The sequence below is a fragment of the Arachis hypogaea genome, chromosome 14, assembly GCF_003086295.3.
Source record: "Arachis hypogaea cultivar Tifrunner chromosome 14, arahy.Tifrunner.gnm2.J5K5, whole genome shotgun sequence".
In the NCBI taxonomy this organism is placed as follows: Eukaryota; Viridiplantae; Streptophyta; class Magnoliopsida; order Fabales; family Fabaceae; genus Arachis; species Arachis hypogaea.
The window spans coordinates 135,145,282-135,206,229 of record NC_092049.1 but is presented as its reverse complement, the minus strand read 5'-3'; the positions used below and the strand labels follow the sequence as shown (position 1 = coordinate 135,206,229).

General features: G+C 29.1%; 4 protein-coding genes across 6 annotated transcripts; all 4 read right to left on the bottom strand.

Moving 5' to 3' along the window:
* Positions 1-3,768: 3,768 nt before the first annotated feature.
* On the bottom strand, positions 3,769-7,640 carry LOC112744390 (uncharacterized). Of its 2 annotated transcripts, XM_025793996.3 has the most exons (3): positions 7,056-7,345; positions 4,473-6,131; positions 3,769-4,382 (listed from the first exon to the last, which is right to left on the bottom strand). In XM_025793996.3, the coding sequence occupies exons 1-3, from the start codon at positions 7,300-7,302 to the stop codon at positions 3,997-3,999; spliced, it is 2,292 nt and encodes a 763-aa protein (XP_025649781.1). In that variant the 5' UTR covers positions 7,303-7,345; the 3' UTR covers positions 3,769-3,996. The 2 variants fall into 2 exon arrangements, with proteins under 2 accessions (XP_025649781.1, XP_025649780.1); XM_025793995.3 differs by having other exon boundaries at positions 4,473-7,640.
* A 3,230-nt stretch (positions 7,641-10,870) lies between these two features.
* On the bottom strand, positions 10,871-19,937 carry LOC112744389 (subtilisin-like protease Glyma18g48580). Its single transcript, XM_025793994.3, has 11 exons — positions 19,821-19,937; positions 19,586-19,695; positions 18,757-18,854; positions 18,306-18,461; positions 18,105-18,228; positions 13,956-14,502; positions 13,697-13,791; positions 13,297-13,602; positions 13,027-13,156; positions 12,733-12,946; positions 10,871-11,627 (listed from the first exon to the last, which is right to left on the bottom strand). Exons 1-11 carry the CDS (start codon positions 19,911-19,913, stop codon positions 11,083-11,085), a joined length of 2,418 nt encoding a protein of 805 aa, XP_025649779.1. The 5' UTR covers positions 19,914-19,937; the 3' UTR covers positions 10,871-11,082.
* A 21,467-nt stretch (positions 19,938-41,404) lies between these two features.
* LOC112744383 (uncharacterized) lies at positions 41,405-45,099 on the bottom strand. The gene is made up of 2 exons (XM_025793989.3): positions 42,072-45,099; positions 41,405-41,981 (listed from the first exon to the last, which is right to left on the bottom strand). The coding sequence occupies exons 1-2, from the start codon at positions 44,899-44,901 to the stop codon at positions 41,596-41,598; spliced, it is 3,216 nt and encodes a 1,071-aa protein (XP_025649774.1). The 5' UTR covers positions 44,902-45,099; the 3' UTR covers positions 41,405-41,595.
* Positions 45,100-54,491: 9,392 nt separating this feature from the next.
* LOC112744384 (subtilisin-like protease Glyma18g48580) lies at positions 54,492-59,694 on the bottom strand. 2 transcript variants are annotated; one of them, XM_025793991.3, is made up of 11 exons: positions 59,529-59,694; positions 59,292-59,401; positions 58,461-58,558; positions 57,939-58,094; positions 57,665-57,806; positions 56,984-57,530; positions 56,721-56,815; positions 56,320-56,622; positions 56,050-56,179; positions 55,757-55,970; positions 54,492-55,233 (listed from the first exon to the last, which is right to left on the bottom strand). In XM_025793991.3, exons 1-11 carry the CDS (start codon positions 59,619-59,621, stop codon positions 54,689-54,691), a joined length of 2,433 nt encoding a protein of 810 aa, XP_025649776.1. In that variant the 5' UTR covers positions 59,622-59,694; the 3' UTR covers positions 54,492-54,688. The 2 variants fall into 2 exon arrangements, with proteins under 2 accessions (XP_025649776.1, XP_025649777.1); XM_025793992.3 differs by having other exon boundaries at positions 57,683-57,806; positions 59,529-59,668.
* Between the last annotated feature and the right edge of the window lie 1,254 nt (positions 59,695-60,948).

The following is a 60,948-nucleotide window of genomic DNA, read 5'->3' as shown; positions in this document are numbered from 1 at the left end:
TTTGGTTCGGGTTCGGATGGGTAATCGGGTACCCGCTACCCATGTTCACCCCTATTAATAATGACTTACTTTTATAGCCAAGTAGTCTACAATATATATCATTTAGTATCTAATTTTTTTTATCTAATTTATTTTTTTATAATAAATTTTAAATATTTACTTTTTATTTTTAAATTAAATATGAATTTGTTGGTAAAAAAATAAATTTTTTTACTATCAGCGGTTTAGAACATAAAAGTAGTGTTTGAAGTAGAAATAGGCAAGTCGAAATAAAAAAAAATAATACAAAGAGTGTCAGAGTCGGAAGGTAACTATTTATTTTCTTCAATCATCAAAACTTGCTATTCGACCTTCAAATTGAGTAGAGGATATAAGTACGGAATTTGAGGAGCAAGTTGAAGAAACGTGGAATTTTGAAGACCAAGAAAGACGTGGGTATCAAAATCTGAGGGTCAAGATTCTTCATGGTCAAAGCAATGTAAGGTCATGATTGAAAAAATGAGAAAGTAAGATAATGGACAAATATGCTCCATGACAAGTCTATTTTCATGATCTATAAATAGTAGAAAGTCAAAAGAGTTTGGAGACTTCAACCAGGAACACTAGATCATCACACATACTCATAAAATTCCTAGTCTCCACGACATAACGGAATAATATGGAGTGCAAGTGTATATCAGTGTTAGAAGTCAATTTTTTTTTTTTGTTTTCTTTTACTTATTTGATTTAGAGGACTGCTAGGGACCAACAGAATTTATGATATTTAGTCATCAATTAGCCATCATCAATATTTTTAATGGTGTGGGATAATATCTAATAGTGTAGGATTACTCATTTGATTTATTGTTGGTCAAATTTCAATAAAAGTGTTAACCCCCTAGACTTTCTCTTTGATTTATTGTTGTTTGTTTGCTTTACATTTTGCTATTATTCTGCTTTAATCAATATTTTACATTTTATTATCTTCTTTAATGAATTATTTAGCTTTGTTATTCTACCACTAGTAATTCTGATACAAAACTGTTTTAACACTGTAATTAAGTATGAAGGTTGTGGTAGGCTTAGAAAAGGGGGGTTGAATCTATGCCTTCCTTTTCAGTTGCTGTTATGATTCTTTTTAAACAAACTTTTAATTCTGATTCTATTTGTACTTAGCAGCGGAAATTTATGAGACGATTTATTTTTGTCTCATGAATTTTAGAAAACAGAACACAGCAAAGAAGAGAAAAGCTAACACTAACATGTATCCTGGTTCGGTTGCCTTGTGCTATGCAACCTACGTCCAGTCTCTTCCACAACAATGGAAGAATTTTCACTATAGTTAACTGTATTACATACACCAATTTCACAGGATTGACCAAATCCTTTCACACTCAAGTTCTAACCTAACTTTACATTGGCTATGCTAATACCTAACTATTCACTCTTAGTGCTAACCCAACTAAGAAAGGGATATCTCACAGGTACAAGATACAAGACATAGACATACCTAAAGAAATCAGAAAATAACTCTAGGCTTTTCTCTCAAGTGTATCATTCAGCCTTTTTCCACTCATGGCTTTTACTTGAGCTTTCTCACAATGCCTTTTCTCACAAGAAATTACAAAAAGATAAACATAGAAAAGTACATCACAATCTGTAAAACATGAAGGAGATTGACTTCATCAGCAGCCTCTTTGCTATGTGCAAAACCAGATTCTCAAACCTCAGATACAGTTCTTCAGTATTGGCCGAACGCTTCTTTGAAAGAAAGCATTATCCAAGTAGAGGAACTTCTTTGCGGAACACTATTCTCAAACTCTGGTTTTCTCTCCTTACTTCTGAACGAGTAGAAGACTTCTTTTATCTCCTTGCATGTCGCTGGGTTCTTCTTTCAAGGTCAACATCTTGAGCCTTGAGCTTCACCAACCCACAAATTCACTTTTTCTCCTTAAACCTTAGATTAGAAACTTTGCTTCTGACTTCTTCATCTTGACCGAAAGCCATAAAGCAGCAACCATAATAGTTTTCCAATGGTCAACCTGATTTGAGCCCTTGAAAACTAACTTGGTCCCCAAGACTTGTTTGAGACCGTGGATTTGCACCAGAGAGGAACAGAAATCCTCTTTTCCATATAGCTCAAAACGGAGATACAGAGAGTTGAAGATGAAGAGAAGAAAGTGTGTTGCATGTAAAAGGAAATGGGTTACCTTTAACTTAAGCTTGATTTGGTTTGGATTTTCTGATTAGACTTCTGTGTTACAAGCTTGGACTTTCTCTTTCTTGCTTCTTTGAAGATCACCTTGGGGAGGAAGCTTTCTCTTTCTCTTTCTCACTTTTCTGAATTTGTGATTTGACTAATACAGAGGAGAGAAGAACGTTGCTTTGGTAAAAGCAAGTGAAAGGGAATGAAAACTTCAATCTTGTATGAGAAGCTTTGTGGGATGGACACGGGCTTGGATCGGGTTTCCATTTAGCAACCCGTTTGGCCCAACTAACTTCTTTCTATGCTTTTCTTTGGACTTCTAATTTTTGCTTTCAGCCCACTATCCTTTCCATTTGCTTTTCATTTCATTTGGGCTATAAAATTTAATTTTGGCCTGCAACTATAAATAATTAGTAATATGCAATTTATAATTAATCAACACTAATTATTTATTTTATCCAAAAATAATGTTTGTCATCACTAATTAATTTAGTTAATTTCTTAACTAAACAAAGTAATTCTCAGGTCAAGCTCACTCTTTTCAGAAGAGTTGTATCTGCTCTTCGATACTTGAGATCTTGATACAAATTCGTTTTGACACCATCTGTCGAAGTCGACCAAAAAGAGAGTGAAACAGAATAATTAATTTTTTTGACAATTAAGGGTGTGTTTGGTTTTGCGTTAGAAGGAAGAGAAGCACGTTTGAGTGCATTGAACGCTTTCTCTTTTTGTTTGGATGCTTTTTTTTCTTTAAACGCCAACGTGATTTTAGGTTCTTAACGTGCGTTTATAAGAAGCTAGAAATTGTAGCTTCTGCGTTTAGATAATCACGTTAGAATTGGATTTATTTTGTTTTATCAATTCTACCCTTTACTTCCTTGCTTATAATCCTTTTAGTATTCAAATATTTTAAATATATAATTATATTTTTTTATTAAATTTTTACTTTTAATTTTATATAAAAAAATATTTTTATTTGGCTTTGTTAAAATTTGTAAGTGTAATTCTTGTATATTAATTTATTATTATAATTTTGTTATAATATAAATTATTGATCCCATTAAAAAAAACAGAATAAATAAAAAACTAATTATAACTAAGAATAAAGTCATGAATAATTAAAATTTATAATTTAAAATAGTATTAAATAAAAGAGTACTGAAAATATTAAAAAAATTATAAGTAATATAATTTAATAAAGTATATTTTGATATTTTTTCATATATTATTTTTGCTTTTGATATAAAAATATATTTTATCAATTTTTATATATTATTTTTATTTTAGTAAGTAAATATTAATTTTATTATAAAATTAATTAATAATATTTATTTAAATATCTAAATTAAAATGATAGAATAATATAAAAAATTTATTTAACTTGATTTCTATTTTAATAATTTTTTATCTAAAAGTAATTTTGAGTAGTGTAATCCAAACAATATTTATTTTACTATAATCTATTTTGATATAAAGATTACCAAACATAAATCACTTTAACACAAACTTACTTTTCATCAAAATCAATTTTATGCAAACTCCCGTTTACAAACTGAAATCCAAACACACACTAAATACCAAACTTTCAGACAGCATAACAATCACTACTTTTATTCATCGATTCAAGTACCACAAACTTATCTATAACAAAACACACTGATCTACGAGTCACCTACAAGTTGAGGTAGATGCTGCCCAGATCAAACACCGCTCCTTTTGCTACAAATTAAACTAACTCATACATACGTGTTACAAATTAAACAAGCCTATGACACACTATTCATAAGAAAGGGGATGCGATTAATCATTAATCACAAAAGTGGGGTTTCCAATAATTCTTCGTTGAGTTGTCCAAGTCTGATCATGGGAAAGTGGTCACCAGAGAAAGGTGATTTTCCCATCATGAGTTCTTTAGACACTTGATGCATGGTTGGCCGAAATTGTGGACTTTGGCTCAAACACTCAAGCGCCCACTTTGTGATCAGCATGATTTCCCCAACAACTGACTTCTCAGGATGAGGAGGCCTTTGATCAATTACATCAACCAATAGCAAATTGTATGTTATTGATGCTGTTGATGGCGACAACAGTGAATTGATCATATCTGCCGGATGCTTTCCCATAAAGATTTCGAAACAAAGCACTCCAAAGCTATATACATCACATTTTTCGGTCACTTCCATAGTTTGAACAAGCTCTGCATACAAATTATAATTTTGAAGTTATTCATAAAGCAACATATATACGATTATTGATTAAGTATAAAAGCAAGGGAAAAAGGAGTTACCTGGAGCACCATAGCCATAGGTGACTACTGCAAGTGTTGTCCAATTTGAACCAGGCTGTAGAAACTTAGCTGTCCCAAAATCAGAGACATGAGCTTCATAGTCTGAATCCAAAAGAATATTCTTGCTTGATATGTCACGATGAACTATAGGGGGATTGCAACCATGATGCATATATGACAGAGCATTAGCAACTCCTTTAACCACATTCACCCGCCTTTCCCAGTCAAATGCAGTTGCTAGCTTTTCATCACCTAGTACATGATTCAAACTGCCACCCTCCAGGTACTTGTATACCAAAAAGAAGAATCGTGAATGCTGGCAAAAACCATACAGCTTTATGATGTTTCGGTGCCTGATTTCTGTCAATGCTTGGATCTCATTTTCAAATGCCTTCCAATTCAACTTATCCTCCGCATCTGATTCCATGTGAAGTTTTTTCACAGCAACAACCATAGAAGGCAACTCAGCCTTGTAAACGGATCCTTGCCCTCCAATTCCAATGAGATATTTGTCATCAAAATTATTGGTAGCTTTAATGATGGTTTCAAATGCCATTTTTCCATCATGACTCCATATGGAAAATTGTTCTTCTGGTTGCATTTCTTTGGCCGGGGCTTCTTTCTTTCTTGCTTTTCTACAAAGAATATATACTGAAACACCAATCACACAAAGTGCTAGTGCTAATACTCCAAAGATAAGAAGCAGAACCAATAACTTGACCTTGTGACTTTTACCGCTAGGACTGCTTGGGCATGGCACCAAGCCAGTGACATTACCACACAAGCCTTTGTTATTTATCAATGATTCAATTGAAGCATGAAGAAAGGCTCTGTTATTTGGAAGAGGCCCATCTAACTGGTTGTATGATATGTTGACAAAAGCTAAGCTTGACATGCCATTAAAACTAGATGGAATTGTGCCAGAAAGATTGTTGCGAGAGAGATTCAACCACTGCAAGTTCTTCAATTCTCCAAGCACTCTTGGTATTGTACCATTCAACAAATTCCCACTAAGATCAAGAGAATTGAGAGTTTCCAATGACTTGAAGTCAGAGGGGATACTTCCTTCTAATTTGTTGTTGCTCAAGTTCAATTCCAACAAGTTAGATAACTGAACAACTTGTCTCGGTATGTTGCCACTCAACTCATTTCCTGCTAGGTTCAAGTGACTGAGACCTTGCAACAATCCTATTTCGGGTGGAATATTTCCAGAAAGATGATTGTTGTCGATCCTGAGTTCAAACAAGTTTGTCATATTCCCCAGTTCTTTTGGAATATTTCCGCTCAATTGGTTTGAAAAAAGATGAAGCCTGCCCAGCTTGGTAGCCTCAGCAATTTGTGGCGATATACCACCGGAAATATTATTTTTGGCAATGATCAAGACTTGAAGACTATTGCACTTGCCCCAGCTTGATGAAATTTGGCCATGAAATTTGTTGTTACTTAGATCAATGTAATTCAAATTTGGATAAACACCAAAGTCTTGTGATATGTCACCTTCCAAATGGTTATCCTGTAAAGTTATGTAGACAATACTAGAGCAGTTCTTCAAGCTGCTTGGTACTGGACCAGTGAAACGGTTGTTTTGAGCACTGAAGGATGCTAGTGAACCACCTAAGCAGATTTGAGGCGGCAAGTGGCCAATGAGATAATTATTGCCTACAAAAAAGTCATTCATGTTGGTAAGATTATTAACGGCTTGCGGAATGTTGCCCCTGAGCATGTTGGATGACAATTGTAACATGGAGAGCCGTTTCAAGTTTCCAATTGTGTCAGGAATAGTTCCTGAGAGAAGGTTTCCTTGGAGACTTAAGGTTTCCAAGTTGATCAAATTACCAACAGAGGCAGGAATGTGTCCTTCAAAATTGTTGAAGTCGAGAGTAATCTGAACAAGATTTGTCATGTTTCCAATTATGGAAGGAATGGATCCAGAAAGTTGATTCATCTCCACATTAAAGGACTCCAAATTGACCAAGTTTCCTATTGTGGTAGGGATGTTTCCAGAAAAGTTATTGGATTCAAGGAACAGGTAGGTGAGGTTAGACATGTTCCATAGGAAGGGTGGGATTGGGCCAGAGAGGGTGTTGTTAGATAGTAAAAGTTGATTTAACTTGCTCATATTAGCAATTGTAGAAGGGATATTGCCAGTGAGATCGTTTCCTATGAAATCAAGATACTCTAGATTTGACAACATTCCGATTTCATGGGGAATGGAACCTCGAATCTTACTAGACTCAATAGAAAAAAAGGCAAGGTTGTTCAGTTTGCCAATTGTAGGAGGAATGGAGCAGGAGAGATTGTTGCCTCCTAAATCTAGATATGATAAGTTTATCAAATTTGCAATGGAAGAAGGGATGGGTCCTGTTAGATAATTACAGAAGGAAAGATCAAGCCAGCGTATGCTTCTCAGTGTCCACATCTCTTGAGGGATGGAACCATCAAAAGGATTCAAAGAGAAGTTCAAACGATTGATTTTGGACATGTTACCGATTTGTGGGGGAATGGTTCCATGAAATAAGTTGTTGTAGATGTTAAAGGTGAGGAGGTTGGGGAGTGAGGAAAAGTCTAGAGCGTGGAGTGTACCTTTGAGAAGATAATTTTCAAGATTGATGGCGGTTACGGAATTGGATCTATCACATTGAATTCCTCTCCATCTGCATGGGCTTGTCCCATTCTTCCAAGATGATAAGGGAACTTGGCTTTGGTTCTCCAGGCTAGCCTTCCACTTTAAGAGTGCATTTGCTTCACTCTTTTCACTTGCAACCCAAGAGAGTTTTACAATAAGGACACAAAGGAATATGAAGACAAGTTGTTGGGACATGGGTGGCATGGTTCAAGTATGGATATGCAAGACGATGGATGTTTGTGGTGATGAAAGAAGTCGCATCTACATGATTGCACATATATAGGACAGGACACATTAGGGGTGCACATGGGTCGGGTGAAGCCGGGTTTGATGTGACCCAGACCCGACCCGAAATATACACCGGATCTATTTATTAGACCCGAACCCGACCCTAGACCCGATGAAACTAATATACTTTCGGGCCACAGTTATACCGGGTGAAAACCGGGCCGTTAACCTTACATTACGTTGATACCTTCTTGTAAGCTAGCATATAAAAATATCCAAATTTTCAAGACCCCAACCATTATTTAACATGGTAAAATTCACTTAGAAAAATATAACAAGAACCAACCCTTCTTTAAAATTAAAGCATAACCACAATCAATACTAAAGCAAAATCACAATCAATACTAATATTGTCTAATAATACCAAATATTTAAATCAATACAAATAACACAATATTATGCATTAGTCTAAAGTCTTATGCATTCTAAACATAAAACATTAACTTATAGTTTTATAATGATTAATAACACAAAATATTAAGGTTTACAATAATTAAATTCCACATAAGAATAGTCATGATCTATCACTAATAACATAAAATATTAATTGTATATGATGACCGGGCCACCGGGCCGATTTCGGGTGACCCGAGCTATGGCCCGGACCCGACCCGAAATAATGACCGGGTCTATTTTTGAGACCCTTACCCGGCCCTAAACCCGATGAAATCACACCAAATTAGCCCCTAAAGTGTTCGGGATCGGACCAGGCCTTCGAGCCGGGCCGGGTCTGTGCACCCCTAGGACACATACAGCCGCGTGGCGATCATGGTTGACATGAGTAGAATTTCAAAGTCTTGCACAAAACCAATAACAATAACCATATGTATGCACTAACCTTTCTCTTCCTAAGGATACTTTCTTCGAAAGTCACACTTTATTAGGTCTTCAGTCTTCCTAACAAATATATCATAAAAAAAGTTTTTATGTATATACTTAATATTTTTTTTTTTGGTGACTATATACTTAATATTTGAATGCAATAAATATAGAGCTTTTAGAATTGATAAAGAGCATAGTAGAATAAGATTTAAACTCCACTCTAATATTTCACTCTACAAATTTAAAATTCTCTTAATCTCTTTTAAAACTTAAGTGTATTCTATTCACAAATTGAAAATTTTTCTTAATATTTGAATGCAATGAATTTAGAGTTTAAGGTGTTTTTTCTTTTGAAATTAGAATCAATTTAAATTATAAATTAAATTTTTTATTTGAAATAGATAAAAAATATGAATTGAACCCGAAAACATAAAAAATAAGAATTAATTTGTAAATTTTATGAATTTATTTTATAAATAAACTCAAATTCTTTTAATTCTTTTATAGAATTTGATTGAAATTTAAATAATTTTGTGTGCTAAAAATATAAAAATCCATTTTTGCCTTTTAAATATTAATATAAAAAAGATTCGGAGTAAGAATGGAGTTATAAAGTTTTGACGTTCCCAGTTCGCCCTGACCAATGTTCGACTTTTCTGGCCAACTGCATCGCCCATGCTGGCCGATTGCAGCACAGTTATAAGTAGTGATAAAAAAGTATATGATCAATAAAAGAAAAAAAACATAAAATCAAGTCATTATATCATTTTTTTAAATCAAATCAATTCTTATTTTACATAATTAATTTCAAATACAATAATTCATTTTTGATTTAGTTCATTTTAAATTAAATCAAGTTAATTTAAAAAATATTTTGTTTCAAACACACGTATTCTAAGAATGTTATCTGAAGGACTAATAATGGAAATTATAATTCATTCTCCTAATACTTAAAAGAGTAAAAAAATTAAATATATATTATTTTTTTAAATATAAAAAAGATTAAAAAAATCAAAATTCCTTTTATTTAATTAAATAGTTAAGTTTTTTTATGTATTGGAAGAGTCAAAACTAACTTTTTACTCTATTTTTATAACTATTATTCTTAGGGTATTTCTTAATTAAATTTGCTTACAAAAGATGTTCTATAAATAGTAGAAATCAATCACCATAAATTTGTTTATATTTATGCTTATTCCATATGATTTTCTAGTAGAATAACTAACTACTAAAATAATTAAATTTTCCTTATTAACAGAGTAATCCATTTTTTTTTCAGAAAAATAGTTAATTTAATTAAAAATTACATTAGTGGCTAATATAATAGCGAAATAATCAAACTTTTTTAGCATAGTAAATAAAATTTTGTAATATAAAAAAAATCGCCACTACGGTATTTTTGTTTTTGTAACTTTTCTTTATTTATATTCATATTTTGATTTATAAATATAAATTTAATTTGATGATTATATTAGTTATAAATTTTGACTATCAATATGAATAATCTAATTTAATTATAAATGCGAATGTAAAGATCATTATTATATCTAATCATTATATTGTTTACCTAGTATTTCTCGATTTCGATTATATTTTTAATAAAAGTTATTTATGAAGTAGATTACATGGTTGTCTTTAATTTGTCATTATTAATTTCTGTATTCCGAATCAAAGCCGTGTGTTTTATGGTTTTACCATCACATTACTTTTGTGGAAAAATCTACACTGCTTTTTTGGTTTCCATCTACACTACTTTTTTTTTTTTTGGTCAAATCTATACTGCTTTATTAGTTAGTTAGCACAGGTATATGAAGTGAATTTCACGTCTGAAAGAGAAGTTTGTTAAGTGACTGGTCCGAAAAAAAAAGATAGTCTAAACTCTAAATAAGTGTGGAATCGCTTTTCAAAAAGTTAAAAGTAGAAAAATAATTTATTTTAGGTAGAGTTTTGCTAAGAATTAAAAAATTGAAGGACTATACCGAAAAAAGGGTATGAATTTTATATCTGCAGATTTTTAATATCTTATATTTTGTATTAAACAAATGTCAATTAACTATTTATAAGAGCACTTGCTAACAAAAGTCATTTTAGATAAATAAATTAAGAAAAAAAATTGTATTTAGAAATAATATTTTAAAAGTAAATTTAAAATTGTTAACATAATGATTCAAATCTGTTGGTCTAAATTTTGTATCTGAAATAATAAGGAATCTAATTTGACTTTGACTCAATTTTAAAAGAATAATATTATACATATAAATCTTTTTGTTAAATAAATTTAATCAAGTTAGTTTAATATAATAAAAATTAGTTATGATTAGTATTATTATTTAATTTAATTAGACTTAATTTATAAAAAAACATAAATGCGTAGTATTATTTGTCTTGATAACAGTAATCTATGTGCTGTCGGACTATCCGACCTGAGACCCAAACTATATAGCAGCAGCAAGGGGTCATTAGTAAGAAATTTCACATCACATTTTCTCTATTTTATAGACATTTTTTTCAAGTTGGTAACCACCAAAAATCATTAGATAATAGATTAATAGGTGTGAAGTGATTTAACCTCCAGGAAAAAAGGTAAAATCTTCGTATCTTAAAATGTAATGTTCACTACCCTTAGAAGGATGAGAATACATCAGTGTCCAATACTGAAAACCATTTTTTGAATACCTTAAAGAAATTTTAATTAGAATTAAGCACAATTTGGAGATTGAAATTTTTTTACTATCACTCACTCTCACGCAAGAAGCATGAATTATTACAAAGCACACAACACCGTGGTAACATTGACATATAAAGCCCCATTATTGTTACATATATTCATCTGCATGCTAACCAGTACAACCAGCTAGCCATAACACAAACATTTTAGTTGCGGCGCCGGACGGTAATAGGACTCCTAACTATGTGCTTTCCATCCGACCATACCAATGCACCAAATTGATATTTGTAACGCTGTATCACACTTGATGTCTGCACAATAACCTTAAATGTTTTCTTTTCATACATCTTCGTGAAGGTCAAGGAATTGGGCACAACAGTAACTTCGGATCCATCCACTTTGGCTGTTGCATTGTATGTGCCAGGAGGGCCTACATTTGTGAGTGTGCGCTTAACTGTTACCGGATCCAACCCAAGATTTGGCAATGTAATAGAAGGGTAGTTCAAGTCATTTACGCTATGACTTCCCCTACAAACGAAAGTGCTATTGTAATTAAGTGCTGAGATGAGTTGTTGATTGTATCCGGAGGCACACAAGAAGGTGAGGTAGTCTTTCAATCCTATATCATAAACCAATCCTGGCTCTATTGCAAGATCTGGTTGAACATGTCCTGACCCATAATCAAAAGGACCAGCCAACTTGTCATCAAATGCATCTTGGATTGGCCTGTTTGTGTTGTCCCTTGTGGTTGCTGCAAGCAACCAAGCACATACAATGAATAGGTTATAAACATATCTTATGGGGAAAAAAATTCCCATGCATAAGTAAGGCATAACTTTAAATTGAGGGCTCAACATTTTAATGTATAATTGAATGAAGGCTCAACCTTATAATTGGAACACTTAAAACAATAAATATACATAAAGACTCAAAAATAAAAATAAATAAATAAATAAACCCACTAATACTTAACAATATAACTTTTGAAGAGTATTATCAAATTTGAAGGGATAGTTATTTAATTAATAAAATATATAGTATCCAAATCATTGTTTTAAAAATCAGACCGAATCGACTAATTTAATAAAGGAGACCACTCCAATAAAGATATTTAAAACGTCTTTTTTTAAAGATATTTTTTTATTAATTAAAATTTAATACATATAATCGATTAAATTATATTATTTTTGTCAAAATTAGATGAGACAAATTAATTTGGCCGAAAAATCGGTAAACCAAACCTTAAATCGATCTAAATTAATATTTTTTTTATAAAAAATGACTACAATAACCTTTTTATAAAAAATGACTAAAATATTTTTATTATATATTTTTTAATTTTAAAAACCTTAAATTCTAACCCTAACGGCACAGGAAAAAGAAAAGGGTTAAAATTTAGGATTCTCAATATATATTTATATAAAATAAGAATATTTTAGTCATTTTTTATAATAAAGATATTGTAATTATTTTTTATAAAAAAAGTATTAATTTAGATCAATTCAAGATATAATTTATCAATTTTTTGACCAAATCAATTTATTTGATCTAATTTTAATAAAAATAACATAATTTAATAAATTATATATATTAAATTTTAATTATTTAAAAATATTTTTAAAAAAATATTTTAAATGTCTTTATTTAAGTGACTCCCTCTAATAAAAAAAAATTGTCATTTTGCCAATGTGTTTCATGCAAAAATATAATAAAAAATTGGTAAAAAAATCGATAAAAACCGTTTTTATATATCAATGATCTATTAATTATAAATTTTAATATCCATGTAACAAAAAATCAGTGTAACGGTAGCAAACCCACATGAGAATATTAGTAATTGTATACGTATATATTACCAGTAGTCATAATTGCTGATTTAATAGCTGCGGGGCTCCAAGTAGGATGCAGAGTTTTGAGAAGTCCAGCAATACCAGAAACATGAGGAGAAGACATAGAAGTTCCTTGAAGCACATTGAATTCAAAGCGGCGAGGATCTTGTAGGAGGGTAGTGGGGCTTGTGCCTAGTGAATAGGCAGCAAGTATGTTCACTCCAGGTGCAATTATATCAGGCTGAAACAAAAAAACAAAAAACAAAACCAGTCACATGTAATTAAAGATCATATTTTGTATATACGTACATACATACATACCTTGAGTATGGATGGCTGAATCTTATTGGGTCCTCTTGATGAGTAGGAAGCCATCACTGGAGCTGGCTTCCTTCCAATCACTGTTTTTGCTGGGGAGAGCTTTACTGTAAGAGACGGGCTCGGTGGAGCGCTGCAATGGCAACTATCTTTAGTGCATTGCACTTATAGGTTGTTTTACTGAGAGTTCCATATTGAAAATGTTCATTGCATTGTTTTGACACTATTAGTTTCTTGTAAAGTAAACGACGTAAGAGAAGGATTTGTAGTTACGTGGCAGTTATGACGTCATAATAAGTATTTTGCACTTTAGGAGGAGGATGGAGAGATTTTGGAGGTTGACTGCCAAGATTTTTTTTTTGAGCTGGTTGCCCGTGATAACTCACACTAGGAACCATGTGAGCCTCATCGGTAAGTGTTTTCCCTTGTTGCTTTTGATTTTGCAACGACATTGCCAATGCACCCGCGGATTTGGCTTCCAAACCCTCAACAACTGATTTTATATTATCTTTTCTGATGCAATTCACAACTTTGCCTTTAACTTTTGCCGGGTCAAGTGTTCCTGGCTTACAAAATTGACTGACAAAAACAGCAGCAGCAATAAAGGAAAAAATGGTTAAAAAACAGGCGTTTACTTTATGCCAAATTTATGAGTAACAGTAAGAGTACTTACGCATCTTTGATTGTTGCATTGGCAAGTTTACCATCAGTAGCAAGGATAAAATCGAAGGCTTCGTCAGGTCGCAATGTTACTGAAAGACTGCCTCCCTTAAAATTGAATAAGTACTTTTAAAATTTGATATAAAATCTATAATCAAATGACATATATAATAATAAACAATAAAGTAAGGAATTATGAGTATATGAAATCTTATAATAGAGAGTAAAAGCAGAGTATTAAGGTAGATGATGATGATGATGATGATGCATACTAGGATTTTGCGACCGTCACTAAAAGTAATGGTACTGGTGAAGTCCCTGTCAATGGTGCTAGCACCAATAGTGAATATCCAAGGAGCCCCATTGACAACAGTGCCGGGATAAGGTCCATCATTTCCAGCCGATGCGACGCACAGAATGTTGTTAGACATGGCATGGAAAGCCCCTAAGCTGACCCCGTCGGTTAATATATCTTCAGCGGTTACACCCCGTCGGCCACCGACAGAGAGATTGATGATATCAACGCCGTCGTTGATGGCTTGGTCGATTGCGCTCATGATATCGCCCTCGTTGCAACTGTTTTCGTCTGTTCTGGACCAACACACTTTGTACGCTACAACCCTGGCCTTTGGAGACCCACCCTTTGCGGTGCCGTTACCAACTGCAAACACATGTGCTCCTGGGACGAAATCTCCCCCGGCGGTTGATAGAGTGTGGGTCCCATGCCCCTGTAAGTCACGCGCTGTACGCTCATTTGGATTCACCTTCCCATTTGCTGCCTCAAACACATCGCTGAAAAATCTTGCTCCAATAAGCTTCCTGAAAATCCATTATCAGCTCACCTTAATCTCATGTTAGAGGAAAATTTTCAAAGATTCATACAAGGTAATGCTATAGGTTAAGTATAATCTAAAGAGGAGTGTTAGGGTTCAACAAGTTTTGTGATTTGTAGTCATTAATTAACTATTACTTATTTTATTTTTAAGAGTTAATAGTCAAAATCGTCCCTGAAAGATACCTCAATCTCCATATGAGTCCCCGAAAGATAAAGTTAATCAAAATCGTCCTTGAAAGATGACGGACATGACCACGTTAGTCCTTCCGTCATCTCGTCCGTTGAGCTAGCTAACGTTAGGTGACGTATTCCATTAAGTACCCACGTGGCTCAGTAACAAAACGACGCCATTTTGATTCAATAGCCTCCAGATCTTGATACGACGTCGTTTAGTGTCCAGGTCTTGATACAATCAACCTTCTATCTTCCTCAACCTTCCCAAAGTCGCGTAGATCCTTAACCAATAACCAATAACCACTATCCCGGTGCTATAGTTATCCACAACTTTACCAGTGCCACCATCTGTCACAAGCATTTATTCCTCATCTTTAACTCTAACCAATTCTTTCCCTGTGTCTTTTTTCTCACAAATTGAGCCCCGGTTTATGTGCAGGAGTGACTTTGGAAGGTTGGGTCATGGCGATCACAGCGATTTGCTGATTCCTCATCCAATTACAGCATTACATGGTCTCAATAGGTAAAGCAAATTGCTTGTGGGGACAGTCATTGTTTAGCACTCACCACCATCTGTCACAAGCATTTCATCATACAGCTTCCTTGCAACCTCAACCTTCCCCCTTTTGACCAAACAATTCAGCAACGAATTAGAAGCGACAACACTAGAGAAACAACCATGCACTTCCCGCACTGTATAGAATAACCGTAGGGCAGCATCAACTATCCCAGAATCTCCGTAGACTCGAATCAGAGAGTTCAAAGGCTCATGGGTAGGCTTCAAGTTCCCAACTTTCATGCTGTTCAGAACCAGCTCAATCTCGAAGAACACTCTGAATCTTGCCAAGAGCTTAAGAAGAGAGGAATAAGCAAAGCCATCGAAGGAACAAGAAAAGGGTCTCGAGTTAGCCCAGTCGAAGAACTTCAAACCCAGCTCGGGGTCGTGTATTCAGTCTAGAACGAAATGGGCAACGTCCGAAACTAGAACCCAGATTCTGCAAAGCGAGACTCGAGGGAGTCCCGCCAATGGGCGTGGATTGCCAGTATTCGAACGGCGTCAATAACGAGTGGGACTGAAGCAGGTCGGCGTAAAGGTGGTGACTTTGGGGCGGTTACGGGGTTTGATTCAAGCGAGGATGACCTTTGACATTGGATTTTGAGTGTTATGGTGCCAATCATTTGTGAAAGACAAGCTCTCTTCTTGGAGCTGTTTGATTGTAGACCGCGATTTATTTATCATTGAATTTAGGATTAGGATTCATCATCTAAGGGACTGATTTGATTTTTTTTAACATACTTACCTTGTCAGCAACTCCAGCGTACACGTAGGCGTCATCCACCTAGGCAGTCAACGGAACACGTCACCCAACGTTAGCCAGCTCAGCAGACGAGATGACGGAAGGACTAATGTGGTCATGTCCGTCATCTTTCGGGGATGATTTTGATTAACCTTATCTTTCAGGGACCCATATGGAGATTGAGATATCTTTCAGGGACGATTTTGAATATTAACTCTTATTTTTAATGAGTAAGTGTTGGCCAAATTTTAAGAAAAAGAAGAGATATATGTCACTGTAGAAGAAGGTTGTGTGCTCGTGCAATAATTTAAATCCTGAACAGTTATTGTCCACTCAAACATTACTAACAAAGGGGGTTTATGGAGAGATATATGTCACTTGCAAATAAAAGAATAACATGTCAGACAAAAGATGATTGACAGACTTGCTATGGAAGTAGGAGATGGTAGATCAACCAGATTTTGGGAGAATACATGGCTACGGTCGGAAAAGCTGAAAGACTCCTTTTTGAGACTCTTCTTGATTTCACATAATAAATGATATGTTATTGGGGATTGCGGGTTTTGCGATGGGATAGAGTGGGTATAGAATTTCCAATGGATGAGGGAAGTCCACCAATGGGAGACTGAGAGCTTGAATCAACTGCTTGATATTTTGCAAGCTGTGAGATTGATAGCAAGCGTACAAGATAGAATGGTCTGAAAATTTAACAAGAAAGACATTTATACTACTAACTTATTTGTGCAGGCTTTGCAGGTAGAGACTTTAACAGAAAATATCCTTAACTACAAGTTTACAAATGGAATATGGAAATGACTAGTGACTCCTCGAGTTGAGCTGTTTACTTGGTTTGTGCTAGTAGGTCGAGTTAATACAAAGGATCGGTTAAGTAAATTGTGCATCATTGACCAAAGTGACAATATTTGTGTTATATGTAACAAGGAAGTTGAATTAGTTCAACATCTATTTGTTATTTGTGAGTTACTTGACAGGTATGGTGCGCATGGCTTAATCATGTGGATCGGATTTGGAGCATCCCAAGCTCTATAAAAGAGCACTTTGAGAGTTGGAGGACGATGCCTTTGAGAAAAGACATGTGGAAAAAATGGCTAGTGGGCTTCTTCTCAGTTATATGGAATATCTGGTTACATAGAAATGATTTCATTTTTCGGAACAAGAAGACAACGGATGTAGTGAAATGTGTTGCTAGGTCGTTTTGTTTCTATAGGGAGTGGTGTGAAAACTGACTCATGTTGTTGATGGCTATGCCGGAGATGACATGGGAGTTGCTTGGCTATATTTCTGTCCTTGTACGCTCCACCGAGTGTATTGAGCTTATTTTCTCTTTCAAAAAAAAAAAGTGCTAGCCATAAACTTTCTCTAATTTAAAAATAGTAGTGTTGTCCTACGAGACTTTCTCATTTAAAAATATTGACTAAAAATATATTATTGGTTTGTTGAACTAAAGGTGTTGAACTATTAATTAAAAATATTAACAAATTATTCGTACATTAAAATTAGCCACTAATATATTTGTATATAAATATATGTGTAATTTAATTTATTTTCAATGTGTATTTATATTTTAGTATGTATTTTATATTAGTTGTTAAGTTTGATAGTTGATGTTGGTGTACACACGACATAATCCTTAAAAATATAAGTTAAAATAAAAAAATTATTGATTTTTAATTTTTTTTCTTTTAAAACATAAAAGTGACAAAGTGTGTAGTCTTGGTTAGTATTAATTTAAATAAAAAAAAAGAAAAAGTTTAAAAAATTAGCACTTTATTAAATTTTGGCCAGTACTTAACCATAAAAAATAAATTAAATAATTTTATATTATTAGATATAATTTCACATTATTTAAAATATCATTAATAACTAATTGATGACTACAAATTATAAAATTTACTGACCTAACACTTATGTTAACCATTTGAAACGATATGTGTTTTAAGTTTAACATTTCAACATGATAATTTATATGAAGATAATTCTAATCATTTTTATTGGAGTATCCCGCGACCACGCCAAATAAATTATATTGAAAATGGTAGCTTTGGTAGGGAGAACCATACAAGAAGAAAAAATAAATAAATAATAATAATAACCTGTTGCAGAGATTTTTGGGGGAACCATGGACTCTGTCCAATTGACAGGCTTTACCGCCGCGCCATTTTGAAGGGATGGGGCCATATCCTCTGTCCCGGAAGCTTTTGGACTCCGGCCAAACCCCTGCACATGGCGCAATCGTCTTTTAATATATATGTTCATATATATTAATTTAGAATTAAGCAAATATAATATACTACCTGTGTCAATGTTGGCGATGATTGTATTTTCACCAAATCTACCCTTTTGCCATGCAGTGTTCTTAGCATCTCTTCTTAGTCCAAGAAAGTCCCACGACCTTGTTGTTTGAAGTTTGTGCTCCTTGCTCAAGAACACAGACACTACATTTGGCTTTTCTGTCCCACTCAAAACACACCTTTCAATTTTCAACTATATGAAATATAGAATACATTCTCTTCAATTATTTTTTAATTTTGTTCGGACTAATTATTGAGAGTGACGGTGACTGGGCAATTATATATTATTACATACTTCAAAGTGAGTTGAAAAGTGATAACACCATTATTGGCAGGCAAACTAACAACCATTGTATTAAGTGTATACTAAAATTAGTCTAATATAAACACATAATGATTGATTTTAGTGTGCAAATAAATTTTTGTATTAACAATAATGGAAGTGCTTTCTCACTTGCAATATGTGCTGCTTCTTCCTCTTCAAGTAGTGCGGCAAAGCCATTGATATGCTTATTGTATGAGTATATCATTGCTTCTTCCGCTTTCTCATGGCTGTTATAATATTCAAGCATGCATAATTAATCCATTACTAATAGTATTTAGGTTATCATAGCTTGATAAATAATTTAAACTCTAATTTTACACTGTTAATGTACAGTAATTATTAGTTTCTTAATGAATTTATTATACTAATCCTGGAAGTTTTAAATTTTAATAGTACCATATGATGACAGTGGTGGTACATTACATACATGATATTAAACGAATCTTTATAAAAACTTTTTTCATGCAGATACTAATTATTAGAAAGATTTAATTATTCTGTTAATTTATATTATTTTAGTAAATTTGTAATTAAGTTTATATTTTTTTAATTAGATCAGTTTTAATTTTATAATTAAGTTATTTTTATATAAAAAAACGTTAAAATTAATAGAATATTTATTCTAAAAATTATGTAATAAAAAAATTTAATTATGTTCTTAATTATGAGTATTTTTAATTTGCAACATTTTTGTTTTGTTAAATCTAATATTTTTTACATTAACAAAAATTTAATTACAAATTAAAAATAATGTAAAAATTTAATTAAAAAAATTATATAAAAATATAATTATAAATTTGGTATAATTATAAGGATTAATAAAATAATTAAATCTATTAAAAATAGTAGTGTAGTAGTCTATGTGGTTTATATTTTGATGATCGAATTGTCAAAATAATAAATAAGTAAAAAATTATGTTAACAGTAGTTAATCAAAATTAAACCCATATTTTCATGCCTTCCCAGAACTGAAGTTAGCAAATTATAGTGAGAAGATGTGGCGGCTTCCATGTCAAGAGAGGTAGGGCTTGGGCCATGAGAATGTGCTCCCAAATACACAATGTAGCACTGTAAAACAGAGATTAATAACAATCTAAAGCTTTTATCAAAAACAGAATAAGAATCCCAAAAAAATGTTTAAATTAGAGCCACGTATGATGGGGAATTCAGCAAAACAAACAAAATTGTCATACCTTTTTGCTGCCGTAGACAGCTTCTGGCAAGAAGGTGAAAAGAAGAAATGATAAAACAATAATGCGAAGGTAGTGAAACTTGGAACTTCCCATATTTTTGGAGTCGTCTTTGGAAATGGATTGGTGGCCAAAGCTAGCGTTTGTATATAAAGGGTCTTCTTAGAACATATTTAATTTGAATTTACAAGCTTTTAAAATTATTGTTTATTATTCTAAACTTTATTTGTTTGTAATATTATTTTTTTTCTTAAAAAAATATAAAATAATTATTTATTTATTACAAATATTCTCTAATATTAATTTTTATTTTTCTTTAAAAAATATTAAATATTTTTCAGTTATATCAATAATATGTATGAGAGATATAATCATTCGTGTTATTTATTCCTATTAACTCAAATTTTTAATATGAGCGATATCATGATACTACAAGAAACATCGTTAAAATCGACGGTTTTATCGTCGATAATATTAAAAATTAACGGTAAAATCGGCGATATTAGCCGTCGCTTTAAAACGTGTCGATTTTTCAAAAAATTAATAAAATTGACGGTCAGACTGTCACTAAACTTTTAATAAAATCGACGGTTACCGTGTTGATAATATAGGTTTAAGATTTTTGCATGTTTAACAAAAGCGACATCTTAATTGTCGATAATATTATCTAAAATCGATGATGTTTATATCGATATTTGTTTTATTAAAATTGACAAAATAGCTGTCGATTTAATTATTAAATTACCAATATATTTTTTTTTGTCTATTTTACATTAAAATTAAAAAGTGACATTACCATCAATTTTAATAACCATATATTATTAGTTTTTTTCGTATCTTGTTTCTCCTTCTACAAGATCTCTAATATATTTTGCTTGTACAATCAATATTTGAATGAATCCATTCTTTACTCTACTAGTAATCAAAGAATCCAATCATCTTAATATATAAAAGACTAGGGTCATATGAAATCACAAATTAAGATCTCTAATATATTTTGCTTGTACAATTAATATTTGAATCTATTCTTTACTCTACTAGTAATCAAAGAATTCAATCATCTTAATATATAAAAGAGTAGGGTCATATGGAATCACAAATTAAAATATACATTTATTAATTTTATATTGTAACAAATTAATATCAACTAAAAAAAATACCGTCGCATACAAAAAAACACTTAAACTTCCAATATCTTATATTACACATGTATTTAATCAATATAAAAATGCAACATAAATATTAAGTTTCAAATAAGATCATTCTTTATCCAAATACATGTAATTATGTTACACCAGAATAGAGCCTTCCATCATTATAACAACCTTTCCATGCAAAAGCACTCTTTAGAATTCAATCCCAGTATCATGATAATATAATTTAGAAAAGTAACTGATCGAAAAAAATATTATTGAACAATTAGAAAAAAAGAATAAGTAGTAAAATCAATTAATTAAGAATAATCTTATAAAATATTTTTACCTTTTACATTTCCTCAATAATTTTTTTAAGTATTTGCGAAATTTATGTCAACATTTAAGGTAGTTAAATTGTTATTCAAATTAAACTATATATATATATATATATATATATATATATATATATATATATATATATATATATATATATATAATTTAAACTCGACAACTTAAAATAAATAATTACAATCTCTTAAATCTCGTATTAAAATGCAAAAAAGACATGTAGAAAATTTTTTCTTTATTTTTGACGTGTAAAAACAAGTCTAAAGCATAATATTGATCAGTAGTCACTAATAAAAATATACAAAAATTATTAAGAGGTTAATATTTTTTATTAATATTTTATTTTTATAATATTAAAATTTAAAATTTAGAATTTTGTAATCAAATGTTGACCAAATATTATAAATTTTATTGATTATATAATATTATTATTCAAAATATATTTTATTAGCTTTATTTAAAATATATATTCATTTTTTCTAACAGCTAGATTTAGTTGACTTTACATACAGTGAATTTATATGTAATGTAATTAAATATGAAAACTTAATTAGAACTAGGCAAATAGCTATGCTTTGTGACCGACAGGCGACAGAGAGAGAATTAATGTGTCTCTTTATTCTTATTAACTTAAGTTTTTTTTAAAAAAAAGATAATTTTATAATATAATATCAGAATTTTTATAATTTAAAATTAAAATTTAATTTTTATTGAATAAAAAAAATTAATACAAGACAAAAAAAATTATAAACTTTTTTACACAAAATAAAAAATATTTTGCATAAAAAATATATTAAAATATAACTGTTTATATACTTTCTATTAATTTAAACTAAAAAAACAATTGCATAATATTCACGAATCCCACCTACTTTGTTTATTGTCTCATTCCGATTGGTCTCGGGAAAATGCTTCACAGAATCTTCGCTTTTGAAATGTGAATAAGGCTTATTCTCAAACTTTAAAAAAAAAACTTTGTTTTCCTATCTTTTTCTAAAATTTATTAAGTGGTGGCTGACTTTTCTTTTCCACTCGGACTCGGGTTTTATTATAATTAAAACAGCATCCTTTAAATTAAGTAGAATAATTTGAGTAAATTAATCCATAAATGGAATTTCATACCTATCTTTCCTCCTCAAAAGAATAGTTCTATCATTGTGCGGACTGTGACAATAAATTAAAGTAGAGATTGTAAAAAAAATCATTTTAAAATTTACTATTTATATATTTTTATAAAAAATAATTTTATACTAGTGGAGAGTATTTAATTATGTATTACTAATTTAATTTGTATCAATAAACCCTGTTATAATTAAATATATTACAAAATCATTTTATACTAATTCATTAATTAAACTAGTTTAATTTATTTTTTTAACAATTAAATAAAGCTGAAAACTAGTCCAATTAAAAAGAGAATGATGCAATACGAAGCATACACCCAAAAAATTAGAGATCACTCAGATAAAGATACCTAAAACGTCTTTTTTTAAAGATGTTTTTATGTTGTATTTTAATTAGTTTCTGTATAATTTATTCGGTGTTTCTCATCATATATTATTAAATTTCTCAAAAGATTTTCTTTTCAAAAACAATAAAAAATATTTAATTTGGATTAAAACAAAAAAGGTAATAGATTTACTATTAGATTTTTTTAAAAGATTATTTACATAAAAAATATATCAGATTCATCAAAATATATATATATATATATATATATATATATATATATATATAAAACAAGCTCTTAAAATTTTTATAAATAAAAAAATAGTTAATTTTTATTCGTATAATATATAAAATAATTACTATATTATTATATTATAGATTAAAATTTATTAATTTAAATTTTGTTTTTATTTTTAATATAAGCATTAGAAATAAATAAATTTTTTATAACAAGATGTAATGTAACAAAATATATATATATATATATATATATATATATATATATATATATAATATTAATTAGTTTTTAAAAAATTCTGAAAAGATGGTTTTTTTTAATAAAGTGTTATTAAAAAATTAACATTATAAAAACTAATTTCAACCAATACGATATAATAGGTTATTAAATATATTTAATACAAAATACATTGAATATAAATTTTTATTGAGTTTAAATTTTAAATAATTTTTAATTGAATTTCAAATATTTTTATTTTAAAGAGTTAGAATATTTTAACATCATTTTTTTCGTATCTTTTTAATTGAGTCTTTGATTTTTTAAATTATAAACCTTATTTATAATTAAGAGTATAATGTTTTAACACCACCAATTAGTCACACATATAAAAATACAAGAACAATTCTATTGTCATAATTATAATCTAACTTTATAAGCAATACAATATAATGAAACTATACATAAGTAATATAACTAAATTTTATCTATATCTATAGTGACATTTCATAAATAATATAATTAAATTATATTTATGTTTATAATTAAAATATGAATAAAAATACAAAAAATTATTAGGATGGTTAATTTTTTTCGTTCATAATTTTTTTATTATTTTTATTGTGAAAAATTTAATTATTTTAATAATTAATTATTTTTTAAAAAAGATAATTGAACAACACAAAAAAGCCTTATTAAGAGTAATTTATTTATATATGATTAAAAAATAATTGAATAATTATATACGGTAAAAAATTAATATTATTAAAAAATAAAAATAAAATTTATTTTAAAATTAAAAATAAAGTTTATTTAAAAATAAAATTAAAAATCATGGTTTTTTTTTCTTTTTTTCAAAATTTATCTACGAGTAATTCTATAAATATTTTATGATGAATAAAAATATTAAACTCGTACTAAAATTTATTCTAATAAAATTTATTTTTACTCTACTAAACGTTAAATAAACTATTGAAAAGAATTTTGTTTCTTCCATTAGAGAAGAATGATAAACTTCTATACTTCTATTATGTTATGACAATAATTTGGCCTGTTATTTTTTAATGTACATAATAATAATAATAATAATAATAATAATAATAATAATAATAATAATAATAATAATAATAATAATAATAATAATAATAATAAACAAGTATATTACAGTAAAAAAGGAAGCACGTCACCAAATAATTTATCATCCGAATTATATATGAATCAAATTGATAATATGAAGGCTAACACTACAAAAATCGATAACAAGGTTAGGGACTTACAAAACCTTTCTTAAGATCATAGAAAAAAGAATGTTTATATTTGTGTGATATATAAAACAATTATCATATTATTATTATTATTATTACATTTTTTATATATATATATATATGAGCAAAAAAAGTCCAATTATTTTAAAGTAAAAATTTCTTTTAATATTTGATTAAATGTTCTTGTATTTAGTACTTTTTTTTTACACTTCCTCTTAGTTAAAAATATAATCATTATAATTTTTTAGTTATTATTGCTAGGGGTGTTTACAGATGGGATATGGCAGAAATTTCGATCCAATCCGCACTAAACTCATTAGATCAAATTCGATATTCGCACTTTTTATGTTTGGATCAGATATCAAATATATTCATAAAATAAAAAATATTAAAAAATTTTATTTTTATAAAAAAAGTCAATAATTTTTTTTGTTTCCTTTTTTAAACATATTTACTTCTATCTGATTAGAGTGTAGATCCGATATCAGATCATATCCTCAAATTACAGATCAGGTACGGATAAATACTGTGGATTTATATGGATGTGATCTAATCTATGAACACCCCTAACTACTACTATAGGTTCATTGTTGCAAAAGAATGCTTCTTTTATTATAAACCATTATTAGATCTTAATTACCATTAAAACAACTTAATTGTCAACAAAGAGATAATACTTATTGGTCTCTGAAATTATGTTCATATTTCAATCCATAGTTGTAAAAACCGCTTGAAAATTTTTTTAAAATGTCTCCACAAGGTCTCAAACCAAGAATCTTGGAGCAAAAAAAACTTTTACTTGCCACTTAGCCATTACACTTCTAAGTATTATATTTGACAAATATTAATTATATAGTATACATAAATATCTAATTTAATTTAATTTTAATTTTTTCTATTTTTAAAATTAATTATATTTTAATTATATACCATTATTAATATAAATATACATTTTACTAAAAAATTATTACTTTACTTGATATATTTTATTGCTAGTATTGTGATTAAGGTTATTTGTTTTGATGTTAGTGTTAAAATCTACTGATATTATAGTTAGATGATAGGCTTTGTGAATTAATTATTTTTTTATTGTGTCAAAATAAGATACTATTGTAGTATTAAAATTTTATGGTTTTTTTATATTAATTATTTTTAGAAGTTGAGACTTGATTCTTCATAAAATGTTAGTAAAAATATGTATTTCAAATTTTAATTTTAATTTTTTAACTATTTTATATTTTATATTTACGTGAGACCGGTTTTATCGGTTTAACCAGTAATTTATCGGTTGAACCAATAAACCAGTGAAGTAGTAATTTTATATTTTAACAATTGAAATTTTTTTACCTTATTTTTTTTTTAACTAAACACTTAAAACCCTAATATGAGTCATGGATACCTAAATTAAAAATCAAACTAAGTAAATTGAAACTTTATAAATCAAATTAAAGCTCGAATATAACTTTAAAACATAACTTTAACTTATGTAGTGATTAATTTAAATGAGAATCAAATAAATCAAATTTCAACATAATTTTTATCAATGTTTTCAAATTCGAAATTTCTATACCAAAATTAACTAGGATTTTTCTTTAAATTAAAAATTTAATGAAATAGTGACTTTAATTATCTTAACTAATGTCCTAATTAATTACTTTTATATCTTAAAAAAATTGTATATGAGAAGAAAATAATTAATTTGTCTACTTTAATAAATAGTTATTTTACTAAAATGAAAGAAACTATTTTTTTAGAATTTTTTAAGAACTAATTAATATTATATATATTTTGTTACACTACATTTAGTTATAAAAATTTTATTTATTTCTAATGCTTATATTAAAAATAAAAAAAAATTTAAATTAGTGGATCTTAATCTATAATATAATAATATAATAATTATTTTATATATTGTACGAATATAAATTAATTATTTTTTTATTTATACAAATTTTAAGAGGTTTGAGCTTGTATATATATATATATATATATATATATATTGATGAAATGTGATATATTTTTTTATACAAATAATCTTTTAAAAAAAATCTAATAGTTAATTTATTACCTTTTTTGTTTTAGTCCAAATTAAATGTTTTTTATTATTTTTGGAAAGAAAATCTTTTGAGGAATTTAATAATATGTGATGAGGAACATCGAATAAATTATACAGAAATCAATTAAAATATAACATGAAAACATCTTTAAAAAAAGACGTTTTAGGCGTCTTTATCTGAGTAGCCTCCAAAAAAATTAGCCAAAAACAGTCATAAGTTACCTTATTTAACATTTATTAATTATTGCGACAATTAATAAATAATAAATAAGACAAATTCTCACTGTATTTTGTCTCCCTAACATTTCTATTTATATAAATCTCTCACGTACTATAAGTCTAAGACTGAGACACCAAGTTAAAACTCCAAATCAGACCAATCAAAGGCACCAGAGAATAAAGACATACCATACGCACAAACAGTAATAGCGTAATACGAAAATAGAGAGACATGTAATCCAACGAACCATGCATGCCTTATATATGTATTCTATTTTATGTTTGATATCTTCGAGCAAGAAGTCAAGAGATAGAATTGGGTTTCACGTGATGCAGAATTGCAGAGAGAACAAGTCTATTCACTGAATATATATATATATTGAAAAGAAACTAAAACATAATTAGCAGTATTGGATTTCGTTAAATTAACTCTGTAACGACTTTGAGTATATCTACTAGAGAAAACTCAAGTGAAGTCGACTTTACGTGAAGTTAATACTTGAGAGTCGTTAGATAAAAATTTAGTCATATTAGTTAAATTATCTAACGACTCTCAAATATCAACTTTACGTAAAGTCGACTGCATTTGAGTTTCCACTATAGGGCCCGTTTAGGAAATTTTAGAAGTAACTTTTTTTAACTTTTGACTTATAAAAAGTAGTAGTATTAATGTCGGGTGCAATTTTCAAAACCAAATTGCAACTTTTTAAGAAGCTATTTAGGAGTTTATAAAGAAAAGTTAAAAAAATTGACTTTTCTCATAATACTTCTACTTTTCATCACATTTTTATAAAATAAGCACTTTTAGAGTTAAAAATCCAAACACAAAATAACTTATTTATAAGTTACTTTTAACAGAGTTATTTATTGTTTAAGTTATTTTATCAAAAGGGGTTTAATTAAGTTGGTTACCCAAACTGGCCTATATCTATTATGTGAGTTTTATTCTAAACTTTTGAGAGAAAATTTGGTATATATATGATTTTATTTTTCTTATCCTATATATGACTAATGTAACTTTACGTGAGTTTTATGTGTCTGTGTGGGTGACTAATCAAGACATACATATTTGTGCTTAACAATATAAAGGGAATTTCTTAAAAGAAAAGTTTAGGGGTAGTAATTTTATTGAATTTTGGCCAACATGTAACTAGCAGAAAAAGGTGAGTTATTGGATGAAATCTCACACCAATCTCACACCATTAAATCATTATTGATAACTATTTGATGACTACTAATCACAAAAATTGTTAACCCTAGCATTACTCTTTTTTAAATACTTAACATAAAACTCTTGTTCTAATTAAATTATAAGTGATAAAACACCTGTTAGCATAGTTGGGGCCATGTTGTCATCCATTTAGAATCTCTAGAAAAAAGAGGCATGCGCAAAATAATATGATATGCTATACTACCAACCATTATATTGTAACAAATTAAACCTTACTATCATAATAAAGTGAGCAATTATATATGGATCACGCTAGGGAGACAATAGACTATTTGTACAATGTGTATAATAGATTATTGAATTACAAAATAAACATCTTTTTTACTATCTAAAATAACCATCCGAGTACTAAGGATAATAAATATCTTCCCAAAAGTTTAAATTAATTTTGAGATTCACTAAAAATCAAACTCTTGACCTTTTGGATCTAGAGTAGATAACATGTCATGATACTACTCATCCCAAAAGTTTCAGCTGATGGATAAAGATAATACTAATAATTATATCTTTAATACTCCTTAAACCTCCATTATACATATTGTACAAATATTCCATTGGCTCTTCATACTTTCCCATTATATATTCCTTTTGTTCTGAAAGTTGTTGTCTTTAGCATTAACATATCCAATAATTATTCATTAAGATAGAATGAAAATCTGAAATGGGGTCATCTGCTAGCACTACCGTTTGTTACATGTGGGTGAATAATGTTAAATGTTAATTATGGCTCGCATATAATGTTACCAATAATTTGGAGTGAGTTGATTTTGTTTCTAGCATCTAGCTTACTAGGATTTAACTTTATACAGTTAGAGGAAAGAAGAACAATTAGTATTATGAGTTTAATTATGGAGTTAATTTTTTTAGTAAATATTAATTATTTTTTATTCTAAATTTTAAATCTTAATATTAAGTTCTATATTCTTCAAAAAATAAAAATTTAAAAATAATTTTACAAAAATTAACTAATATTAATTAATTAAAAATTAATTCTTTATATTTATTTTTATTATTTTTATTTTTATTATTATTATTATTATTATTATTATTATTATTATTATTATTATTATTATTATTTCTTTCTACATGTACTGTTTAAAGTCTCCCTTGACTCAAATTTGTACCAACCAACCATTGCATCTAGCTATTTTATTTATTTGAAAAATGACCAAAATTCCAATTTTAAAGATATGTGTGACATCAATTGGTGAATTCTCTAAAATCTGTGATATCATATTAGTTTTTGAAAAAATACAAATTAATATCATTAGTTTAGTCTTTGAAATATTTTATACATTAATTTAATTCTAAAAAGATTATATGATTTCAAATAAGATGACGAGTTTATGCATGGAAGATAAATTAGAAAGACAAATAGCGACGATAACAATTTTCAAAGACTAAACTAATTTAACATAAATATCTTTCGAGATAAGAATAATAGCATAAATATTTGATTCCGAGATACAAAAGTAATATTGTCTATAATTTCAAACTAATATTTCTCCAATTCTTTGATATTTAACCCAAACGTTATCAAGAGATTCAGCAGTAGAGAGAGTCCCCATTAGTCATCATATTTTTTCCTTCTCCACCCATCAGGCTTGAACAGGTAAACATCGCTCCTGCTTCAATGATTCAATGCAATTATTTTTTAATTAGGAAAAAAAATTAAATTCCATTTTTTATTCTTTTTGGATGGAGGGCACTTTTAGGGGAGAAAGGAATTAATAAATGAAAAGTCTTGAGAAGAATAAGAAAAATTAAAGAAATAAAGAGAAAGAATGGCTCAATGCATTTCAAAATAGCAAAAAAAAGAAGAGAACAGACAAGATAAAAAGTATACATGTATATTGTGGTAGATGTGTATATATAGATATTTCACTACTGCATATTTGATTTTTACTGTTATTTAAAAAATATTATCAAATTATATTAAAATATTATTTATGCATATTAGTAATATTTTAATAAATATTAAATATATTCTATGTTACTAAAAAATTTTGTTATTATTCTTCTAAAAATTTAATAACATTTAATAAAAATATTACAAAAAATATTATTATTTAGATTATTTTTTTTATCAATAGTTGATATAGGTTTATTTTTTATAAATTTTTTTAGTAGGAGTATATAAGTAGTACATAGTATATAAAGAGTAATAACTCAACAGATATTTTTAAGGGGATTTTTCATTCTTTTCAACAATGAAAATAACTTGTTCATCAAACCATCAAGATCACAGTTTAAACAGTTTAGAGTATGAGATTTTATTTATGGTGTGGTGAGCGTGGAGAACAACAAAGTTGTGAATCAAATTGAAAAAAATTGTAAATTGAGATCCAATTGTTGCCAATTTTGCCATTTTCTTTCTTTCCCTAATTTTTCTTTCGGCATTTCCTTTTCCCCCTTTCTTACTTCTTCCTTCAAACTCATTCAATAGAGTTTGATGAGAGGCTATTTCGCAAGATTCTTTCTCGGTAAATAAAACTGTTCTGATCAACGAGTTGGAAGGAAGAAGATCTGATTCCTTATTACCCTGTGATTCATTGATTTCTCAAAATGGCGAATATGGTAAACAGATCCTCGAGTGGTGATTTTGACAACCAGAGCAATGCCAATCTCCTCCATCTACTCACAAATCTTCAATCTCAAATTTTGAAGAACACCACAAGTCTGATTCAATATCAATCAAACCCATATTTTCTTCCCCTAGAGAAAATCTAGGTAGTAGAGGTCTTGGAGTTACATTGGCATGCTCTCATTGTGACAAGAAAGGTCACACAGAAGATGTGTGCTATAAGAAATATGGGTATTCCTCCCATTTCTATAAACGGCAGCAACATAACACCACCATCAATCACATGATCACTGAGAGGCATGATGATATACTCAGTGAGTCCCAGCTCAATTGTCTTTAATAGAACACTGGAATATCAAGATTTGGGTTCACTCCAGAGCAACAGATTTTCCTTGTTAGAGTTTATCAAAGACAAAAGTGTGCAGCAACAACCTCATAATGCAAATCAAATTTTGACTAATTCCATTTAGACCTTCACTCCAGGTAAAACCATTGCATTACATTTTAATGCGAGAATTATTTGTATTATCACTCTAAAATCTGCACTATAGGTCATTGACTCCGGTGCAACAGATCATGTGACTTTTGACTTAAAAAATTTTGCAAGCTTTCTAAATATTGCTCCAATCAATGTGATATTGCCAAATGGGACCAAAACTGTTAGCACCATCATTGACACAATCACATTCTCTAAACAAATTTTTCTCAAAAATGTTTTATACATTCCTTATTTTGATTTTAAATTGTTCTCTGTGTCAAAATTAATCTCAAACTTATATTTCAACTGTTAATCAATGATAAGTGTTGTGAGATACAAGATCGATCCACATCAAAGATGATTGGCATTGCTGAGTGTATAAAAGGGTTATATACAATGAGTAGAGGATCAGAATTCTCTCAACTTTCCCCTCTTTCAACAAAGCAAGCTTCATTGACGGCAACTGCAACTACTACTCATCCCACAACACCTTCACACAGTGAGCACAACAACATTTGGCATCTTAGATTAGGACACATACCCCTGTATAAATTGATTTTACTGAAGAAGTATTATCCTTTTATAGATTGTATTGCTTCAAAATTTTCTTGTGACTCATGTCATTTTGCAAAACAAAAGAAATTATCTTTTGATCTTAGTACCACTGAAATAAAAGACTGTTTTGACTTAGTTCATATGGATATCTGGAATCCTATTTCTGTCCCTTCCAATGAAGGACATAGGTATTTTTTTTTACTGTGGTGGATGGCAAAGGCAGATTCACTTGGATTTTTTTTATGAAAACCAAATCTGAGGCATCACAATTGATTATTAATTTTGTGAATTTTGTTAGAGTACAATTTGAAAAACAAGTTAAGTGTATAAGGACTGACAATGGGCTAGAATTCACTTTAAAATCTTTTTTTTGCATCAACTGGCATTTTACACCAAACCTCTTGTGTAGAAACACCAAAGTAAAATGGGATTGTCGAGTGAAAACATCAGTACATTTTAGGTGTTGCTAGAGCACTGTTATTTCAATAAGGAATTCCACATTGTTTTTGGCAATACGCAGTTGCTCACACTATTCATCTAATTAATAGGCCGCTCAACACTAAACTGGATAATACTAGTCCTTATAAACTTTTGTATGGTAATTTACCTGACTTTCACATTTAAGAGTGCTTGGTTCTCTTGCATATGCCTCCACATTAACAAATTCAAGAACAAAATTAGACTCAACAGCCAGAAAAATAGCTTTTCTCAGTTTTAAATTAGGAACAAAGGGTTTTTGACTTATTGATTTAAAATCAAAGAAAATTTTTATATCTAGAAATGTAACTTTCTATGAAACTCATTTTTCATTTTCACATTTCATTAGCACTGACATTCATGCGGTACCCACTCGTACTCCATAATGCGTTGATCTTTTTCAATATGATACACCATCCACACATCATTTGCAATCATCCACACCTACCACACTCACAGATTCAAATGAACATTTATCAAGTTCCATACACTCACCAATTTTCTCACACATCATTTCACCCATTACCACACCACACACGAACAATGCACCTGCATCACAAAACTACGACATCACATATGACTGCATCACTAGAAAATCTGAAAGAGTCAAGAAACTGTCTGCTTATTTGAAGGACTATCATTGTATGATAACCCATGCAACTCACTCTAGCAACTTTTCCAACTCTAACTCTTTATATCCTATCTCACAACACTTGTCATATGATAAACTAACCCCAAAATATAAGTCACTTTTTCTAACCATCACCTCAAATCCAGAACCTAGCACTTATGAAGAAGCGGCTGCACATGAATATTGGAGAAATGCAATAAAAGATAAACTGACAGCTCTAGATCAGAACAGAACTTGGTGTTTCACTGAACTCCCAAAAGGCAAGAAGGCTATGGGTTGCAAATGGGTTTTTTGGGTAAAATTCAATCCCGATGGCACCATAGAGAGGCACAAAGCGAGGCTAGTTGCAAAAGGATTCACTCAAATGTAAGGAGTAGATTATGGTGATTCTTTTAGTCCAGTTGTCAAAATGACTATCCTACAAGTAATGTTAGCATTAGCAGTGGCAAAGAAATGACATTTAAAACAGCTGGACATTAATACTGCCTTCTTTCATGGAGATTTGGACAAGGAAGTTTATATGAAAATATCACCCGATCTGGCTGTATCACAATCAGATTTGGTTTGTAAATTGCAAAAGTCTCTATATGGGTTTAAGCAAGCAAGCAAGCGATGGAACATTAAGCTCACTCAGACTCTTGTGGATGATGGTTATAAGCAATTTTTTTTTATCATTCACTCTTCATCAAGAAACAATCCAAAAGCTTCACTGTCATTCTAGTATATGTTGATGACTTGGTTTTAATTGGGAATGACACTGGCAAAATCAATACCATCAAGCAAATTTTGGATGACAAATTCAAAATAAAGGATCTTGGTGATTCTTGGAAATAGAAGTAGCACGCTCTAACTCTGGAATTCACATTTATCAGCGGAAGTACGTCATGGACAAAAGATTTTCTTTGCTAACAATAAAAAATATTACAATAGATCTTTAGTAATATTTAAAATGCAAAAAAATATTAAATTAAAATATTTTTCTTCAATTACATATTCTACACCACTTTACAAATTAAATTCAGGATATTTAAACATTAAAATTGGTCCAATAAGTCAATTTTCCTATTTCTTCAATATACTTACATGATTAAATACAAAATTATGTATAATATGTCTATATGGATAATCTAATTATGTATGGAGCTATCATTTAGGACCTGGGGATGAACTGTTGAAGCAGATAAACCAGTAAATTTTTGTTGGAGAAATAGAAACATATCCTGCATGCACCCCTCTATCATAGCTATAATCTACTCTTGGTCTATAAGGTTGTCCTTTTGAATAAGAAACAAGTCCATGGAAAGCACAATGATCAATGTAATTTGTCTTAAGAAATCCCATCCATTTTTGCTATTGGTGATCGAATTCCATCACAACTTATCAAAATCTAATTATTCATGAGATTAATTTGTCAGAGAGAATCATAATTCACCATCATATTTCAATCACATAACTAATTGCTCATTTTGTTGTTATTGCTACTTTTTGTTGCATTCTTGGATCAATATATATGGATAGCTAAGACGAATTGAGCTGAGCTAATTAAACCAGAATATGCACTACTAACCTTTGCAAAAAGCTTAGACCCATATGCAAGTTCCAACAAAGTTTTTCCATTTGGATTTGATTCGATCATTGCTAGCTTTGAAGAAAACTGAATCACATCCTAAGGGAGCTGACCAACTAAAGTTTCCAAAAGTACTCGCCTTTCCACAGCTCGCACCTCTTGGCTGCAGCATACCCCTTCTTTAACCATTTGAAAAATACAAAAACTTATATTATAAACTAAGCCACCAAAAGGTAAATTAAGAAAGTTTGGAATTTTTGAATCCAGCCTGTGTACTTTTGATCCTCTTATTTGAAAGTGAAGGAGTACAGTTCTCTGCCATCTTCGAACTTCACCACCATTTTGTACAGCTGATAATAATTTTTAGTGTTAAAATCGACAAGTACCAAGAAAGAACTGATACAAGTTCGAGAAACCATCTAGGGGATTAGGACTATGATCATGTGAGAGAGAAAAACTTACTTAAGCCTTCATAAGGTGTTAATGGCTTGTAGTTAAAGTTGAAAACATGTGTCACAGTTATCAAAATTAAGATGTTGAACAATAAGGTTCCATTATGAATAGTTCATTCTGTAATTGAAATTTGTGACTGTGATCTTGATCCTCCAGTACTCTTTGTATTGGAGCTTGATGTGCGAGTGAACTCGAATCAGACACATATGGCTTGTACACTGAACTAGAGGTGGATTCAAAGTTCTGCTTGGTGGTGAAACGATGAAGCTAAATGCAGATACTTTGGACTGCGAAAACAAATCGTAAAGGATACATCAGAAGAAGAAAGTCTAAAGATTTTCATTTCTTTCAAACCAATAAAGGTAAGTAAGAACTTACTCTACACAGCTTCCAGGTTCTATTTTGTTTTGACAACCACAGGTATAAATTGGGCAATTGACTATTTTTAAATCAAAATATTTTTAACTTAAAAATATCAGTTCATCTGATAATAAAGCACTCCATTACAAAAAGAATATAATAAGTTGTGTTAAAAAATTGTTATAGAATTCTCATAATTCAACAAAATAATTATTAATAAAAGGGATTGACTGCATGAAATCACCTAGAAGGAAGAAAATCATAGAGTTGACATATCTCTATGACTAAAATCAAGATTATCTTGAGACTCTTCTCCCATTGGTTGATTATCTAAGATGCATGTACAATTGTTGTTCCAGGTATATCATCCCAAATCCAATTAACATCATCTTCAATACTTGTAGATTGATAAAGCATAGAACTTGTTATTTGAGGACCATTTTTGAACTTTTTCATGTCATCATTATCTAAGTCATCTATATATCAAAGAAATCTCTTGGAATGGTGTTGGTAACAACATGTCAAGTATCGCTTGGATCTTCTGTGTAATAAATTCATCTCACTTGAGTTGCAAACACGAATGGATCATTTTCATAAATTGGCTTTCTAAAATTGATAACTATTATTAGTTGAGCTTGAACTGGTTCACATTACCCTTTAGTTCTCAACTTTCAAGTAAGAGGATCAAAGGTACCGAGGCTTAGTTTAGTTAGTAGGTTCAACTTAAATTTATACTATAAAATTTTCTATTTACATAACACACACAATAAAATAAAAATCTTGCGATGAGATAAAGAAATGGTTATTATATTTATCGACAAACAATGTAGAGATTACTGTTCGATAGCTCACTAACTAGTGTAAATTTTCCCTAACAAGTATGTAATAAAGGCATTTAGTAATGGTTCTAACTTTTAAATGCAACAAATAGCAAAAACAAATAAACTTATATTATATTTGCATGAGGATAAGGAAAGGGTTACTAACACCAATTCTCAACCTCTTCTATACTAACAAGTAACAATACAATTTACAGATCAAGATTTTCTCTATCATTGTTTGATTAACAATTCAAGGCTTCTTAGCAGTAAAATCAAAGTAATGTTAAACAATGTGCAATACAATGAACAATGACTTCTTAGTGTTTTTATCATAAAATTAGAAGCTCTTTTCTACTAGCAATAACAGAATAACTCAATCAGGCGTAAATCATAACTGCAAATCATTCTTTTTCTAATAAGTTAATTTGGTAAAAATGTACAATTGATTGAATTTTTGCATAAGTACAGAAGCAACAAGACTAAAAATCTCTTTAAGGATCTTTGCATTAAGGTATTAAAAATAATGAATAATTGATGAATCAAATAATTCTATTAAAACAGTAATAATATTGTTACCAAATTTTGCTAATCAACCTACTCTATATTTGTAGAACAAGACAAATCTGCTGCTATAACTGAACCAAATCCAATTATACACAAAATTGACAAAAATTTCAGCCTGTAGCTCCCGGTACACGCAATAGTCGTAACATGTCACATTATATCCAAATGATACTTCTTTGTTCTAGTTACTAACTACTAACACTTTACTTTCTAGTGCAAAAAATTGCTACAATAACTAAATGAATTTGGTAAATGAAGCGAGAAAAGAAAAAGGAGTACCTTAGCATCTAGAGATGCAATTCTAGAATCATCAGTGTCTTGTTCCAGACTTCGGGGTTTGAATTGAGTAGATCTTAACATTAAGAATTCAATCAATTCATGACCAACAGATCTTAACAAATATATACAAAATGCTTAAGAAGAATGCAAGAATAATAATGAAGCAGTGAAAATTAGAGAAGAAAGAACACGAAAGGAGATTTTTCTTCTCCTTATCCGTCAGACTCACCTCAAAACAGAGAGTAACAAACCCTAGATATGATCGAGAGAGAAAAATAGAGTTTGTTGAAACAAGAGAGAGATTCAAAGGGCGGAGTGGGAGCAAGATTGAAGGCATGATCGAGATCGAGATCAATAATGCTAGTGAAATTAAGAGCGAGAGTGCAAAGGAGAGCAAGATTTGGAGTGAGATCACGCTGATAGCTTTGGCGCATTGATTCTCTGCGCTAGCAGGTTTCCCGATCTTTTTTCTATCTCAGCCATTAGGTTAGGTCTCCAATTTTAATTTTCAAAGAAGGGGATGTTCATTTATTTTCATATCAATAGGAATAGGTAACACTTTTTAAGTTTTTTTTTTTAAAATTACATGTATTTACTAACATTTCATTATAAATGTTACTTTATATATAATTTTATAATAATTACTAACACTTTAGTAAATGTTAAGAGATAAATATTACTAAATGTTTAAAATATAGTAGTGGTTTATGTATGTTCTAATGGATTTTTCACAAAAGACAATTAGCGGGACTGAATTCAAATCGAACTAATTAAATTGGTTTTGAAACTAATGAATAATTGAATAGAATCGCAACCGAACCGACAACACTCTCCATTAATTGGTTCGAATAATGAATAGGAGTGTGGAACTCGAACCAATCCGTAAATCCAAATTTTTTATTAATTAAATTAAAAGATATATATATATATATATATATATATATATATATATATATATATATATATATATATATATAACTTTTAGTGAGATCATTAACCTAATCCAAAAATTATTGCAGCCTCCCTATCTAAACCTAACATTTTTTTCTCCTCAAAGAAATCCTAGCAGAGCTTTTTTACCGTTACTCATCCTAGCAAATCGGCGAGGGCTTCTTCACGGTGGCGGCAGAAGGTTGACGGCAATCTGCAGAGCACCAGCAACACCGTCGTCTGTCGGTGTTGTCTTTTCTCCAATAGCGTCGTCTTTGCCAGCAACATCGTCTACTCGTCAACAACATTGTCTCCTCTGTCTATGGCGATCGTCTTCTCCAGTCAGGTAAGGATTTAATTTTTTTGTTCAATTTTTACTATTTATTTTATTTTTTGTTGAAATTTTAAATTTTTAGTTCTTGTTGAAAATCATGTTTGTCACAATTTCTGAGCTTTTGTAAAATATATAAAAAATTAAAAATTCTGAGTGGTTGATGATTTTGGTATGTGTTTTGCAACTTCAAAAATAGGAAAATTAACCCTATATGTTATGTGTTTACTATTTTTAAAATAAAATTTTTGTTTTTTTAATTGTTTTTTTGAATTTTTGTTTTATTGGTACTTAATTATTTAAATCGAACCAATTCATTTTTAATCGATTTAATTTAGTTCGAATACATATACAAAAAAATGTAAAATCGAACCAATCTAAACTAATTACAATTCAATTGGTTTGATTCTCATTTCGTCCCAAATTTAAACCAATTCGACTTTTGAATATTCCTATAAATGGTTAAAGCTTTCCTATAATAATTGTAAAGTATTTTGTTTTTTTTTTTTTTAGGAATTTAATTTTAATGTCAGGATAAACTATGAATAATGCATTTATATTTTATTAATATAAATAATTATTTTTTATTTTAACTATATAAATAATTATTTGAAAATTTGAATGTATTTTTGATTATCTAAAATATTTTACAATACCATCAATAAAACTAGACTCTTTCTTTCATCATACATTAGTGAGAAATTCGTGTGATGCCATATTTTATATGAAACGATTCAGTTATATGCAATAATATCAATAGGGTTAAATTTTAATTTATAATAAAGATTGATATATAATTGTTATGTAAAGTTGATAATTAAAAATTATTAAATAATTTAATATATATAACTAAATTATTATCTAATAATTTTTAATTATTAATTTTATACAAAAAATAAATAATGTACGTGAACTTTCACCTTTTTTTATTGATATTAGGTTTATAACAATATATTTCTTATGTTTCTAAAATAATATAATCTCTGAGCGGTATATCATCAGCAAAACTAGAAATAAATAGTATTTTGCTGTGCCAGTAAAAACCCTCAATATAATATGATTTATATTTATATCTTTACAATTTCGCTATATTTACACTTTTTATAATAAATATTATTTCGATACCAATAATTTTTTAACAACTAAATACACATTTTTTTGTTTTGTGAATTAAAAAATAATTTAAATACACAATAAAAAAATTAGTAACAACCTTAATTTTTTATGAATATTAAAATTATTTGGTGTATGAATAGTATTTTTTTTATATTTTTATATGATAAAGTCCTCTTAATATTATCCTGTAGTTAAAAAAAAAAACTTATAAAATTTATAAAAAATATATATGTCATTGTGGTTACAAAAAATATTTCATACTTAAAACGAATTGAAATAATCCTCACTTGTTTAAAAGATGATAAATATCTTCCATATCCAACTACCCTCTCCAATAACAACTTTAATTTCACAAATATTTTTCTTGCACAATAATCATGTAATTTATTTGTAATTTTTTTATAATAGATTATTATTTTTATTTTTGTTATAATTCAAATAAGCATATTAGCATATCCATGATTGGTAGCAGAGAAGTCATATTGCATTCAAAACACACTTTTATCAATAGAACATCAAACTAAAACTGATTTCATAGGTGAATTCTATTTAATCCTTTTTATTTTAAAAGGTAAGTTACTTTTTTGTTATATATTACAGTATTATTGATTAAAATATGTTAATTTATTATAATTAAATTTAATTATTTATCTAATTTAAATTTTGATAACTTAACCAATCAATTATAGTATAATTCTTTATATAATTTATAAAAAAGAAAAATATATGAAACCAAAAAGTGATCAGCCAAAAAGTAAACAACTTAACTAATTTATAATTATATTTAATTAATTTTATTTATTTTTAATTTATAATATTTGATATTAATTGCTTCTCAACCTAAATTAAAATTCTGAATGATACGTTGCAGAATTAGGAGCGGGAATCACGGAACTCTACTTTCAACAATCCCGATTTTTCGTATATAAAAAAATTTATAAAATATATAAAAAACATCCATTTAGTATGAAAAAGGAATATTCTAGTACTTAGTAAAAGAAACATCCTAATGCCTAGTACGTATAAGCACCATGCCACCATCCACATAGAGATTTTGAATTCACCTAAAGACATTTGGTTGGTTTTTGACTAGTACCCTCTTGGTTTCCTAGCATTGTTGTTATAAAAATCATTAAAAAAATTTTATTTTATATTTTTTTCTCAAACTACATATTTATTAATTATTTTCATCCAAATAAATTCAAAAAGTAAAATGAATAGATAAAAAAAATTCAAAATACATAAAAAAATTATTCTCATAACGCTATCGGTTGATAATTCTATCTTACTTTCTTTGTATTTAAAAAATTATTTTTCATACAAGAACATCTTTGTATAGAGATAAAGATAATTTGAAAATAAAAGGGTTAAATTCGGAGTTGTTGACAATAAGAGAAAAAATTGGGAGATAAAGAACTATGCAATCTACAGGCAATTTGAAATTTAAATTCAATTGAATGAAATTAAGGAGATTTATTTTATAAAATGTGTTATTATCTCAAAAATTTTTTAACGTGCTTATATATATCTCAATTTATTTATTCAATAAATTCATTCAACATACACAGCTCTAATCGAACTATAATTGAAAACAAATTTTATTGTAATGGAAGATTTTTTTAGCAAATATATTATATATGAAAAATTTTTTTAAAAAATATAAAGGAAGCAAGAAAAAATTATCAAGATATAGTGTTTTAGAAATTTTTAATGTCTCTTAAATTTTTATATTTAATTTTTTATCTTTTGAATTTTTTTTATTAGAAATGATTAATAAATATGTGGTTTGAGAAAAAAATATAGAGAGATTTGGATAAAATTCACAAAAAAAAAAACCTGTTTATTAAAAGAAAAAGAGTTTGACAACATATAACGGTAATAAGTAATAAAATCCTTTAGATTAAATGGCAAGAGAGTAATAGTAACTAAAAAAGAAATATAATAATTTATTATTATACTAAGCGATTGAAGAAGAGTCCCTCAATAATCAAAACTTAACCAATTTAATTGAATCTTAGTGGTTTGGTAAAGTAATATTTTAAAACTTTAGGTTAACTATCTCATTATTGAAGTGTTTACAAGTCTATCAGAAATTAATAATGGGTTCCAACTTAGGGTCTGTGTTGTGTTGTCCATCTCTTTTTGACATGTACATATGTGACATTCTTTTTTTCTAGTTTATCGTCTCATCCTTCCTTTGCACCCAAATTAAGAATTGAGTTCAAAAAAAAAAAAAAAGAGGGAATTGGATTAGCATATCCAAGTAACCAGTACGCAAAATAATTAAACAAGCCTATGATACAGTTGCCCATATCACACATGTTCTTGTCCATTTCCATTTTGAAGTAACTCATACATACATGTTATACACAATCATAAGAAGCAAAAAAAAGCCTATGATACACTTGCGTTACATGAACCCCCATTATTAGATCACAATAATTCATAAGAAAGGGGATGCGATTAATCATTAATCACACGAGTGGAGATTCCAATAACTCTTCATTGAGTTGTCCAAGTCTGATCATGGGAAAGTGGTCATCAGAGAAAGGTGATTTTCCCATCATGAGTTCTTTAGACACTTGATGCATGCTTGGCCGAAATTGTGGACTTTGGCTCAAACACTCAAGCGCCCACTTTGTGATCAACATGATTTCCCCAACAACTGACTTCTCAGGATGAGGAGGCCTTTGATCAATTACATCAACCAATAGCAAATTGTATGTTATTGATGCTGTTGATGGCGACAACAATGAATTTATCATATCTGCCGGATGCTTTCCCATAAGGATTTCGAAACAAAGCACTCCAAAGCTATATACATCACATTTTTCGGTCACTTCCATAGTTTGAACAAGCTCTGCATACAAATTATAATTTTGAAGTTATTCATAAAGCAACATATATATGATTCTTGATTAAGTATAAAAGCAAGGGAAAAAGGACTTACCTGGAGCACCATAGCCATAGGTGACTATTGCATGTGTTGTCCAATTTGAACCAGGCTGTAGAAACTTAGCTGTCCCAAAATCAGAGACATGAGCTTCATAGTCTGAATCCAAAAGAATATTCTTGCTTGATATGTCACGATGAACTATAGGGGGATTGCAACCATGATGCATATATGACAGAGCATTAGCAACTCCTTTAACCACATTCACCCGCCTTTCCCAGTCAAATGCAGTTGCTAGCTTTTCATCACCTAGTACATGATTCAAACTGCCACCCTCCAGGTACTTGTATACCAAAAAGAAGAATCGTGAATGCTGGCAAAAACCATACAGCTTTATGATGTTTCGGTGCCTGATTTCTGTCAATGCTTGGATCTCATTTTCAAATGCCTTCCAATTCAACTTATCCTCCGCATCTGATTCCATGTGAAGTTTTTTCACAGCAACAACCATACTTGGCAACTCAGCCTTGTAAACGGATCCTTGCCCTCCGATTCCAATGAGATATTTGTCATCAAAATTATTGGTAGCTTTAATGATGGTTTCAAATGACATTTTTCCATCATGACTCCATATGGAAAATTGTTCTTCTGGTTGCATTTCTTTGGCCGGGGCTTCTTTCTTTCTTGCTTTTCTACAAAGAATATATACTGAAACACCAATCACACAAAGTGCTAGTGCTAATACTCCAAAGATAAGAAGCAGAACCAATGACATGACCTTGTGACTTTTACCGCTAGGACTGCCTGGGCATGGCACCAAGCCAGTGACATTTCCACACAAGCCTTTGTTATTTTTCAATGATTCAATTGAAGCATGAAGAAAGGCTCTGTTATTTGGAAGAGGCCCATCTAACTGGTTGTATGATATGTTGACAAAAGTTAAGCTTGACATGCCATTAAAACTAGATGGAATTGTGCCAGAAAGATTGTTGCGAGAGAGACTCAACCACTGCAAGTTCTTCAATTCTCCAAGCACTCTTGGTATTGTACCATTCAACAAATTCCCACTAAGATCAAGAGAATTGAGAGTTTCCAATGACTTGAAGTCAGAGGGGATACTTCCTTCTAATTTGTTGTTGCTCAAGTTCAATTCCAACAAGTTAGATAACTGAACAACTTGTCTCGGTATGTTGCCACTCAACTCATTTCCTGCTAGGTTCAAGTGACTGAGACCTTGCAACAATCCTATTTCGGGTGGAATATTTCCAGAAAGATGATTGTTGTCGATCCTGAGTTCAAACAAGTTTGTCATATTCCCCAGTTCTTTTGGAATATTTCCGGTCAATTGGTTTGAAAAAAGATGAAGCCTGCCCAGCTTGGTAGCCTCAGTAATTTGTGGCGATATACCACCGGAAATATTATTTTTGGCAATGATCAAGACTTCAAGACTATTGCACTTGCCCCAGTTTGATGAAATTTGGCCATGAAATTTGTTGTTACTTAGATCAATGTAATTCAAATTTGGATAAACACCAAAGTCTTGTGATATGTCTCCTTCCAAATGGTTATCCTGTAAAGTTATGTAGACAATACTAGAGCAGTTCTTCAAGCTGCTTGGTACTGGACCAGTGAAACGGTTGTTTTGAGCAATGAAGGATGCTAGTGAACCACCTAAGCAGATTTGAGGCGGCAAGTGGCCAATGAGATAATTATCGTCTACAAAAAAGCCATTCATGTTGGTAAGGTTATTAACGGCTTGCGGAATGTTGCCCCTGAGCATGTTGGATGACAATTGTAACATGGAGAGCCGTTTCAAGTTTCCAATTGTGTCAGGAATAGTTCCTGAGAGAAGGTTTTCTTGGAGACTTAAGGTTTCCAAGTTGATCAAATTACCAACAGAGGCAGGAATGTGTCCTTCAAAATTGTTGAAGTCGAGAGTAATCTCAACAAGATTTGTCATGTTTCCAATTGTGGAAGGAATGAATCCAGAAAGTTGATTCATCTCCACATTAAAGGACGCCAAATTGGCCAAGTTTCCTACTGAGGTAGGGATAGTTCCAGAAAAGTTATTGGAATTAAGCCACAACAAGGTGAGGTTAGACATGTTCCATAGGAAGGGTGGGATTGGACCAGAGAGGGTGTTGTTAGATAGTAAAAGTTGATTTAACTTGCTCATATTAGCAATTGTAGAAGGGATATTGCCAGTGAGATTGTTTCCTATGAAATCAAGATACTCTAGATTTGACAACATTCCGATTTCATGGGGAATGGAACCTCGAATGTTACTAGACTCAATAGAAAAAAAGGCAAGGTTGTTCAGTTTGCCAATTGTAGGAGGAATGGGGCAGGAGAGATTGTTGCCTCCCAAATCTAGATACGATAAGTTTGTCAAATTTGCAATGGAAGAAGGGATGGGTCCTGTTAGATAATTACAGAAGGAAAGATCAAGCCAGCGTATGCTTCTCAGTGTCCACATCTCTTGAGGGATGGAACCATCAAAAGGATTCAAAGAAAAGTTCAAACGATTGATTTTGGACATGTTACCAATTTGTGGGGGAATGGTTCCATGAAAGAAGTTGTTGTAGATGTTAAAGGTGAGGAGGTTGGGGAGTGAGGAAAAGTCTAGAGCGTGGAGTGTACCTTTGAGAAGATAATTTTCAAGATTGATGGCGGTTATGGAATTGGATCTATCACATTGAATTCCTGTCCATCTGCATGGGGTTGTCCCGTTCTTCCAAGATGATAAGGCAACTTGGCTTTGGTTCTCCAGGCTGGCCTTCCACTTTAAGAGTGCATTTGCTTCACTCTTTTCACTTGCAACCCAAGAGAGTTTTACAATAAGGACACAAAGGAATATGAAGACAGGTTGTTGGGACATAGGTGGCATGGTTCAAGTATGGATATGCAAGACGATGTTTTATAATTTTATTAGTAAACGGATGTATATATAATTATGGTGTTTGTGGTGATGAAAGAAGTCGCATCTACATGAGTGCACATATATAGGACAGGACACATACAGCCGCGTGGCGATCATGGTTGACATGAGTAGAATTTCAAAGTCTTGCACAAAACCAATAACCATATGTTCCATGTATGCACTTACCTTTCTCTTCCTAAGGATACTTTCTTCCAAAGTCACAATTTATTAGGTCTTAGGTCTTCGGTCTTCGGTCTTCCTAACAAATATATCATAACAAAAAGTTTTGTGTATATATTTAATATTCTTTTTAGAGGCCACTCAGATAAAGACGTCTAAAACGTCTTTTTTTAAAGATGTTTTCATGTTGTGTTTTAATTGGTTTCTGTATAATTTATTCGGTGTTCCTCATCACATATTATTAAATTCCTCAAAAGATTTTCTTTTCAAAAATAATAAAAAAATATTTAATTTGAACTAAAACAAAAAAGGTAATAGATTAACTATTAGATTTTTTTTAAAAGATTATTTACATAAAAAAAATATATCACATTCATCAAAATATATATATATATATATATATATATATATATATATATATATATAACAAGCTCAAGCCTTTTAAAATTTTTATAAATAAAACAATAATTAATTTATATTCGTACAATATATAAAATAATTATTATATTATTATTATATTATAGATTAAGATTCACTAATTTAAATTTTTTTTTATTTTTAATATAAGCATTAGAAATGAATAAAATTTTTATAACTAAATGTAGTGTAACAAAATATATATAATATTAATTAGTTCTTAAAAAATAGTTTCTTTCATTTTAGTAAAATAACTATTTATTAAAATAGACAAATTAATTATTTTTTCTCATATACAGTTTTTTTAAGACATAAAAATAATTAATTAGGACATTGGTTAAGATAATTAAAGTCACTATTTCATTAAATTTTTAATTTAAAGAAAAATTCTAGTTAATTTTGGTATAGAAATTTTGAATTTGAAAACATTGATAAAAATTATGTTGAATTTTGATTTATTTGATTCTCATTTAAATTAATCACTACATAAGTTAAAGTTCTGTTTTGAAATTATATTTGAGCTTTAATATGATTTTTAAAGTTTCAATTTACTTAGTTTGATTTTTTAACTTAGGTATCCGTGACTCATATTAGGGTTTTAAGTGTTTAGTTGAAAAAAAAAAATAAGGTAAAAAAAATTTCAATTGTCACATCAAATAGTCGCTAGAATATATAATGTAGCAGTCGTTAGTCCATCTCAGCATGTCGTTAACGATTTTGTGAGACAGTGACAAAAATAAGATTAGGAACCAATGTGAGTCATAACTATTAAATTGGGAGACTAAATTGAGTAAATCGAAATTTTTGAAATTAGATTGAAACATAGTTGTTAGAACCGAACCATCGAACTGGTCAAGCTACTAGTTCACTGGTTTATTGGTTCAACCAATAAATCACTAGTTGAACCGATAAAACCGATCTCAAGTAAATATAAAATATAAAATAGTTAAAAACTTAAAATTAAAATTTGAAATACATATCTTCACTAACATTTTATGAAAAATCAAGTCTCAACTTCTAAAAATAACTAATATAAAAAAATCATAAAATTTTAATACTACAATAGTATCTTATTTTGACACAATAAAAAAATAATTAATTCACAAAGCCTATCATCTAACTATAATATCAGTAGATTTTAACACTAACACCAAAACAAATAACTTTAATCACAATACTAGCAATAAAATAGATCAAGTAAATTAATAAATTTTTAGTAAAATTTATATTTATATTAATAATGGTATATAATTAAAATATAATTAATTTTAAAAATAGAAAAAATAAAAATTAAATTAAATTAGATATTTATGTATACTATATAATTAGTATTTGTCAAATATAATACTTAAAAGTACAATGGCTAAGTGGCAAGTAGAGGTTGCTTTTGTTCCAGGGTTTTTGGTTCGAGACCTTGTGGAGACATTTTAAAATTTTTTTCAAGCAAACCAGTTTGGTTAGACCGGTTTGCACCGGTTTTTATCGGTTCACACCGATTTTATTCCTTAAACGGTCCAAAGAGTAAACTTAGTCCAGTTCCGATTCTAGTATGGTTCACTAATTTTTCGGTTGAACCGGCCAATCCAGTTCGATTTTTACAACTATAGATTGAGATACGAACATAATTTCAAAAACCAATAAGTATTATAAGATGATCAAATTGGATCGAATCAGATCCACACTCTAATCAGATAGAAGTAAATATGTTTTAAAAAGTAAGCAAAAAAATTATTGACTTTTTTTATAAAAATAAAAATTTTTAATATTTTTTATTTTATGGATATATTTGATATCTGATCCAAACATAAAAAGTGCAAATATCGAATTTGATCTAATGAGTTTAGTGCGGATTGGATCGAAATTTCAGCCATATCCCATCTGTAAACACCCCTAGCAATAATAACTAAAAAATTATAATGATTATATTTTTAACTAAGAGAAAGTGCCAAAAAAAAGTACTAAATACAAGAACATTTAATCAAATATTAAAAGAAAATTTTACTTTAAAACAGTTAGACTTTTTTTGCTCATATATATATATATATATATATATATATATATAATGTAATAATAATAATAATATGATAATTGTTTTATATATCACACAAATATAAACGTTTTTTCTATAATCTTAAGAAAGGTTTTGTAAATCCCTAACCTTGTTATCGATTTTTGTAGTGTTAGCCCTCATATTATCAATTTGATTTTCATATATAATTCGGATGATAAATTATTTGGTGACGTGCTTCCTTTTCTACTGTGATATACATACTTGTTTATTGACTTTATTCTTATTATTATTATTATTATTATTATTATTATTATGTACATTAAAAAAGAACAGGCCAAATTATTGCCATAACATAATAGAAGTATGGAAGTTTATCATTCTTCTCTAATGGAGAAAACAAAATTCTTTTCAATTGTTTATTTAACGTTTAGTAGAATAAAAATAAATTTTATTAGAATAAATTTTAGTACGAGTTTAATATTTTTATTCATCGTAAAATATTTATAGAATTACTCGTAGATAAATTTTGGAAAAAAGAAAAAAAACCATGATTTTTAATTTTATTTTTAAATAAACTTTATTTTTAATTTTAAAATAAATTTTATTTTTTAATAATATTAATTTTTTATCGAATATATTTATTTAATTATTTTTTAATTATATATAATTAAAAATAAACGGTGTTTTCATGGTTTAAAATAATTATATATGATTAAAATAATTTTCATGGTGTTTACCGTATATAATTATTTATAGAATTACCGTATATAATGAATGTGATATATTTTTTTAAGTAAATAATCTTTTAAAAAAATTTAATAGTTAATCTATTACTTTTTTTGTTTTAGTCCAAATTAAATATTTTTTATTGTTTTTGGAAAGAAAATCTTTTGAGGAATTTAATAATATGTGATGAGAAACACCGAATAAATTATACAAAAACCAATTAAAACACAACATAGAAACATCTTTAAAAAAAGACATTTTAAGCGTCTTTATCTAAGTCGCCTCCATTTTTTTTGAATGCAATGTATACAGAGCTTTTAGGATTGGTAAAGAGCAGAGTAGAATAAGATTTAAACTCAACTCTAATATTTCACTTTAATCTTATCTATAAATTTAAATTCTCTTTTAAAACTTAACTGTATTCTATTCACAAATTGAAAATTTTTCTTAATATTTGAATGCAATGAATTTAGAGTTTAAGGTTTTTTTTTTTAAAATTTAGAATCGATTTAAATTATAAATTAAATTTTTTATTTGGAATAGATAAAAAAAAATGAATTGAACCGGGAGAGATAACAAATAAGAATTAATTTGTAAATTTTATGAATTTATATTATAAATAAACTCCAATTCTTTAATTTCTTTTATAGAATTTGATTGAAATTTAAATAATTTTGTGTGCTAAAATTGTAAAAATCCATTTTTGCCTTTTAAATATTAATATAAAAAAGATTCGTATTAAGAATGGGGTTATAGAGTTTTGACGTTCCTAGTTCGCCCTGACCAATGCTCGACTTCCCCGGCCGGCTACATCGCCCATGCTGGCCGATTGCAACACAGTTATAGGTAGTGATAAAAAAAGTATATGATTAATAAAAAAATATATATATAAAATCAAGTCATTATATCATTTTTTTTTAAATAAAATCAATTCTTATTTTACATAATTAATTTCAAACACAATAATTCATTTTTGATTCAGTTCATTTTAAATCAAATCAAGTTAATTTAAAAAATATTTTGTTTCAAACACACCATAAGTATTCTAAGAATGTTATTTGAAGGACTAATAATGGAAATTATAATTCATTCTCCTAATACTTAAAAGAGTAAAAAAATTAAATATATATTATTTTTTAAAAATATAAAAAAGATTAAAAAAATCAAAATTCCTTTTATTTAATTAAATAGTTAAGTTTTTTTATGTATTGGAAGAGTCAAAACTAACTTTTAACTCTATTTTTATAACTATTATTCTTAGGGTATTTCTTAATTAAATTTGCTTACAAAAGATGTTATATAAATAGTAGAAATCAATCCCCATAAATTTGTTTATATTTATGCTTATTCCATATGATTTTCTAGTAGAATAATTAACTACTAAAATAATTAAATTTTCATTAACAGAGTAATCCATTTTTTTCAGAAAAATAGTTAATTTAATTAAAAATTACATTAGTGGCTAATATAATAGCGAAATAATCAAACTTTTTTAGCATAGTAAATAAAATTTTGTAATATAAAAAAAATAGCCACTACGGTATTTTTGTTTTTGTAACTTTTCTTTATTTATATTCATATTTTGATTTATAAATATTAATTTAATTTGATCAATATGAATAATCTAATTTAATTAGTTATAAATTTTGACTATGAATAATCTAATTTAATCATGACTAAAGTATCGTTTTTATCCCCAATGTTTAGGGTAAGTCCCAAAATTGTCTTTAACGTTTCAATCGTCCTATTTAAGTCTCTAACGTTTCAAAATTGACTCAATGTTGTTCTGCTGTTAAGGATTCGTAATAGAATTGACGGCAGGACAAAATTGAGACGGTTTTGAAACGTCCGGGATTTAAATAGGACGAAAACGTTAGGGACAAAAACGATACATATAAATTTTAATTTTATCCTTCAATAATATCAATTTTTTTACTATACATAGTATTCAATTATTTTTTAATCACATCTAAATAAATTACAGTTAATCACGTTATTTTCATTCTAAATAAAGTAATTATTTTATAATTTTACTCTTAAAGTAATATAATTTTTTTATAAATAAATAAATTTTACACTTTCATTCTAAATAATGTAATTTTACTTTCATTACTTAATCACATTATTTATTTATTTTTTTATAATTTTACACTTTCATTCTAAACAAATTAATCTTTTTATTATTTTACACTTAAAGTAATGTAATTTTTTTATAAATAAATGAATTTTATACTTTTATTCTAAATAATGTAATTTTACTTTCATTACTTAATCACATTACTTATATTTTTTTTTTATAACTTTACACTTTCATTCTAATCATATTACATTATTTATTTAGAATGAAAGTGTAAAATTTATTTATTTATAAAAAATTTCATTACTTTAAATGTAAAATTATAATAAAATAAATTTATTTATAATGAAAGTAATGTGATTAAGTGTAATTTAGTTAGATGTGATTAAAAAATAATTAAATACTATATACAATAAAAAATTGATATTATTAAAAGATAAAATTAAAATTTATTTCTGTTGGGAATAAGTAGTATGACCACAATTCAATCAATCACGTGTCAAATAATTTGTTATTGTTATTATATTAAAATGTTAATATAATAACGTCCTTGATTAAATTTAGAGATTTATCATTGTGATAGTGATCACAATATTGAGAGATAAATCTTTTATAATTTAATCTAAATTGTTCTTGGTCATAGGATTATTAAAAAGGACATTAATAATCCGGAAAGATCAATATATATATATAATGGTCTTCATTGGATGAAGATTAATAGATCTCATTTATTAAATTATATATATAGATGGTGCATATAGAGATATGACCATTGAACTGACTCACTTTGAGAATTCCTAATGGTTATAATTACCGTATATTTGTCAATAGGATATTCTCAAGATGAACACAGTAATAGAGTTTCCTTTGACCTGCGACTGTCATAGTAATTAACAATGTATTTATTATACTTTGATTCCGGACACCTAATACCCTAGGGTGCTAGTTGAATGGATATTGGGTATGATTTAAATACTTGTAGAATTAATGATTAGTCAATAAGGAATCCGTCAACTCTCGGTAAAGAGTTTAAGCTCTATGATTATAATGATTGAGATGAATAAAACCTTGGCCAAGGAGATTGAATGAATGAAGAAATGAGTTTCTTAGGTCATTCACAGTTCATTATAACAATGGTAACAAGTTAGAGTTTGACAATTAAACCATACTCTAAAGGTTAACCAAGAGCTGGAAAGATGGAAGGAATTATACTTTGTTCTTCTAAGGTTCTTAGTAAAAATATATTACTTCATACTATCGGGTCGTTGAGGAGTGTTGCTAGACGCCAACCTTGATTAGTAAATTTAGTATGACTAATTTACTACCCGCTTAGTATTGAACCTATGGGGTCACACACTAACGAGTGTTCTAATCTTTGCTGTAGAATTATTTAATTATTAATTTGATTTGATCAAATAAATAATTATATTAATTCAAATGGAATATTATTATATTATTTGCTAGCACTAAGAATATAATAATAGTATGATAATTGAGAATATTAAATGAGATTTGAGAATAATTAGTTATTCTATTTCTGAATTTGAATTATAAATTTGGATGAGATCCAAATCGATTATGTTTTAAATTGTTATGATATGATTCATAAAATTTAAAGGATTCAGATTTGAAATTTAAAGATATGATTTAAATTTGAATTGAGAATCAAATTTAAAATTAGTAACAAATTTCATACTATATATATATGTATGTCAAGAGTAGAGCAAAAAGATAGATGAGAATAAAACACAAGGGTTTTATTTCTTTACCTCTACACACATAAACGTATGTGAGCCTGATTCTTGGAGAAGAATTTTATGGCGTGCAAAGAGTTGTAAGAGGTTTCTCAATTTATCAGATCCATTGGTCAAGGAGTTGACAGCAAAGATTGGTCTCGGTGTGGATACGCATAGCGCCTTCGTACCATCGAAGGAGAAAAAGATTTTTACAAGCGTACTCAGGTATTTAGATCTGATCTACTATATATTTATTATTGGAATAAAGTTTAAGCACAAAATAGATCTTTAGGATTACCTTCTTTTCTTCCGCTGCGTGTTATAAACACATGGTAATCCTTCAATTTCTATGTATTGTTTTTGTCCTCAACGTTTCAATCGTTCTATTTAAGTTCTTAACGTTTCAAAATCGTCTCAATTTTATCACACCGTCAATTCTATTAACGGATTTTTTTTTGGTGACTCATTCTATTAACGGATTGCTAACGGCAGGACAACATTTAGTCAATTTTAAAACGTTAAGGACTTAAATAGAATAATTAAAATGTTAAAGACAACTTTAAAACTTATCCTACGTTGGGACAAAAACAATCCTTTACTCTTTAATTATAAATCCTAATGTAAAAATCATTATTATATCTAATCATTATATTGTTTATCCAGTATTTCTCAATTTCGATTATATTTTTAATAAAATTTGATTATGAAGTAGATTACATGGTTGTCTTTAATTTGTCATTATTAATTTCTGTATTCCCGAATCAAAGCCGTGTGTTTTATGGTTTTACCATCACATTACTTTTGTGGAAAAATCTACACTGCTTTATTGGTTTCCATCTACACTGCTTTATTAGTTAGTTAGCACAGGTATATGAAGTGGATTTCACGTCTGAAAGAGAAGTTTGTTAAAAAGATGGTCTAAACTCTAAATAAGTGTGGAACCGCTTTTCGAAAAGTTAAAAGTAGAAAAATAATTTATTTTAGGTAGAGTTTTGCTAAGAATTAAAAAATGGTAATTTCTATGGTGTCTTTGTTATGATATTTAAATTGCCTAATTTCTCTTTTAAAATAAAAAATAAAATGTTTAAAATAAAAAATAAATTATATAAAATTTAGGTAGAAAGTGATAAGCATCATAGCATTCATCTTAAAAATTGAAGGACTCTACGAAAAAAGGGTATGAATTTTATATAATTGCAGATTTTTAAAATCTTACATTTTGTATTAAACAAATGTCAATTAACTATTTATAAAAGCACTTGCTAACAAAAGTCATTTTAGATAAATAAATTAAGAAAAAAATTGTATTTAGAAATAATATTTTAAAAGTAAATTTAAAATTGTTAACATAATGGTTCAAATCTGTTGGCCTGAATTTTGTGTATGAAACATTAAGGTAGCGTTTGTTTTGAGGTACTGAGACAGAGACTGAGAGACTGAAATTCAGTATCGTGTTTGTTAGTTCAGAGACTGGTACTAAAATTTCTGTCTCTGTCTCTAAAATTTCAGTATTTCAGTACCTCCAAAAAGTAGGGACACAGGAGACTGAAATTTTTAGAGATGGAGACTGGAACTTTAATAACATTTTATACCTAAAATACTTTCATTTCAATTAATTAATTCCAATTTTATCCTTTGTGCAAATTAAATTAGAGTTTCATTCTTGTTTCAATTCCTGTCTCTCATTTTGCACCAAACAGAATACTGAGATTTATTTCAATCCCTGTCTCTTAGTCTCTGTCTCTCAGTCTCAGTCTTTCCGTATCTGTCTCTCCACCAAACACTACCTAAGGGATGAAATTCGATCTTGACTCAATTTTAAAAGAATAATGTTATACATGTAAGTCTTTTTGTTAAATAAGTTTAATCAAGTTAGTTTAATATAATAAAAATTAGTTATGATTAATATTATTTTTTTTGTTTCTCACGATATCTCTTAGTCCGACAGGCTATAGACAAATCCGTCGTGGTATTGAGCTCTTGGGTTGCTGCATGCAAAAGATGGGATTCGAATCCCGACACTTGTTTAAGCAGATTAGTAAGCTAACCAGTAGACCAACCCAATTTGGTTTTATGATTAACATTATTATTTAACTTAATTTATAAAAAGACATAAATGTGTAGTATTATTTGTCTTAATGACCGTAATCATGTGCTGTCGGACTATCCGACCTGAGACCCAAACTATATAGCAGCAGCAGGGGTCATTAGTAGGAAATTTCACATCATATTTTCTCTATTTTATAAACATTTTTTTTCAAGTTGGTAACCACCCAAAATCATTAGATAATAGATTAATAGTGTGAAGTGATTTAACCTCCAGGAAAAAAGGTAAAATCCTCGTATCTTAACAATACTGAAAACCATTTTTTGACTACCTTATAGAAATTTTAATTAGAATTAAGCACAATTTGGAGATTGAAAAATTTAAACTGGCTTCACTGCAAACATATATGTTGCCCTATCACTCTCACTCTCACGCAAGAAGCATGAATTATTACAAAGCACACAACACCGTGGTAACATTAACATATAAATCCCCATTATTGTTACATATATTCATCTGCATGCTAACCAGCACAGCCAGCTAACCATAACACAAACATTTTAGTTGCGGCGCCGGACGGTAATAGGACTCCTAACTATGTGCTTTCCATCTGACCATACCAATGCACCAAATTGATATTTGTAACGCTGTATCACACTTGATGTCTGCACAATAACCTTAAATGTTTTCTTTTCATACATCTTCGTGAAGGTCAAGGAATTGGGCACAACAGTAACTTCGGATCCATCCACTTTGGCAGTTGCATTGTATGTGCCAGGAGGGCCTACATTTGTGAGTGTGCGCTTAACTGTTACCGGATCCAACCCAAGATTTGGCAATGTAATAGAAGGGTAATTCAAGTCATTTATGCTATGACTTCCCCTACAAACGAAAGTGCTATTGTAATTAAGTGCTGAGATGAGTTGTTCATTGTATCCGGAGGCACACAAGAAGTTTAGGTAATCTTTCAATCCTATATCATAAACCAATCCTGGCTCTATTGCAAGATCTGGTTGAACATGTCCTGACCCATAATCAAAAGGACCAGCCAACTTGTCATCAAATGCATCTTGGATTGGCCTGTTTGTGTTGTCCCTTGTGGTTGCTGCAAGCAACCAAGCACATACAATGAATAGGTTAAACATATCTTATGGGAAAAAAAATTCTCATGCATAAGTAAGGCATAACTTTAAATTGAGGGCTCAACATTTTAATGTATAATTGAATAAAGGCTCAACCTTATAATTGGAACACTTAAAACAATAAATATACATAAGACTCAAAAATAAAAATAAATAAATAAATAAACCCACTAATACTTAACAATATAACTTTTGAAGAGTGTTATAAAATTTGAAGGGATAGTTATTTAATTAATAAAATACATAGTATCCAAATCACTGTTTTAAAAATAAGACCGAATCGAGTAATTTAATAAAAAAAATTGTCATTTTGCCAATGTGTTTCATGCAAAAATATAATAAAAAATTGGTTAAAAAATCGATAAAAACCGGTTTTATATATCAATGATGTATTAATTATAAATTTTAATATCCATCTAACAAAAATTCAGTGTAACGGTAGCAAAGCCACATGAGAATATTAGTAATTGTATACGTATATATTACCAGTAGTCATAATTGCTGATTTAATAGCTGCGGGGCTCCAAGTAGGGTGCAGAGTTTTGAGAAGTCCAGCAATACCAGAAACATGAGGAGAAGACATAGAAGTTCCTTGCATTACATTGAATTCAAAGCGGCGAGGATCTTGTAGGAGGGTAGTGGGGCTTGTGCCTAGTGAATAGGCAGCAAGTATGTTCACTCCAGGTGCAATTATATCAGGCTGAAACAAAAAATAAACAAAAAACAAAACCAGTCACATGTAACTAAAGATCGTATTATGTATATACATACATACATACCTTGAGTATGGATGGCTGAATCTTATTGGGTCCTCTTGATGAGTAGGATGCCATCACTGGAGCTGGCTTCGTTCCAATCACTGTTTTCGCTGGGGAGAGCTTTACTGTAAGAGACGGGGTCGGTGGAGCGCTGCAATGGCAACTATCTTTAGTGCATTGCACTTATAGGTTGTTTTACTGAGAGTTCTATATTGGAAATGTTCATTGCATTGTTTTGACACTATTAGTTTCTTGTAAAGTAAACGACGTAAAAGAAGGATTTGTAGTTACGTGGCAGTTATGACGTCATAATAAGTATTTTGCACTTTAGGAGGATGGGGAGCTTTTGGAGGGTGACTAACAAGATTTTTCTTTTGAGCTGGTTTCCCGTGATAACTCACACTAGGCACCATTTGAGCCTCATCGGTAAGTGTTTTCCCTTGTTGCTTTTGATTTTGCAACGACATTGCCAATGCACCCGAGGATTTGGCTTCCAAACCCTCAACAACTGATTTTATATTATCTTTTCTGATGCAATTCACAACTTTGCCTTTAACTTTTGCCGGGTCAAGTGTTCCTGGCTTACAAAATTGACTGCACAAGTATACATACAACAACAAAAACAGGCGTTTACTTTATGCCAAATTTATGAGTAAATACATAAAAACACAAATCGCAGTAAGAGTACTTACGCATCTTGGATTGTTGCATTGGCAAGTTTACCATCAGTAGCAAGGATAAAATCGAAGGCTTCGTCAGGTTGCAATGTTACTGAAAGACTGCCACCCTAAAAATTGAATAAGTACTTTTAAAATTTAATATAAAATCTATAATCAAATGACATATATAATAATAAACAATAAAGTAATTATGAGTATATGAAATCTTATAATAGAGAGATCTGGTAGGACTTGTAATAAAGTAAAAGCAGAGTATTAAGGTAGATGATGCATACTATGATTTTGCGACCGTCACTAAAAGTAATGGTACTGGTGAAGTCCCTGTCAATGGTGCTAGCACCAATAGTGAATATCCAAGGAGCCCCATTGACAACAGTGCCGGGATAAGGTCCATCATTTCCAGCCGATGCGACGCACAGAATGTTGTTAGACATGGCATGGAAAGCCCCTAAGGTGACCCCGTCGGTTAATATATCTTGAGCGGTTACACCCCGTCGGCCACCGACAGAGAGATTGATGATATCAACGCCGTCGTTGATGGCTTGGTCAATTGCGCTCATGATATCGGCCTCGTCGCAACTGTTTTCGTCTATTCTGGACCAACACACTTTGTACGCTACAACCCTGGCCTTGGGGGACCCACCCTTTGCGGTGCCGTTACCAACTGCAAATACATGTGCTCCCGGGACGAAATCTCCCCCGGCGGTTGATAGAGTGTGAGTCCCGTGTCCCTGTAAGTCACGCGCTGTACGCTCGTTTGCCTTCACCTTCCCATTTGCTGCCTCAAACGCATCGCTGAAAAATCTTGCTCCAATAAGCTTCCTGCTCACAGGAAATATTGTTTAGCTCACTAAATCACTTTTACAAACGTCCGTTTAGGACATAAATAAAACGATTTAAACGTTAATATACAAATAGAACTTATTCCATACATTTGACACAAAAAGATACTCTACCATAATAATAATAATAACCTGTTGCAGAGATTTTTGGAGGAACCATGGACTCTGTCCAATTCACAGACTTTACCGCCGCGCCATTTTGAAGGGATGGGACCATATCCTCTGTCCCGGAAGCTTTTAGACTCCGGCCAGACCCCTGTACATGGCGCAATCCCAAGGGTATTCAAGAATTTTGTTATGTTATGTTACTTTCAGCTTTTAATAAAAAGCCTCAACACATTCCACATCGTCTTTTAAATTTAACACTATTCTAAATATAATATACTACCTGTGTCGATGTTGGCGATGATTGTATTTTCACCAAATCTACCCTTTTGCCATGCAGTGTTCTTAGCATCTCTTCTTAGTCCAAGAAAGTCCCACGACCTTGTTGTTTGAAGTTTGTGCTCCTTGCTCAAGAACACCGAGATTACATTTGGCTTTTCTGTCCCACTCAAAACACACCTCTCAATTTTCAACTATTTGAAAATAGAATAAATTCTCTTTAATTATTTGGTCTAAAATAAGTGTTTTTTAATTTTATTTGGACTAATTATTAAGAGTGACGGTGACTGGGGAATTATATATTATTACATACTTCAAAGTTTGTTGAAAAGTGAAAACACTGTTATTGGCAGGTAAATTATCATCAATCATATTAAGGGTATATTAAAATTAACTATTAATATAAAATATATATTAAAAATAAATCAAATTTTATATATATATATATTTATATATAAATGCATAATAAGTAATTTTAGTGTACAAATGAATTTTTGTATTAACAATAATAAAAGTGTTTTCTCACTTGCAATATGTGCTGCTTCTTCCTCTTCAAGTAGTGCGGCAAAGCCATTGATGTGCTTATTGTATGAGTATATCATTGCTTCTTCCGCTTTCTCATGGCTGTCAATCAATAATATTCAAGCATGCATAATTAACCCATTAATAATAGTATTTAGGTTATCATAGCTTGATAAATAATTTAAACTCTAATTTTACACTGTTAATGTACAGTAATTATTAGTTTCTTAATGAATTTATTTTACTAATCCTGGAAGTTTTAAATTTTAATAGTACCATATGATGACAGTGGTGGTACATTACATACATGATATTAAACGAATATTCATAAAAACTTTTTTCATGCAGATACTAATTATTAGAAAGATTTAATTATTTTGTTAATTCATATTATTTTAGTAAATTTGTAATTAAGTCTATATTTTTTAATTAGATCATTTTTTAATTTTATAATTAAGTTACTTTTATAAAAAAAAGTTAAAATTAATAGAATATTTATTCTAAAAAAATATGTGATCAAAGATCTAATTATGTTTTTAATTATGAATACTTTCAATTTACAAAATTTTTGTTTTGTTAAATCTAATATTTTTTATACTGATAAAAATTTAATTACAAATTAAAAATAGTGTAAAAACTCAATTAAAAAATTATATAAAAATATAATTATAAATTTGGTACAATTATAAAGATTAATAAAATAATTAAATCTATTAAAAATAGTAGTGTAGTAGTCTATGTGGTTTATATTTTGATGATCGAATTGTCAAAATTATAAATAAGTAAAAAATTATGTTAACAGTAGTTAATCAAAATTAAACCCATATTTTCATGCCTTCCCAGAACTGAAGTTAGCAAATTATAGTGAGAAGATGTGGCGGCTTCCATGTCAAGAGAGGTAGGGCTTGGGCCATGAGAATGTGCTCCCAAATACACAATGTAGCACTGTAAAACAGAGATTAATAACAATCTAAAGCTTTTATCAAAAACAGAATAAGAATCCCAAAAAATGTTTAAATTATTAGAGTCATGTATGATGGGGAATTCAGCAAAACAAACAAATTTGTCATACCTTTTTGCTGCCGTGGACAGCTTCTGGCAAGAAGGTGGAAAGAAGAAATGATAAAACAATAATGCGAAGGTAGTGAAACTTGGAACTTCCCATATTTTTGGAGTCGTCTTTGGAAATGGATTGGTGGCCAAAACTAGCGTTTGTATATAAAGGGTCTTCTTAGAACATATTTAATTTGAATTTACAAGCTTTTAAAATTATTGTTTATTATTCTAAACTTTATTTGTTTTTAAATAATTATTTATTTATTACAAAAATTCTGTAATATTAATTTTTTTCTTAAGAAAATATTAAATATTTTTCAATTATATCGATTCTATGTATTAGAAATATAATCATTCATATTTGTTGTCTCTTCCAATCAACTTAAATTTTTGAGATGAATGATATCATGACATAATATCACCAAAATTCTATGTCTGAAAAGTTTAAAACTCAATCCAAGTATCATGATAATATAATTTAGAAAAGTAACTGAGAAAATATTATTGAAGAATTAGAAAAAAAGAATAAGTAGTAAAATCAATTAATTAAGAATAATCTTATAAAATATTTTTACCCTTTACATTTCAATATATAATTTTTAAGTATTTGCTTAATTTATGTCAATATTTAACGTAGTTAAATTGTTATTCAAAATAAACAATATATATTTTGTATATATATAATTTTAACTCGACAAATTAAAAGAAATAATTACAATCTCTTAAAACTCGTATTAAAATGCAAAAAAGACATGTAGAAATCTTTTCTTCTCTATTTTTGACGTGTAAAAACAAATCTAAAGCATAATATTTTTCAGTACGTAGTCACTAATAAAAATATACAAAAATTATTAAGAGATTAACATTTTTTATTAATATTAGTTAATATTTAATTAATATTTTATTTTTATAATATTAAAATTTAAAATTAAAATTTTGTAATCAAATGTTGACCAAATATTATAAATTTTATTAATTATATAATATTATTATTCAAAATATATTTTATTAGCTTTATTTAAAATATATTCATTTTTTCTAACAGATTTAGTTGACTTTACATACAGTGAATCTATATGTAATGTAATTAAATATGAAAACTTAATTAGAACTAGGCAAATAGCTATGCTTTGTGACCGACAGGCGACAGAGATAGAATTAATGTGTCTCTTTATTCTTATTAACTTAAGTTTTTTTTTTTAAAAAAATAATTTTATAATATAATATCAAAATTTTTATAATTTAAAAATTAAAATTTAATTTTTATTGGATAAAAAAAATTATAAAATTTTTTATCCAAAATGAAAAATATTTTGCATAAAAAATATATTAAAAATATATTAAATGCTTCACAGAATCTTCGCTTTTGAAATGTGAATAAGGCTTACTCTCAAACTTTAAAAAAAAAAAAAAAAAAAAAACTTTGTTTTCCTATC

Coding starts and splice junctions, on each gene's coding strand:
- LOC112744390 (XM_025793995.3), bottom strand. CDS start 7,302: ATGCCACCCATGTCCCAACAACTTGTCTTCATATTCCTTTGTGTCCTT. Junction 4,383..4,472: donor CTATGGCTATGGTGCTCCAG/GTAACTCCTTTT, acceptor ATTTGTATGCAG/AGCTTGTTCAAACTATGGAA.
- LOC112744389 (XM_025793994.3), bottom strand. CDS start 19,913: ATGGGAAGTTCCAAGTTTCACTACCTTCGCATTATTGTTTTATCATTT. Junction 13,792..13,955: donor GTGACGGTCGCAAAATCCTA/GTATGCATCATC, acceptor TTCAATTTTAAG/GGAGGCAGTCTTTCAGTAAC. Junction 12,947..13,026: donor TTCAGCCATCCATACTCAAG/GTATGTATGTAT, acceptor TTTTTGTTTCAG/CCTGATATAATTGCACCTGG.
- LOC112744383 (XM_025793989.3), bottom strand. CDS start 44,901: ATGCCACCTATGTCCCAACAACCTGTCTTCATATTCCTTTGTGTCCTT. Junction 41,982..42,071: donor CTATGGCTATGGTGCTCCAG/GTAAGTCCTTTT, acceptor ATTTGTATGCAG/AGCTTGTTCAAACTATGGAA.
- LOC112744384 (XM_025793991.3), bottom strand. CDS start 59,621: ATGGGAAGTTCCAAGTTTCACTACCTTCGCATTATTGTTTTATCATTT. Junction 58,559..59,291: donor CTAACTTCAGTTCTGGGAAG/GCATGAAAATAT, acceptor ATTGATTGACAG/CCATGAGAAAGCGGAAGAAG. Junction 56,623..56,720: donor AATGCAACAATCCAAGATGC/GTAAGTACTCTT, acceptor ATACTTGTGCAG/TCAATTTTGTAAGCCAGGAA.